Source organism: Esox lucius, chromosome 6, assembly GCF_011004845.1.
Source record: "Esox lucius isolate fEsoLuc1 chromosome 6, fEsoLuc1.pri, whole genome shotgun sequence".
Classification (NCBI taxonomy): domain Eukaryota; kingdom Metazoa; phylum Chordata; class Actinopteri; order Esociformes; family Esocidae; genus Esox; species Esox lucius.
This window is the reverse complement of record NC_047574.1, coordinates 1,895,512-1,960,000: the sequence shown is the minus strand read 5'-3', so window position 1 is coordinate 1,960,000 and position 64,489 is coordinate 1,895,512. Positions and strand designations below refer to the sequence as shown.

The following is a 64,489-nucleotide window of genomic DNA, read 5'->3' as shown; positions in this document are numbered from 1 at the left end:
TTTAAATATAGCCAGGATAAAGCTTCAGTGCCCGTTGCCCATAGAAACTGAAACTCTGAGTGGGACGTGTTCTGGGAGAATTGTGAGATGGCATGGACTATATTAAACTATATACCCAAGAAGTGGGTGATTTCATTCCTGAATCCTGACTGGCATAGCTATGACATCAAATCTCGTTTAACACAAACCACTTTTTCGAGAAAATTGGTGTGTCCGAACTTTTTAATGGTACTGTATATACTGTAAACTTTATTTTGATATAGACAGTTGGTGTTGGAGCATATATATGAGGTATGTTATGAAACTAAAGCTTTGACATTTCCCAGGAGCACAGTTGGCCTTCATCATTAATGGTAAAAGTTTGGACCCACCAAGATCCATCCTAGAACTGGTTGCCTTGGTTTGGTACATTACCAAAAAACCCAACGGCCAATCTAAAAGAGTTTCAGTATTTCCTTAATATGATTCTGCCATCAAGCATAGTGGGGTGACCATCATTATCATTATGCTAATGGGACCCTTCTCAGTGGGACTCTGGGAGACTGGTCAAGATCCAAGGGAGGAACAGAGCAAAATAAATGTCCTTTAGAAAATTAGAGCCTGAATGCAAAGGGCCTCAGACTGGTGCAACAGCCCAAAACACACGGACAAGACAACACTCAAATGTCCTTGAGTGAGCCAAGACAACACTCCAGGCAGGGATTGTCTTTGAGCGGTCCGGCCAAAGCTTGGACTTCAACCCCATGGAACATCTGTGGGGAGACCTGAAAATTGCAGTTCACAGATGCTCCCAATCCCAATTCACAGAACCTGAGGGTGGGATTTTCTGTAAAGAAGAATGGGAGAAACTGCCCAAAACCAGGCATGCAAAGCTGGTAGAGGCATACCGAAGGAGAGTCAAAGCTGTGATCGTAGCCAGAAGCACTGAATAAAGGTTCTACATTTTCTATAACTTATCTTTAATCAATTAGAAGTCTGATGTGTGTTCAGTCAAAATGAATCTAGCATGTTAGACATTAGGCATTATCTTTTAATAATTAACAATAACATTCGGAATAATATGGAGGTCCACGTGGTGAGACCCTAGTTCTGTGCCTGGGTAGGGATGTATGTTTACAGAGATTTGGGGATATTCTGTTTTCTGTCTGGCAGCCAGATCAAAGCCATGGCAAGACAGCTGTGGCCATGTCACTTTGATCAGAGAAGCATTGAAGACACACTCATCTTTGGGACTATTGTTTTCTTTCCATTTGGCCAAAATTAAGTGATTTTGATTATACTCTGGAGATTTCTTGCTCAGGAGAGGAAAACACACAGGTATCATACTTACATACTGTACACGAAAGCATTATATTTGTCATTTATGCCCTTTAGAATTAGGTTAATCCTGATATATCTCCATAAAAAATTGCTGGTATGTTCTCTTTGACTAATTTATATAGATATTTTTATTGTTACTGCTTAACTAATGAATGGCATTACATTTACATAGAGAAAACCACGTTTCTGGTACCTCTGATAATTCCTTGTACTTCCACTAGGAGAGGATCAGTCATCCCCTCTCCCTCTACCTGTAAAAATATATTTTTATATATATATATGTGTGTGTATACATAGTAAAGTTATTGTATACACCAATAATATATATTTTTTGCAATGTGTCAGAGTGTTAGCTAATTAACTAAAATGTAAAACAATGTAGATTCAACTGAATAAAACAACTTCGTCTCAGTGTGTCTCTGTATCTGTTTAATCCATTATTTTCCTCTGATTCTTTCTTTGACTGATTCTGTGTTTGTGGTTGTTGTGATTCAAACACACAGGAAACAATAAAGTAACCATTGTTAACACTGACAAGTGATTCAGGTTGTTCTGCTCTCAGGTTCACTGCTGGGAGATGAAGATAGTGGTAGATGCTGCCCCTTGTGTTAGAATCTGTTCTCACAACTGACATTGTGCTGCATTTGGAATTTTGTCAACAAATCGGTTGCTTTGGCCAAGTCTAACTCGCCTGACTGAAATGATTAATCTGGACATTCCTTAGTGAAGACATATAGACTATCTTCATAATTCAATCATTGTCTTTGACATTACTTCTCAAGATATGTTTCTCACTGAACCAGCGTTTTCAGTGTGTGGGGAACTAGTTCTGACACCACATCCATGCACTCAGTCCACTTTGCGTGGTAGTAAATCATCTTTAGCACTGAAGCTGGCCGTGGAAACGGGAGCATGATTGAGACAATTACAGGAAGGAGGCATTCCGGCCTGGCTTAACCTTTACATAATAAAAACAGCTCTTTACAAGTCAGACAAACCTTTATTTTTAGGGACTGTCTGATCTGGTGGAGTTTCGAGTTTCACAACAGCTGTCCAACAGTATATCCGTCTTTCCAGCATTAGTGCTTGTTCAAACACTCCCAGCTCATCTGGAAACTTTGAGAGTTCACCCTGGCTGAAAATGGGTGCCAGGAAGATTAAAAACAGACAGGGATTCCCAAGAATGATTGTCCCCTGTCCCTCTCACCGATTTTCCCCCTCACCCCTCTCTCTCTCACTCTCCCCCACACAGCCGTGTCAGTCAGGCCAGTTGACAGCTGTTTGCTGGTTAAACGTGCATGTGGCGGAGGTCGCGGTGGTGTTGACCACGGAGGATTGTGGGAAATCCCAAAGGAGGATATGATATTGGTGTGACGGGGAGGAGATGGGACATACTGTCAGCCCTTGAGAGAACAATGACAAATGATTAAGGGGATGCACAGAAGTACACACATGCAAATACACACGCACACAATTTTTACTCTTCTGTCAGGCATAGAGGAGCACGTCATGTGTTCTCCCATTGTGCCCATTACATCTTAGATATACCTATTTCTCTATATTGTATTGTAACACATACCACCCCAATGTAATTATCTATAGCAGGAAAATAATCTGTCAGCAGCTGTAATGAATACATAAATGATGCTGTGAATTATATTTAATGGATATTTCCGTAGGGGTGAACCCATTCCTCTGAAGGGGAAACTCAATTCAAAGCTCCCAAAATGCCTGCAGGAGAGTTGCCCTGCGACAGTGTGATCACACTAAGACACAGTACGGCCAATCCACAGCCACCCTGACACCCCCTTGTTGTCGTCCCTGACGACGTGTCCTCCCTGACGACGTGTCCTACTGACGGAGGTCCTTCTCCCCGGTCCACCAGGGGGCCTTGGATGTTTCCATGGAGGACAGCTGTGATCTAAATATACTGAGGAGCATTTCACTTCCTACCTTCTGGAACTATAGATGGAGGGAAGAGAGGGAGAGAGGGAGGGAGGGAGGGAGAGAGAGAGGGGGAGAGGGAGGGAGGGAGGGAGGGAGAGAGAGAGGGGGAGAGGAAGAGAGGGAGGGAGGGAGGGAGGAAGAGAGGGAGGGAGAGAGGGAGAGAGAGAGGGAGAGAGAGAGGGAGGGAGGGAGGGGAGGGAGGGAGGGAGGGAGGGAGGGAGGGAGGGAGGGAGGGAGGGAGGGAGGGAGGGAGGGAGGGAGGGAGGGAGGGAGGGAGGGAGGGGGAGAGATGGCCCGGATTTGGATCACTGCGGCCTGCATCCTGTAGTAACCCTGGGTAACCACAGAAAACCATTAATCACACACACACACACAAACACACACACACACACAGTGTGATAAAATAGTTTAAAGGTCAACGAGTCCCCAGTGGAATTTAGAGCTCTAATTTATTTCATATCTTCGAAGCACAGCCAGCTTCCCTGGTCGTCGTCCTATGGGGCTCTGTGACACAACCCCACAAAAGGACCTTCTAGTCCTCGAGTAGTCTAGTCCTTCTAGTCCTTCTAGTCCTCGAGTAGTCTAGTCCTTCTAGTCCTTCTAGTGGGCATTATATTGGGACTATAAGTGTGCTAAACAGGGAACAGTGTTGTACTATATAGTGAATATGCTGTCTTACGTTTATTCCTCTGACAAACGACAGACCCTCTGTTCCACTTGCAGTGAACATCCCGTCTGTGTTGACAGTTACATTATGTCCCTGCAGAGAAGCTTGGTTAGCCCCTAAAATGACACCTCATTCCCACTGGGCCCTAGTGCCGTCAATGGACATTGGATGCTATTGGAGATTCACACTCCAACAGCCCTGATGTGATCTCATAACCCAAACTACTGCTGTGGAAGAACCTGCTTTCACTGACACAGGCACTCAGAATCTTCTTGTTACTGTATGTTGCTGTTATGATGCTCTTATATTGCTATCCAGTGGCTGTTATATTTTTGTTATGTTGCTCTTATATTGCTGTTCGGTTGCTGTTATATTTTTGATATGTTGCTTTTACACTGAACAAAATTATAAACGCAACACTTTTGTTTTTGCCCCCATTTATCATGAGCTGAACTAAAACATCTAACACTTTCTCTATGTTCACAAAAGGCCTATTTCTTTCAAATATTGCCAAATATTTCTCTCAAGTACAGCCAAACACTCTGAAACGCCTTTCGCTACCATAATTTCGCTTATGGTAGCGAAATTAACATGCAATTCACGGGCAACAGCTCTGGTGGACATTCCTGCAGTCAGCATGCCAATTGCATGCTCCCTCAAAACCTACGATATCTGTGGCATTGTGCTGTGTGATGGAACTGCACATTTTAGAGTGGCCTTTTATTGTGGCCAGCCTAAGGCACACCTGTGCAATAATCATGCTGTCTAATCAGCATCTTGAAATGCCACACCTGTGAGGTGGATGGATAATCTCGGCAAAGAATAAGTGCTAATTAAGACAGATTCAGACAGATTTGTGAACAATATTTGAGAGAAATAGGCCTTTTGTGTACATAGAGAAAGTCTTAGATCTTTGAGTTCAGCTCATGATAAATTGGGGCACAAACAAAAGTGTTGCGTTTATAATTTTGTTCAGTTTATGCTGCTGTTCGGTTGCTTTTATACTTCTTTTACATTGCTGTTATGTGGTTCTCACAATATATTGCTGTTTCGTTGCTGTTATATTTCTGTTATGTTGCGATTATATCTTCATTCAACTGGTCCTGTGCTCTTTACCACCACGCTACCCAACATGAAAAATCTATAACATTAATTTGGAATCATACAAGTTGTTCTTATTTATGATGTTTGTCACCCCCAGGAGGGGTACAGATTCGATCATTCTCACCATCAGTGTGGTCAAACCCGATGGACTGCAGCTTAACCCAACCCTACAGTAAATCCTGCCTGTTACAAGGGGCTGTGTGACCAACACTGGAAGAGCTGGCTGCATCCGGACAGGCTTCACGGATTATAAACAGAACCTCCCTGTCACTGATGTAGTCACACACATACAGAACTCCCACCAACAGCTGGTTCCACCTTTTGTTTTGGACTGGTGGTGAGCACCACTCATCTGTCCACCATCCTGACACCTCCAGCAGGTCCCCAGGGACACACCACACTACACACGTGTGTGTGTTTCGTGTCTGTGTGTGCGTTTGTGTGTGTCTGCACAGCCTTGTGTGTGAGTCACCTCCCTCACACCATTCCTCTGAATTTATGCAAACCTTACCTACTGAACACACAGACCATCACTACTGAACGCTCAGAACTTCACTACTGAACACAATAGCCTTCACTACTGAACACTCAGACCATCACTACTGAACACTCAGACCTCCAATACTGAACAAACAGACCATCACTACTGAATGCTCAGAACTTCACTACTGAACACAATAGCCTTCACTACTGAACACTCAGAACTTCATTACTGAACGCTCAGACCTCCAATAATGAACAAATAGACCATCACTACTGAACACTCAGACCATCACTACTGAACACTCAGACCTCCACTACTGAACACTATGACCTCCAATACTGAACAAACAAACCATCACTACTGAACACTCAGACCTCCACTACTGAACACTATGACCTCCAATACTGAACAAACAAACCATCACTACTGAACACTCAGACCTCCAATACTGAACAAACAGACCTTCACTACTGAACACTCAGACCTCCAATACTGAACAAACAGACCTTCACTACTGAACACTCAGACCACAGTAATGTGTAGGTCGACATGAAGATGCCACGTGAGCTTGTTTAACCATTGTTATGCAGAACATCACGCCAGCCTGTTTCACTCCTAATTCAAATGATGAACATGTGAACAACCACTGAAGTGTTTTAAAACGGTTCAAGTGATAAGGTTGTTCTAATAGATGGTCAGTCCTGACATCCATAGATCTGTCTCTTTCCAAGTAGCTGCATAATTCCAGCCCCAACCCCTGGCCGTTTGTAGAAATAGAGGCGGGCAAAACACAACTGCAGACCCTTGCTTTGAAGCTCACCAAAGGGATTCATTGTTTTTCTTTTATTCTATTTCCCTGCAGTGTTTATTTCCAGGACACTGACCAAATGTCATGTAATGTGTTACTTTTGACCAAAGCCCTGCTGAAAAGTGGTTCACTATACTGTAAATGCATTAGGGTGTGATATGGAGCTCCAGCTCAGTGCTCGTCAATGAGTGGTGAATGAGATGTTCATCAGTAGAGAGACGTTTGCAGGATGTTGTTGGATGTCAGTGGGGATGGGTGCCACCCGTGATGTCCATCTTCAGAGCTGTCATTGGCAGACATCTAGAGAAGCTTCTCTCTGTGGTTGAGTTTGCTGTGTCAGTATGGCTCACAATCTAGACCTGTCATTGGGGCTGTGCTATCACATGACCTCGGGGTGAGGTTGAACTCACTATTCTGCAAATTTCACTTGAACGGCATTAATACTTAAGCAGTAAAAAATCGCAGAGATACAGATGTAAAATATGCGTAATTTCGCAAGTTGTGTAATCCAGATCTTTTAAAACGAAAAAGCCAGGCTTGCTGGGATATGTGTCCTTGCCTGGGTGTCTGAAGGGGGAAGGAGAATAAGTTGAGTGTCATTCACAATAATAGGAGATACCACGTCTACAGAGACGAGGGGGACCTAGAACATAGTCCTGGGGAGCCTAGAACCTAGCCCTGGGGGACCTAGAACATAGCCCTGGGGGACCTAGAACATAGTCCTGGGGAGCCTAGAACCTAGCCCTGGGGGACCTAGAACATAGTCCTGGGGGACCTAGAACCTAGCCCTGGGGGACCTAGAACATAGTCCTGGGGAGCCTAGAACCTAGCCCTGGGGGACCTAGAACATAGCCCTGGGGGACCTAGAACATAGTCCTGGGGAGCCTAGAACCTAGCCCTGGGGGACCTAGAACATAGTCCTGGGGGACCTAGAACCTAGCCCTGGGGGACCTAGAATATAGTCCTGGGGGACCTAGAACATAGTCCTGGGGGACCTAGAACCTAGCCCTGGGGGAGCTTTAGTGTGTCTAGAGATGTATATACAACAAGCGCTTTGAAAGAAAAGACAGAAATGGTACCGGTGTGTAGTTTTTGACATCAGAGGAGTCACAGTGTGTAGTTTTTGACATCAGAGGAGTCACAGTGTGTAGTTTTTGACATCAGAGGAGTCACAGTGTGTAGTTTTTGACATCAGAGGGGTCACAGTGTGTAGTTTTTGACATCAGAGGAGTCACAGTGTGTAGTTTTTGACATCAGAGGGGTCACAGTGTGTAGTTTTTGACATCAGAGGGATCACAGTGTGTAGTTTTGACACCAGAGGGGTCAAGCGTGGATTTCTCCCGGAGGGGAGCGACTCTGGCCATCGTGAATTCTGAGGCCACACAGCCTGCGAACAGGGATGAGTTGATGAGGGGAGGTGAGGAATGGAAGAAAGTCTTCAGAGATGATTTTGGGAAGGGATGAGTTGATGAGGGAAGTGTGGAATGGGAGAATATCATCAGAGTTGATTCTGGGAAGGGATGAGGGGGAACTTACATTGTTCTAACTTATGTTCATTGTTGAGAGGACTGGAATTGAGCTGTACTCTGTTTATTGGACTTTAAAACCCATTTTGTGATATTCTGCATTAGTTAGCTTCAACTGATTTACAGTAGAATTTTGCTGTTGTATAAATTACTTAGTCTGGGGTGATATTTCCACCAGATCCTGAGACACATCAGCTGCCTTCCACAAAGCTAGCAAAGGAAAGGCAAAAATGATGAACTCCTGGGGCAGCTTCAGCCTCGGCCTTCTGCCAATGAATCTGGCTATTGTTCTGCTCGTGCATGTTTTGAGATTTACTATTATATAACATTGTTTGCTATACTGGCTAAGTTTATTAAACAATGCAAATGATACTGAAGCAAAAACAGTTGACTGGTTGGAGAACCGACTATCTGCAACCAAAGTCTTCCCAACCGAGTCCCCCTAATGGTGATGGGTGGAGCTGGAGTCCCTCTCATGGTGATGGGTGGAGCTGGATTTCCTCTCATAGTGGTGGGTGTAGCTGGAGACCCTCTCAAGGTGATGGGTGTAGCTGGATTTCCTCTCATGGTGGTGGGTGGAGCTGGAGACCCTCTCATGGTGATGGGTGGAGCTGGATTTCCTCTCATGGTGGTGGGTGGAGCTGGATTTCCTCTCATAGTGGTGGGTGGAGCTGGAGTCCCTCTCATGGTGATGGGTGGAGCTGGATTTCCTCTCATGGTGATGGGTGGAGCTGGATTTCCTCTCATAGTGGTGGGTGGAGCTGGATTTCCTCTCATAGTGGTGGGTGGAGCTGGATTTCCTCTCATAGTGGTGGGTGGAGCTGGATTTCCTATCATGGTGGTGGGTGGAGCTGGAGTCCCTCTCATGGTGATGGGTGGAGCTGGATTTCCTCTCATGGTGGTGGGTGGAGCTGGATTTCCTCTCATGGTGGTGGGTGGAGCTGGATTTCCTCTCATAGTGGTGGGTGGAGCTGGATTTCCTCTCATGGTGGTGGGTGGAGCTGGATTTCCTCTCATAGTGGTGGGTGGAGCTGGATTTCCTATCATGGTGGTGGGTGGAGCTGGAGTCAAAGGGGCCACGTACCAACAAGAACGTGATACACTGCATATTATGACCTGGGTGTTTCAAACCCAATTGGCTGAAAACTGTGGCATTAATGTAAGGCACAAGGGGGTGTGGTATATAGCCAAAATACTACGGCCAATAACTGTTTTTAGGGCATGACCCATCTTAAAGGCCTGAAGACAGCTCTTAGTTGTGGTATATTGGCAATATTATCCCAAACCCCTGAAATGGTCTTATAACCAGTTATCAACACAGTAAAGCAGTAAAAGGAGATGCAATGCGATGCCTGCATTATACGTTTTCCAGTACCATGTTAAACACAGTGACTTTAGTCAAGGTCACCCACCCCAAACCAGACATTGGTTGCACCTGTTGTTGTACAAAGCCCAAAGCATCCTGACCTTTAGTCAAACAATGGATAACACTTGATTCATTTAACCAACCAGCAGAGAGACAGAAACCTAGAACGGAGTGTCAGCATCAACAGCTGGAGTCACTTCAGTCAGGGTTTGATTTGTCAGTGTAAAATCAACCCAGGCAGTCCAACCACCATGCAGGAATCATTCACCATGCAGGAATCATTCACCATGCAGGAATCATTCACCATGCAGGAATCATTCACCACGTAGGAATCATTCACCATGTAGGAATCATTCACCATGTAGGAATCATTCACCATGCAGGAATCATTCACCACGTAGGAATCATTCACCATGTAGGAATCATTCACCATGCAGGAATCATTCACCATGCAGGAATCATTCACCATGCAGGAATCATTCACCACGTAGGAATCATTCACCATGTAGGAATCATTCACCATGCAGGAATCATTCACCATGCAGGAATCATTCACCACGTAGGAATCATTCACCATGTAGGAATCATTCACCATGCAGGAATCATTCACCATGCAGGAATCATTCACCACGTAGGAATCATTCACCATGTAGGAATCATTCACCATGTAGGAATCATTCACCATGAAGTAATCATTCACCATGCAGGAATCATTCACCATGCAGGAATCATTCACCACGTAGGAATCATTCACCATGTAGGAATCATTCACCATGTAGGAATCATTCACCATGCAGGAATCATTCACCATGAAGTAATCATTCACCATGCAGGAATCATTCACCATGCAGGAATCATTCACCATGCAGGAATCATTCACCACGTAGGAATCATTCACCATGTAGGAATCATTCACCATGCAGGAATCATTCACCATGCAGGAATCATTCACCATGTAGGAATCATTCACCATGCAGGAATCATTCACCATGTAGGAATCATTCACCATGCAGGAATCATTCACCATGCAGGAATCATTCACCATGTAGGAATCATTCACCATGCAGGAATCATTCACCATGAAGTAATCATTCACCATGCAGGAATCATTCACCATGTAGAAATCATTCACCATGTAGGAATCATTCACCATGCAGGAATCATTCACCATGAAGTAATCATTCACCATGCAGGAATCATTCACCTTGCAGGAATCATTCACCATGCAGGAATCATTCACCTTGCAGGAATCAATCACCATGCAGGAATCATTCACCATGCAGGAATCATTCACCATGCAGGAATCATTCACCATGCAAGAATCATTCACCGTGCAGGAATCATTCACCATGTAGGAATCATTCACCATGTAGGAATCATTCACCATGCAGGAATCATTCACCATGCAGGAATCATTCACCATGCAGGAATCATTCACCATGCAGGAGACCTCCCCTCTGAAACGTCTGGACACCAGAGACGCAATTCCAACAGGCATTCATGAGAACTCACAGAAGCAACGAAGTTCAGGTCAAATGCTCGGGTCAAATGCTCAGGTGAAATGATTGGGATCAAATGCTCGGATCAAAGGCTCTGGTCAAAGGCTCTGGTCAAAGGCTCTGGTCAAAGGCTCTGGTCAAGTGCTCTTGTCAAGCGCTCTGGTCAAATGCTCTTGTCAAACGCTCTGGTCAAACGCTCTGGTCAAACCTCGGGTCAAATGTTGAACACTTTAAAGGGAATCGGGTGCCATTACAGGTGCAGACAATGTAATGGCAGAACAACAACAGCTGATGATGGTTCTATAGAGATCTGCAGCAGGATAACAGCAGGCTGGGAGAATACAGGACACTACATCTCCTGACAAGGTCAAGTGCTCAACGGTCTCTAGGTGTGAGCAACCAATGGATTCTATTGTTCTGCAGCCAAGGCCTGAGAAATGTATTTTGTTCTATTAAAGAGCATGTGTTCTCTTTTGGTTTAGTTTTATTCATTCCCTTAAGGGCTGTCCCCACCCACCTAGAACTAATTAGTGTTATTGATGCATGGAACCAAATACTAATATCATCCTCCGATCTGTGGAGTGGCCCGGTTATGCTAAATATCCCGCTCATAAAGGCCTGTGGACTCCCTCTCTCAGGCCTCACAACAACACATGAACAATTCAAACCATTTATTCCTTGCTCGCCATCTTAGTGCTTGCAGATGTTCTATAGGTTCTATGTTCCTTATAGGCCTTGTGTGTTCTGTCTTCATATTGGTGCATCAGTAGAACCAGACAATCAACAGACACTGTAGTCAACAGTCAGTCAATCTTTATCTGCAGCCCAGTTTTATTTCCAGACGTGTAATGGGAGAGATTGACAGACAGATTGGGTCCAGACTTGGTCCAGGTTTACAGCCTTCCAAAACGATACTTCATTAAGCTAAATGGAACCTCTAGCGGTTCCGTTTTCACTTTTAACAAGGGAAAACCAAACTGCGATCGAGGAATATGATCAGTCTGGCCTTTCAAATGGAAAAAAAGCAAAAACCTTTCAACCAAATGGAAAAAAATAACACACTGCCTGTCCCTATTGGCTCACTATACCTTAGATAGTTGGTAAAGTAGTGCATTAGTGAATAGGGTGCTGTTTGGGACGGAGGACAGACCACTCACAAAGAACCGCATCATTAGAGAGTTTCTTCTGATGGAAGGTTGTTTCTCCTTTCATCCACTCTAACGTTTTGTCTTTAGGCTGGGGTCTAGTGAGGGCAGGCCTCAGCAGGGTGTTGTGGGAGAGAGGAAGAGATGGTGGAAAGAATAGGAGATATACGACATGATGAAACCTCAGGGGGAGACACTCAGCAGCCAAGCCAAGCTCTCGTGTCCTCTACTGACTTTAGGATGTTCCTGCCCACACATGCAAGAACACACATATACACACACATACAGATACACACGCACACCACACACACACACACCACACACACATCACACACCACACACATAGACACACACACACACACACCACACACACACACACAAACACACACATCACACACACACACCACACACATACACACACACACACATACACACACACACATACACACCACACACACCACACACACACACATCACGCACACGCACCCACTCACACCACACACACCCACACACATACACACACATCACACACCACACACACCACACACACACACACACCACACACTCACACCACATCACACACCACACACATACACACACATACAAACCACACACACACCACACACACATGCACACCACACACACCACACACTCACACCACACACACGCCACACACACACACACATTACACACACACACCACACACACACACACACAAACACCACACACATACACCCACACACACACACATACACACACACACATACCACACGCACACACTTATCCTGATAGGGTTTTCTTTGACATTTTAAACTGCAGGGAAAATTTCACAATGAATCCTGGATTATATACTCCTCCAGCTCCCACCACCTTTCCTTTTTCCTTTTCTTTCCTACTCTGCTTTTGGAGGGGGGGGGGGCTCAGGGATTTCAAGGTCTATTTCCTAAAAGTCAGTTTGACTGCATGGGAAATTCCTACTCTATAAGCTGTGCGTGAGGTCTTGAACTTGTCTATTAAATAAACTGATGTAAGACTCCCTTGTCTTCAACCTCTCCTGGCCTAAATACAGTAGACTGGATTAGATATATAATCTTGTTTTCAGATCCCAACACATATCAACAAGGGAAAACAACAAATAAACAGAATGTTTGTTCAGTGTCGTCTTTCACCATACAACCATACAACCCAAATACCAACCGACAATGAACATAACCCTTGTCAACAGGTCTTCTGCTATGGAACAGCTTTGTAAAACCCTGTAAGAATCATCTTCTTTAGAGAATGTCCAGCATGTAGTCTTGTTTATGTCTGAATTCTTTCTACAATATTGTGGAATCATGTAATTTCACAGAATTACCCAATCCTGCGAATAATTCTGGATTTATCAATGTTATTAACTCAGGCTGTTCCAACTAACAAGTTCTATGCGGATTTTGGAGACATAATCTTCACGTTAAATTAGGGGTTCTTGAATGGCAGAGGTATATTGATCTAAAGTAGAATTATTTTATTGTGTCAAAATGGAACTACAAAGGTTAAATCACTAGGGGCTAATCACCCCAAGACAGGGAATCTCCGAACCTCTTGTTTTTTCCCACAAGGAGGAGGGGAGGCCAAACACTTCCACACCGAAGTCAGGATGCTCGACCTACTGTTTGACCAAACCAGGGTTTTAGCTGCACCCAAAAATAGAAGTCGCCCGGATGTTAGTGCATCAAGACGTGAGTCCAGCTGCCCACATACAGTAGATACTGTAATCACGGGGTCATTCCATATGACCACAGGGACATTCCATATGACCACGGGGTCATTCCATATGACCACAGGGACATTCCATATGACCACGGGGACATTCCATATGACCACGGGGTCATTCCATATGACCACAGGGACATTCCATATGACCACGGGGACATTCCATATGACCGCGGGGTCATTCCATATGACCACGGGGACATTCCATCTGACCACGGGGTCATTCCATATGACCACGGGGACATTCCATATGACCACAGGGACATTCCATATGACCACGGGGTCATTCCATATGACCACGGGGTCATTCCATATGACCACGGGGACATTCCATATGACCACAGGGACATTCCATATGACCGCGGGGTCATTCCATATGACCGCGGGGTCATTCCATATGACCGCGGGGACATTCCATATGGCCGCGGGGTCATTCCATATGACCGCGGGGACATTCCATATGACCGCGGGGTCATTCCATATGACCGCGGGGACATTCCATATGACCACGGGGACATTCCATATGACCACGGGGACATTCCATATGACCACGGCGACATTCCATATGACCACGGGGACATTCCATATGACCACGGGGTCATTCCATATGATCACGGGGTCATTCCATATGACACACATACACACCCACACACATCACACACATGCACACCACACACACCACACACTCACACCACACACACGCCACACACACACATACACACACCACACACACACACACACACTTCACACACATGCACACCACACACACATGCACACCACGCACACCACACACTCACACCACACACACGCCACACACACACACACATTACACACACACCACACACACACATAGACACACACACTCACACACACGCCACACACACACACACACATCACACACATACACCCACACACATACATACACACATTCCATATGACCACGGGGACAATCCATATGACCACGGGGTCATTCCATATGACCACGGGGACAATCCATATGACCACGGCGACATTCCATATGACCACGGGGTCATTCCATATGACCACGGGGACAATCCATATGACCACAGGGTCATTCCATATGACCACGGGCCTACTCATTGACACTGGTACAGGGGACATGGTTTGGTTGAAGGATATGCTTCCAGAAAACTTTACATAGTGCTACCATTGTCACATAAATGTGTGTGTGATCGGCAATCTGTGAGCGTGTGTGTGTCTGTAGTGATCTGTGAGTGTGTGTGTGTCTGTAGTGATCTGTGAGCGTATCAACTTAGTGAATCACCTTCAACACACACCACTAGGCAACACACAGGTAGGCTACGCTACGGCCTGTTCTTAATGGGCTGATCTATGATGTGTTCATTGTTGGCTATGAATGCAACCCCCTTCAATTGAATTTTGTAAAGCACAAAATGGGTCAACAACAGGTGGATTAAGTAACAGGCGGTGTAAAGGACAGATGGGGTAAGTAACAGGTGGGGTAAGTAACAGGTGGGGTAAGAAACAGGTGGGGTAAGAAACAGGTGGGGTAAGAAACAGGTGGGGTATTTGTCCATGATGTTGTGACAGGTCAAAATGCTGAATTCTGGCACTTGACCAAGTTTTACTTTCAAATAGAAATAAGTATTTTGTTTTGTGGAAAGACCCTATAGGTTATAAAACACATGGTATTTTTCCCCTCTTTGCCATTATTTGATTGAACTGACCTCAGTCTTACTTAAATACAGTCTCAGATGAGATTAAGGGTTATAATAGTGCTTAGTTAAAAGCTGTTATCATCATTGTTATGGTGTGGTCAATAATGAAGAGGTCCTAAGAGAGAAGCTGGGCGAGCCTTTACAAACCACAGTTCTTCCATCCATCCAACAATCCAGGTCTGGGGTGTCATGCTGAGATGGGTGACAACAGCTGAACAAGCCAGGGGGGAGGGAAGGAGGAGAGCTGGCTGTGCCAGGGATGATTTAGAAGGTGTGTGGCAGGATGGCATCTGGTTTGGAGGGAGATGGATGCAGGGCACATTTTGAGCACATAGTCTAATCCCCATGCCCACTCCCTGTCTGTCCACAGAGGACCGACCATCATGCCCAGGCACACCTGCTACGTTGGTAAAACTGACAGAGTTACTGCCAGGGTCGGGCTCTTTAGCACTGAAATAGAATTAATAGAGTAGGCTTGGAAACCTTTAACCTTTCTACGACATAATTGACCTGAAAGGGTGTGCTCCTTTCACACCCATTCTATAGTATCAACTGTGTGCAGCCTGGTTACTCGACTGTCCGGGTAACAGGACAGACTACATGGACTGGGGCAATAAGGAGGATAAGACAGGTGCAGAAAGCGAGCGATGATGGAGGACGGGTGGGGTGGGTGGAGTGGGTGGGTGTAGGGGTGAATAACGGGACAGAGGAATAATATGGTGACGCACTGCCCCTTATTATTTCAATTACTCTTCATCTACATCAGCTGAGTGTCATGTAGAGGACTGATGGAATGAATAGGACTGATGGAATGAATAGGGCGGGAGGAGCAGAAGCCAGGAGGGCAGATACAAAGGAGGAGAGGGAGAGAGGAGGTGGAGGGATTGAGAGAAGCAGGAGAGAGAAGACAAGGAGGAGGTGAGGGACAAAGGAGGAGGCGAGAGGAGAAGATCGGAAGAGGAGAGGGAAAGAAGAGGAGAAGGAGAGAGGAGGTGGAGAGGGACAGAGAGGAGGGGAGAGACAGAGGAGGAGGGAGAGAGGAGGTGGAAGAAGGGAAGGTGGGAATAAAGTAAGGAATGAGGGGGGGTCGGGACAAAGTGGAGAGTCTCCAAGAACAGGCTTTGTCAATCACTTTAATACTCTCCCTCCCTCTCTATCTTTCTGGTCCCCCTCACCCTCTCTCTACCCCCTCACCCACTCTCTCCCCCCTTACCCACACTCTCTCCCCCCTTACCCTCTCTCTCCTCCCTTACCCTCTCTCTCCCCACTTACCCTCTCTCTCCCCCCTTACCCTCTCTCTCCTCCCTTACCCTCTCTCTCCCCACTTACCCTCTCTCTCCCCCCTTACCCACACTCTCCCCCCTTACCCTCTCTCTCCCCCCTTACCCTCTCTCCCCCCCCTTACCCTCTCTCCCCCCCCCTTACCCTCTCTCCCCCCCTTACCCTCTCTCTCCCCCCTTACCCTCTCTCCCCCCCCTTACTCTCTCTCTCCCCCCTCACCCACACTCTCTCCCCCTCCCTTCAATCAACTGGTTTATTCCATTTAATAATTTCATAAAGCAGAATAATCAGATGTTCTTTTCATTGTAATTGCACGGGTCAACCTTGTACACAGTGTGTGTGTGTGTGTGTGTGTGTGTGTATGTGTGTGTGTATACGTGTGTGTCTGTCCCTTCATGTCTAAAATTGAAAACATGAACTTTCCTTCCATGGGATGATTGCAGACAGGAAACTGTGTATAGGATGTGGACCCACTATTCCTATATTACAGTTTCCCTGAGTTCATGCAACTTCATCTGGTAGGAGGCTGTTCAGTAACCTGACGTAGCAGGTGTTCATGGGAATTTGGAACCCTGCCCAAGCTGGCTGGACTTTAAAACAAATCTGGTCAAATGCCTCAGCCTTTTACTGCGCCTCTTCCCTCATTTCCCTTTCAATCTACTGCATGGTTGTTTTGTGAAGTGGAAGTGGAGTCAGGAAGCATTAGTTGTGCACAGGAAGTAACCTAAACACCCTGCTCCCTCTCGGCTAATAACTTTAACACTTCTTCTACCTCTCGACTACACACAACCCGGACACGGTCACTTCCTGTTTAGCAGGGCTCCACTTCCTCTGCTCTCTGTGGACGCAATGCTGTGTGTGTATTTGTGTCTGTGTGTATTTGTGTATATTTGTGTATTTGTGTGTGTTTGTGTATTTGTGTCTGTGTGTATTTGTGTCTGTGTGTATTTGTGTCTGTGTGTATTGGTGTATATTTGTGTATTTGTGTATGTTTGTGTATTTGTGTCTGTGTGTATTTGTGTATATTTGTGTATTTGTGTATATTTGTGTATTTGTTTCTGTGTGTGTATTTGTGTCTTTGTGTGTATTTGTGTCTGTGTATTTGTGTCTGTATGTGTATTTGTGTCTGTGTGTATTTGTGTATATTTGTGTATTCGTGTCTGTGTGTGTATTTGTGTCTGTGTGTATTTGTGTGTGTTTGTGTATTTGTGTCTGTGTGTATTTGTGTCTGTGTGTATTGGTGTATATTTGTGTATTTGTGTATGTTTGTGTATTTGTGTCTGTGTGTATTTGTGTATATTTGTGTATTTGTGTGTGTTTGTGTATTTGTGTCTGTGTGTGTATTTGTGTCTGTGTGTATTTGTGTATATTTGTGTATTTGTTTCTGTGTGTGTATTTGTTTCTTTGTGTGTATTTGTGTCTGTGTATTTGTGTCTGTGTATTTGTGTCTGTGTGTATTTGTGTATATTTGTGTATTCGTGTCTGTGTGTGTATTTGTGTCTGTGTGTATTTGTGTGTGTTTGTGTATTTGTGTCTGTGTGTATTGGTGTATATTTGTGTATTTGTGTATGTTTGTGTATTTGTGTCTGTGTGTATTTGCGTCTGTGTGTATTTGCGTCTGTGGGTGTATTTGTGTCTGTGTGTGTATTTGTGTCCGTGTATTTGTGTCTGTGTGTGTATTTGTTTCTGTGTGTATTTGTGTATATTTGTGTATTCGTGTCTGTGTGTGTATTTGTGTGTGTTTGTGTATTTGTGTCTGTTTGTATTTGTGTCTGTGTGTATTGGTGTATATTTGTGTATGTGTATTTGTGTATGTTTGTGTATTTCTGTCTGTATGTGTGTATTTCTGTCTGTGTATATTTGTGTATGTTTGTCTATTTGTGTATGTTTGTGTATTTGTGTCTGTGTGTGTATTTGTGTCTGAGTGTCCATACTTGTTTTAAATCTTCAGAAGTATATATTGTAAACTGGGCGGTTTGAATCCTGAATGCTGTTTGGCTGATAATCATGGTATATACAATATACATATTTCACATATTACTGCTCTAAATGAGTTTGTAACAATATAGCAATAGCAATGTGTGTGTGTGAGTGAATAAACCATCAACTCACATGCACATGCATTAAATTGCAACACATAATTAAATTGCAATGTAATCAAGTTAAATTGAATGTCCCCGTGGTCAGTTTCAAGTTTTCATCAAACCTGAAACTTCTCCTCAAGCTTGACTGTTATCAAACTCATAGTTATAACGTGTTTCATTACCAGAGATAGATATTGCGTGTTTCATTTTAGACATAGTTATTTTTTTGTTTCATTTTAGACATAGTTATTACGTGTTTCATTACCAGACATAGTTATCATGTGTTTCATTACCAGACACAGGTATTACATGCGTTTTATTTTCAGACATAGTTACTACATGTTTCATTACCAGACATAGTTATTACATGCATTTTATTTCCAGACATAGTTACTACTTGTTTCATTTTAGACATAGTTATTATATGTTTCATTTTAGACATAGTTATTACATGTGTTTCATTACCAGACATAGTTATTATATGTTTCATTTTAGACATAGTTATCATGTGTTTCATTACCAGACATAGTTATCATGTGTTTCATTACCAGACATAGTTATCATGTGTTTCATTACCAGACATAGTTATTACATGTGTTTCATTACCAGACATAGTTATTATATGTTTCATTTTAGACATAGTTATCATGTGTTTCATTACCAGACATAGTTATTACGTGTTTCATATTAGACATAGTTATTACATGCGTTTTATTTCCAGACATAGTTATTACATGCGTTTTATTTCCAGACATAGTTATTACATGCGTTTTATTTCCAGAAATACTTACTACGTGTTTCATTACCAGACACAGAGAGAGACGTGTTTGACTTCAATGGGTAGAGGTTGGACAGGATGAATGTTCAGGATTCAAACCACCAAAACATTGTTTTGTTACAAGGTTCAAAATTTCCCAGAAGGAAGACGATGCTGTAGTTTGACAGGGGCGGTGTCAGAGCTCTTCATCAGGTATATTTACAGGACATTCTCTCTGTCTCACACACTAAACCCACTTGGCAAAAACAATCACGTCCTCCACAGGATCACATCGCCCACACCGGTCGGCCTAGCTTGTCGACACATCCAAATAAATAAACCATTTAAACGGAGGATGAATGAGGAAGAGTTGGTCAGTCAAGTGAGATACAGTGAGGATGAGCACAGGCCAACAGGCAGGAAGGCCCCCCCCCCCCAGACCATCACCACCACCCCTGATTCATCTCTTTCCCATTTTCTACACAGGAGGCAAGAATAGCTGCAACACAAACAGCCCAGGGTTGGGGGGTTGTGAAGCGGGGGAAGCAACAGGATGTTGTTTGAGTTTCGCGTCCTGTTTTCTTCCTATTCCCAAGAAGGTACTCTAACGCAGGTGCACGCGTTTCTCTCCCTTTCTCTCTTTTCGTCTCTCTCTTTCTCTCCATCTCTCTTTGTCTCTCTCTCTTCCTTTGGTGTTTCAGAACATGCACTCCAACTCTCGATTGCTTGCTCACCCTCTCCTCTGGCCGCCCGCGCACAGGCAGACACAAACCCATCCACTGTTATTCAGCAAAGACACTTGGGAAATCTCGTAAATACGGACCCGTGTGAATCTGGGACGACATGCATGAAACTGGTCAAGAAGGGCTCTGTGAAGAGATCCTGCCTTTGATTTAGACACCCTTTCATCTTTATGCATGACCTGGTGCTTTGGCTGAGACTAACTGGAATAAGGAATGTCCACTGGTCCCAACCACACCATTTGTCACATCGCCCTAAACACAGGCTAAATGTCTCCCCGTCATATTAAATATGCCTGGAGTGTAGTGGGCAATGGGGCTCTGCGTCGCCGAATGAAAGGCTCAGGAAATCCTTTGTTCTGTGATATATTTTCTGTCAGGGGATTTAAAAGCTGTGTCTGGTCAGGATGTGAATTGCGTATCATGGACCCGTGCTTTTCTTTTTCTTACTCTTTAAGATATAGGATGTGTGCCTGGAAAGGAATTCTTGACATAAATGTGCAAGTTCAAACCAGGTAGAATCTGTTTAATGGACAGGAACCGAACAGCAACCTTCCATCTCAACCACCCCCCCCCCACCCCCCCACGCAAATAGAAAGAGGCTGTGTTTCATTACAAATTATTTCTCAAATATTTAAGTGCACTCAGAAAGAGTAGTTTCCATGACATCACCAGATGACAGTATGGAAGGCCAGTTTCTTGCTCGGGGGAAATTCAAACCAGGGCCTGAGGAAGAAAACATGGTCCGGGGACACAATGCCATCCCATAGCTTTATGGAGGCCCATTGAGTTATGGTGACATAGTTTGGACCTATAATATATTGATGATGGGCTGTGTTAGTTCTGTGTCAGAGGATACTATTTAATGTGAAAATGTTTTACTTAAAATCTCCTTATTGTACATGATCTCTTCTGTTCCCACTTTGATATATAAAAAAGCATGATAATTTGTATTAATTTTTTTTTGAAAACACAAGTAAGGTTGAATTTAAACAAAATTGTTTTGAATCGGTGGGATTCATAACAATACTGTACATGTTTATCATAAATTATCAAAACAGTAACCTGGAAGGACACAATTTATTTTACATGTTACGCACATTTGAAAAACAATACAATCACAAAAAATAAAATGTCTATCATCAGTCTTGACAGGGCAAGACGTCCATTTTCCAGTCAGAACCACTAAAATAGGTTCAAAAATACATTAATCACTCAATGTGGATCCATGTTTGATGAACATCACAGGGGTCAGAAGGATCTGGACGCAATTTCTGGAGGCTGAAGACATCCCAGTCTGGCCTGCAGACAGACAGGTCACCCATGGAGCCTCGGTGAGATGCTCTGGGTGGATGTCAGTGGTTTCCAGTCTCACTGATACCCGGCTCCTCCATGGAGCCTCGGTGAGATGCTCTGGATGGATGTCAGTGGTTTCCAGTCTCACTGATACCCGGCTCCTTCATGGAGCCTCGGTGAGATGCTCTGGGTGGATGTCAGTGGTGTCCAGTCTCACTGATACCCGGCTCCTTCATGGAGCCATCGGAGAGTGACAACAGGCCGACGCCAACCGTCAGATACTGGCTCTTTTTGTTTTTTAGCTCTACACTGCTTTGTTTCTGACCATCTATTACCAGGGTCAGCTGGTGTTGTATCACTTTATTTCTTTAAAAAATAAAATGACAATTTAAACACTGAATTTTTGTATGAAGATCTGAAACCATTCAGTGTGACGAGTATGCAATAATAGAGGAAATCAGGAAGGGGGAGGAACTTTTCCACGGTACCCAGTCATGTGAAATCCATACTGTAGATTACAACTTAATTCATTACAGATGACTGATTTCCTTATGTAACCTACAACTAAGCCAAATGTTTAAAATGCATTTTGGGTTTATAGTTAAAAGACAATTCTACCACTTCTTTGTGCTAACAAAAAAAAAAAGCTAAGCTACTTTGTGTTTATCCACAAGAGATGGATAATCTGTTTTCACAAACATTTACCTCCCACTACAGCCCTGCCCACCTCCAATGCCAAGTGAGCAGTGCCATGCCAAAATTAGTCTGTGAGTACTCTGCCAGGCCCAGACCAAACTCCAAGATGAGAAAGGAAGTGATATGACGTCTGAAACTCCAAAAGAGCAAAAACAGCCTTGTTGGCACACAACTAATGTTTCAAATAAATGTTTGTGAGGTAAACTCAACATTCCACTGCAAGAGGAAATCCAGAAGACTGGCGCTTGACAAGGCTGATGACTTGGAATGACTCTGACCTACACCCTCCACGGTGGCCAGGTCACGACCCAGGTTACATGAAACAGAGTCGTCTCGGTTTGTTAGGCCGTCTAGTTTTCAGAATTAAAGAGTGACAGCGGGTCAGGTCTAAGGAACACATATACAGGAGAGAGACTCATATCCTTCTCTCCTGACAGGCTGCATGGAGAGGCTGCTTGAGGAGGGATGTGCGTGAAAATTTTAGATATTTTTCAGAGCGCAATATCCTCCAGCAGGCAGTTCAGTGCTTATCGGAAGTTCAACTGGTTCAATTCCCGACACACACTGTGTTCATGCCATATGGCATCCTATTCCCTACATATTAGATCACAACCCCCGTGGATGCCTCCACACTATGTAGGGATTAGGGAGCCATTTAGGAGACAGCCTGTTTTTTGAAGGCACAACTAGTTGCAAACTCCATGTCATTCATCCCCCTTTAAACAGCTTGCTGGCGCTAACTGTCAGCGGGCAACTCTGATTGGACGTTGGGCCAGAACAATAAATGTAATGAAGCCCCTCCACCTTCTGGCCAGGCCGCTAAGAAAAACCCACAGAATGAGAAATAAAGAGGCTTCCCAAACAAACTCAAACACACACGTGATTATTGTGTAAAAATACCTCTTTTATTGAATTTCCATCATCATGATTGCACACAATCAGTTTGAGCAATCTTTTCAAAATGTTTAATAGAAATTCATTTAGCTGTAAGCAAACAGTCATCAGTCTTTTATTTATATCAGAGGCTTTAAAGAGATCAATGTGTAAATATACTGAGAACTTCACTTCCTCACAGCAACCGTCACCGTCTGTCACCACAGTAACCCGCCCCGCCCACCCAACAATATAATGGACGCCCCCCGCCATACTCTCCACATAATTTCTTGTAGTTGCATCTGCAAACACCTCAACAAACCGATCACGTGAGACCGTCCATCCTGACAACGCAACACGAACAGGCATGCCCAGCTACGTAGGAACGGTTCAGCTTTCATACTCTGACGTGACATAAACAGCCTTGATGGCTACACAGCTCAGCTGATGCAAAACATTCAAGCAGAAGGCTTTGTGCTGTAATATGTGTGAAAACAGAAGCGTAGCACTGGAGAAACCCTTTAGATTATATCTTGTTACCCAGACACACAGAGGCGCACACAGACAGCAGATACCCATTTTATATTGTTTGGCAAGAACAATAAAGAATATAACCGTGATGTGGTGTTGATTTACTGCCTCTGCGAAGTAGACAGCCGCTCTTCCTCCATCATCAACAGTGGAAACAGAGTATGGACCAAAGAAAATGTTATTTCCAGTTTGGGAATTCATCATGTCACTTAAATAAGAACAAAAGGATGAGAATGACTGAGACAGGAACAACTTCCTATAATCGTTAGCTTTCCGACTATGTGACTCATCATTACCTGTCTGACCTATCATGACTGGCCATTACAATTCCCCCAAATAGGTCTGATCAACACAGCATCCCTACATACATTGCTAACAAAAAGAAATTCCCAATTACAAAGTAGCGGGATGAAGGAAGTGGGGTGAATGAAGTCGGGTGAAGACAGGGAAATGATGCGATAAGGCAGAACGAATAGTTTCTTTAGTGGACTGAACGTTTTACACTGTTACGTCCTCCAGACCCACAGGGACAGAACTTCATCAGCAGGTGGCTCATACAACCAACCCACAAATAGAATCACTGACGAGAACAGAGATGCATGTGGATGTGAACACACACACACACACACACACACACACACAGAGATACACACTCACACACACAGATACACACGCACACGCACACACACACACACACAGATACACACACACACACACACAGATACACAAACACACACACAGATACACAGACACACACACGCACATACACATACACACGCACGCACACAGATACACACACACAGATACACACACACACAGATACACATGAGGCAGGAAATCCCTCTACCAGGTCAAGCTTGCTGGGACAGCATGGTGTGTGAGTGTGTGTGCGTGTTTCATTTAACTTGCGGGGACCAAAAAGTCCTGCAAAGATAGTAAAACAGGGCTTATTATTATTATTATTTGACTTAATGGGGACAATTTGACACCTGGGAGTCAGATCAGGATTTGAATTACGGTTAGAGAGTTAGATATAGTGATAGAGTTAGATATAGTCAGGGTTAGATATAGAGTTTGGGATAGGGTGTGTGTGTTTTAGAGACAACTGGTTTTATTATCTTCTGGGAGTTTGCAGTGCAGGAACAGATAGCACTGCCCCACAGCCAATCCACGAACGGTACTCAACATCTCCCACACCACCCACGCACAAACAAAACACACATTCACTCTCTCTAATTGCGGAGGGCTGCATTCAATCAGATTTATACCCCTACCCACACACACACACACACACACACACACACACACACACACACACACACACACACACACACACACACACACACACAACGTTATATCATACTTACATTACAAAGCCACTTTCCAATAAAAGCCACAATGTAGAATATATATATATATATATATATATATATATATGTATATATAAAATCTATACAAAAAAAAAACTCTCTGGTTATCCATTGATCCCTAACTAAAGATGTAATATTCACAACTGTGTGACAGAAACACAAAAACAATCGTCTGCACCTTTTCGTATCTCATTTGAATCAACCTCAACAACGTGTGTTATCTGGTGTTGAATCAACTCTTGAGAGTAACTCTTACAGAGTGTTTGTTTAGAGCTGTAGACGTTCCCACCCTTTCTCAGTGTTAGGGAATTTCAAGGTGTAGTGTTACAGTATCTTGTTTTGGGTGTTGCTTGAACATTTTAGGGTGTGAAGCATTCTTTTCCTATTTATGAGATGCTTTTTGATTGTACTGTCCAATAACCACGGCCCTCCTATTACTTTATGTAAACCTTTAGTAAATGAAAACAGTCACCACACAATCTGCCCCAAGAAAATGACTAAACTGACACTTCCTTTAACCAAATGCAAAAAGCACTGATGCTAACGATGCTGAAGGTTTTGACACACAACTCACAGACTACAGCCTTCACAGTTCAATATAATCACAGACTACAGCCTTCACAGTTCAATACAGTCACAGCAGCATGCAGTTTCAGTGTCTGAAGAGGAATTGAAAGATTCAAAAACTACTAATATAAAATGAGAATCTGTGTAAACCCAGACCCAAACTGTATTTGACCACATAACCCATCATTAGTTACCGACAGTACTAAAGCAAAGCAAAGGATACATCTTTGTACTCCCAATCAAGTCAAGTGTGACCTGTTTTCTATAGAAACTTAGAACAATCCAGACTTGCTTAGTAAAAATGATCTATAATGGACACGCAACATGAGCCCCATTTGTTTACAGGTGGTTGTTGACTAATATCTGAAACCAAAACCAAATCACCCTCGGGCCTGGCCATCTGAAAGACATCAGCAGACAGGGACAACGTCACTAAGAGTCTGTGTTCTTCTACGAGCCACTTATTACCTGAAAGGGGATGCGCTCTTGGCATGCAGAACCAAGTCTAATTCACCAGCTACTTCATTTGATGATAAAAGTCTGCCACAGAAACATGTTGTTGGTCATCAGTGGTTTCAGACACAATGTCCCCGACTTAAGACTCTGTCCACAGTCTGAACAAGTGTTCTCCAGCTCTAGAAACTGGCGATTTGACACACTGGTTAAAGGAATTGGAGAGATAATGAGAGAATATTCAAGGAATGAAGCGACAGGGCTTAGTTGGAAACTGGCTAAGACATCAGTCGGTGGGTTTTTTCACCCGACTAATTGGTCTTTTGAGCAATCTGATCATCTCTGATAAAGATCAGATGTGAAAGGTCTGATGGGATTGGTCACACTAGAGCTCGAGGATATTACCGTGACACACCGGACTGGACAGAGACCAGCGTTAGCAAGAAGGGGAATATGTGCATGCATCCGTACATCGTCCGTCAGACGTTACGCCTGAAAAACATCCACCACAGGAAGGAGAAAAAAAAATTATGAAAGACAAAATTCTTAGTTGAGGGAGATGGGTGGAGATGAGGACACAAAGGCATTAGTTTTGCTTGTGCCACTGAAAAGCCATGAAAAAAGTCAGACTTGTGACTTAAATCCTGTGGTCCTGTAATCCATCTAATCAAATCTAATATTACCGAATAGGACCAGCAGAAGGTCATGGTTACGAAAGACAGCTATGATGTAACAGGCTTACCTTTGCCAAAAAAGTTCAAAAACAGACACTGTTCTTTAAAACCTCAGTGGCTTCCATAAGGTGCTGGAGAAAAATCTGTGCCAAACTTTCTGTAAACAGACCCCAGCAGGTGTATTGCCTGTACGTCAAGGGTACCACTGGCAAGGTGATGCCAAGGACTGAGGACGTCCATCACTGTGGAAACCAGGGGTCTGATAATGGAAGATGTAGAAACAACACACGTCAGAGAGACATTTCTCAGGGTCAAAATTTGTCAGATTTGACTTCCACATTTCACCAAGTCCATACTAATAGAAGCGGAGACCGCCACAACTACCGCCAGATGGAAAATGAGGTTAACCGCCTTGCTCAAGGACAGAACAACTCTTGTTTCCCCACCTTGCTGGCTGGCGTTACAACAAGGCCTCCTGACTCAGAAAGGAAGGGCAGGAAAGGTTTCATGGGGCCAAGGCTGAACGTTGCGACAAACGCACAGTGTTTGTAGAGTTCACAGAACAACCTGGTTCAACATCAAGGTGCTCCAAAGTTGAAAATAAAAGTTGACGCAGATCATTGTTTTCTCATTGAGCAAGACATATTCAGCTAAAAGGACTGTTGAAAGTTTCAATATCAGAACACACAAAAGCAGACTGTAACCAACTGTGTTTACAGAGAACGGGGTATTTCATTTATGCAGAAGGATAGATCAGCACCCGAACATGTCAAGTGTTTCCACTGATGACATCGTGAGAGAGGAACTTGCATAATCAAATCTAGAAAGAGTCCACAGGCACCGCCGAGCCTCTTGCCCATCACCCTGAAAGCAATAGAAACCAACATCGACCCCATGCACAGCCTCAAGCACTGCCAGAACAAAGCAACTACCAAGGCTTCTGTCTAACTAGAGTGCTAGGAGAACAAAACAATGTCTTGTGTTTTCAAATTCCACATAAATTACTTGTATTTTTTTTCCATGGTACAGGATGTGTTCTTTCCACTTAAAAGCAGCACAAACCACAATCTATAGAAGCTGGGTTTGGCCTAACGGGATCGCTGACAGGGGTTGAGAGGCAGCATGTGTACTAACAGGTTTGCAACCTGAGGCAATATAATGTGATTTTCAGCCCAGGAAGGAGTATGCTATTATTTAGAAAATGAGTTGGCATCGACATTGTTAATTACTAAAATAATCCTGTCCAAGGCCCCTATGAAGCCAATGTTTCAGTTTTCAATTGACTAATGGGGATTGTTTCGGTTTTCAAATTAGCTAATGGAAAATAGAGGAAATTCTTATCTCCTCCTCTGAATTTGCTTCTTATCTTCCCCTCAGTTATTATTTTCCTCTTCTTCTCATGTTAGTTCCAGACAATTCTTCACTATCCTGCCACATCAGGTTAGCTGCTAAGTAATGTGAGTTCAGTAACGAAAGCAACCTGTGTAAGCTAACAGTTCTTCTGCATGGTCTTGCAGAGTCAAACCAATGCTTCACACATCTCCAGGGTGCTCTAGAGCCAAAAAGAGTTCCCCTTAAAATTGAGAAAAATGACCTGGACTGTACAGAAAGCCCGGCTGAGAGAACAGAAATGTGGGGTGACTGTGTTGTCTTGTTTACTGTCAAAAGCAATTTTGTTTTCTGACATTCAAGAGAGGTACATTTAAGGTTTGGTTGAGGGTGACTATTTCAGAAAAGCACTGACTTTAAAGTGTGACGCACAAATACTGCAAATTCACAACTATCCACACACATGCTGCACACACACACACACACACACACACGTTTCCTATTGTTAATGTCAAGTTTTCAAAGAGAAAACAGTAGTTGTAAGAAACACTGACACTGCAGTCTACAGTAAAGGGTATATATTTGTTTTAAAGACAATAATATTATTAATATTAATAACAGTTAACTAGCATTTCCAGTTCTAATTGAACATGGAGTGGAGAGTGTCTTGTGATTGGCTCAAAACATAAGAACATTAAGGAAGAGACCAGGTAAGGATTCACAACACACTGTCAACACTCACACACGCATAACACACACAGAAGGCCCCCAGGCACACTCACACACACACTCCTAAGTCACTCTCTCTCTCACACACACACACACACACACACACACACAGAGCCCACTACGGAACGTTAGTGTGTAGTACCGTTCTATGACGAACACACTGCAGTTGGGACCGAGGTGTCCGGCTGGACAGACCAGTGTACTGCTCAGCCAGTGGTCAGTCAGCTAACATGACTCCCTCTGAAACCGCCAATCCAAGGGGACTAAAACCCATTCCATGCTGTCAACTAGTAAACCAATGCAATGTTGTCCGTGAGTATATATTACAAACATTTAGATTATACAGATATATTCACTATCCGATTGTGGATTAAAATTAGCTTTTCTGTTTTCCCATGTGGTTTCAAAACATGTTTTAGGGATCAGCCAATAGGTCGGGGTAAAATCCACACATGCCTTAATCCACTGATTGACTAACAAGGTGTACAGTAAAACAGGTGGGCGGGGCACTAATGTAACTATATGTAAATTGATCCGGGTTACTCATGAAGCGGATCTCCATTCAATGTTACAGGAATTGACCCATCCTGCCGCCCTGCCTATATTGAATATGTGAGGACCTGGAGGCCTTGAGAACTCCTCCTCCCCCCTCCCTGACCCCCTCCGCGGTCTTCCACCATCCGCCTATGCCATGCCAGAGGGAGGGGTCGGGACCGGGGAGGGGGTGGAGTCCTGCAGGTAACAAGGTTTGCGATTGGTGCTTTTTAAAGTAGGTGTCGTCGTCGTCGTCGTCCCCCCCCCCCCCCGTGGCGGTTGGTCAGAGCGACGGGTTGAATCGGGGTACAGGGCTTGTCAGTCCCCCAGGATGACCGTGACAAAACTGGCCACGTCAGTCTCTTTGGAGTCGTGGGAGATGAAGAAAGGATGTTGCTAGGATGGACAGAAGGAAAGAAAAGAAACAAGAAGACAATTGCAATTTTACATAATTAATGGCACTGATTGGAATTATTGAAGTGGATGAATTATTATAAAGGTCGGGATAGACTAAGCCTGACATCTTGTGGTAAACTGACAGTAACGCAAGAAGGCATGAGCATGATAGAAAAAAAAAATTGTATTAAGAGTTTCAAATCAAGTGTGTGAGTGAATAATGGTAGTTCCAAAGTCAAAACACACCAACCATGAGTTCAGGGTAGTTTGGACGCTCTTTGGAATTCTTCTTCAAGCTGAGAATTAAAAAGGCCAATGACATAAGAGATTACAAACACAACACTCAATGACTCAGAGACCCTAACAACAACATAGATGACTAATATGTGGTGAACGTGATCGCCCTCCACATGAGTACCAGCAAGTGAAATGACCAACTCCCACGTGAAACTGTCGCCAGGGTTAAAAAATGAGTCAAGTTGAGAGAGAGCGTAGGAGAAAGAAGAAAGAGTAGTAGTGTCACATATGAGTAGAGTAGCTAAACCAGAGGATGTAATCAGTGTTTGCATCCTGCCTCTATTTTCCTTCACCCCCCCCCCCCCCACAAGGTATAAAACAATGTAGTGGGTCCAGTGCTGAGAACTCCATTATGAACCACATCTCTACTGGAAAATGATGAGAGTGCAGTGCTGAACATGGCATAAACATCCTGGTTTAATGAATGACTAATCCCATTCATGAGCAATACCAACCCCTAAATCTAGAATAAAGCTAACATTTAAATCTCACATTCTACAGTATATCATAAAACGATGTTCTCACTTTCTGTAACTTGCGACTAAATCTACACAAAAACTCCAGAACACACCTTTTAGACAGTGTTTGAATTCCAAATGTGCGATGAGTGACAAGTTATGAGTGAGACACTGGATCCTTCAAAATATGGTGCACTGGACAGAGAACGGGTTTCCATTTTAAACAGCAACCACCTAACCCCCCCCCCCAAAAAACATTTAGTCCCCCAATGTACCAAATGTGGCTGATAAACAAGGTTACATAATGGGGAACACTGAAATGAATCGTTATGTTCTGTCAGCCCACCTGTACATCAATTTAAAACATGACCAGTTTGAAATATTTGGTGTCAGGGCCGAACAGTTATCGGTACACAAAACAGGCTGGTGTCCAACGTGTGGAATCTATGACTTTGCATTAAATTCTGTTCCGGTCAAGGACACAAGGTTGGGTGGGCGGGGTATCCTACAAAATTGCAGGTCAAATTGTGATTGGTTTACTCTACTGTCATTCCAAAACTGAATCAGAAAAAGATAACAATAATTGAAAAGGTTAAATCAATGAAAAAGATTTGATTAGATTCAACTTTATTTTTGAGTATTAAATAATACAAAATAATAATATAAATAAATGTGTTTGTATCAATCCTTATAAAAGAAAGACCTTTATAGAGTGTGTGGACCTCTCCTAAATAAATGATTCACTCTTTTTCTAGATAGATTAATTGACCTGAACCAAAATCTTACAGCACCTGGCATTCCCAGGCGGTCTCCCATCCAAGTACTAACCAGGCCCAGGGAAGTTTGGCCATAAGCCGATTGGCCGGTTGAAATCTGATTGGCGGTTAAGACCAGTGTTTCTCAATCCTGGGCCCAATCCCTGACCCAAAAGGGATGTTTTTGTTTTTGCCCTAGCACTCACACACCTGATTCAAATTAAAGACTTGATGATAGGTTGATTATGTCAATCAGGTGTGTAAGTGGCAGGGCAACATTTCAATCAGGTGTGTTTGTATGCTAGGGGGGAGAAAAGTGTACTCTTTTGGGTCCCTAGGACCAAGATTGGGAAACACTGGTTTAGACATTTCACAGGTAAAACAGGAAGAATTATCCTTCCTTATTGACCATGATTATGGCCTTTTCTTAATGCCTAACTTGATGTTTAAAAAATAATAATAAGAAAATATTCTTGAGAGATGAGTGGGAGTAGGCAGACGGTGAAATAAGAAAAAGAATATTCATTAGGAAAAATATGTCGGATAAAAAATTTATTTTGAAAAAAAAGAAAACATTTATATAAGATGTGATGTCATTGGTAATAAAGAAGTAAGCTCCAAACCAATTTAAAAAAATACCATTCCACCTCTGGCCTTGGCCAAGAAGCACGTGAGTGGCGACAACAACATCTATAGCCAGCAAGAGCTCAACTCAGCCTCATAGAACAGCCTGGAAACCTTGAGTGAAATCTGATGTGGCAAAAAGCATAAAGAAAATACTCCACTTGACCCCAAACAGCCACCTGGTTCCCGGGACAGACAGCCCAGACCCACCTGGTACAGGGACAGTTATCAGGAGAGGACAGGGAAACATACCACAAGGACGTGAAGTCAACAAATTCAGGGGAGAACTGGTCGGCCGGGAGCTGAGGTGACGGCTCCTCCACCACCTGCTTCAGCTGCTGGAAGGGAGTTCCCCAGGAATCGTAGGGGAAGCGCAGAATGGCCAGCTCAATCTGAAGAGGACCAGGGGATGACAGAACCAACCATCAGACAGGGCACTAGACTCGCCAAGAGCCCCTGGGTTGAGGTCAGGCTATGTTTGACTGTACATAAAATGCAAGACCTACGCTAAATACAATTTAAAATACTGTCCTAGACAGAGTATTACTACCAGAGGCATTTGGAGGCATTTGGAGGAACAATTGTTCTTTGAAACCAAATGGGAGAGACAGAGTCCAGAATGTGCACATGTGAGGCCTAGAAATATTTAGCAGCTCTCTTTATAAAACATTGTTATTATTAATCAGAAAGACACTGTGCATATATTCCTTGAGTAAATATCCATCTTTAATTTTTGGACAGAACTTAAACATGTTTAGCATTCGGTCAAAAATCCTTAGCACGCAAAAAAATACCTGCAACCCCTTGACCCCAAAAGCTGGGTAATTACTTGCAAATGGCTCTCTACAGCAGCATTCTTTAGTTATGTTTTGAGGTATTTTCTTCAGTAAATCAAAGGCATGTTCATTTGGATTTACCCTTTGAGAACGACTTGGCCTGTTAAGATGTTTATATTTCAGATAAATACTCATTGTCTTGCGGTATGATGCTCATTTAAGAGACGTGTGAATGCTAACATCTTTTTTTTAGGGAATCGCCACCTATAAGTTTTGAACCCACAAACTTGACGCTGCTAGCACCATGCCCTTACCAGACGAGCTCCATTCAGCCATTCCTTGAGTTGAGTGCAGACATTTCCTTGTATTTTATCAGATAAGATTCTTCTGCTGCTGCTGTTAGCAGTTACATCATCAAGACATGAGCCAGTTCCAGTGGCAGCTCTGCACGAGCCGTAACACCCGGGTTTCTCTGCCTTCTCTCTGACTGTTCTTTGTCTCAACTGTCCACAAGACCAGATCGTTTTGATATTTTTTAGGGCCATCCTGTTTTTCTGGCTAACAACAAGTTTGCACCATGATTCTAAACGTGTTTTGGGGAAGCCTAAGATTTTGTTTCTCTGATTTACTTTTCTGATTCTTTCTCCTCGCAACAGCTTCCTCAGCTTTCATTGGCACCACTTTGGTCCTCGTAATCAGACGCCAGCAACTGAATCCAAATGCAGATGCAAACCCTAGAATCACAACTACACTGACAGCTCCCTGGCATGAATTAACGAAGCAAACAAACCCACCTGTCTAGTAAGAAAGGGCAGCGAAACCAACTTTTAGCACTCTAAAACGGGAATATGTACAATGAATATCCAGTGATGTGGATGACAAAATACCTCAAATTAAAGCTGTCAGGACATTAACTACAGTCATCGTTTGAATTCAAATCCAAAGTGCTGAAATACAGTAAATAAGTGTTGTCATTTCTAAATGGTAAAACCAATATTTACAGATTCCCTAAAATAAAAGCAAATAATCTAACTCAATACCCCAGAGTAACTGCTTGATTTAAATCCAAACCTTTGAAGTACGAAGTCAAACGATAAAAAAAAAGCTTAAATGTCCCAAAGACCTCAGAGGTCATTAGTGCCTTCACAGCCAAAGTGATAACCCAGTGAGACAAGCCAGTCTTTTCTGCTAAAGGAAATAACTTTGTGTTAAAGTGTTTGCTAAATAAATATTTGTCATGCATAATTACAGTAATGTCAAACCAAGACTCACCATAGTGATTCCCAAACTCCAGATATCTGACTTGACGTTGTAGCCTTTCTGATTTGTCTCCGGGTTGATTCTTTCCGGCTGGACCACACACACACACACACACACACACACACCAGTGACATCACTGATGACATTAGCTGCTCTAGACAACACAAACTCCCGCCTTCATCTACCCCTCTAGAACACACACATCCCTGTCAGCCCTCTTAGCGCTACCACTGCCCCTATAAAAAGGCATCAGCCAGTCAGAAGCTCTGTGGACACTGCCTGGCCACAGAGCAGTTAAAAGCTAGGCAGGGTTATTTAGGGTGTGCCTAATGACGTAGCGGCAACGCGGAGCACTTCGGCATACTGTACACTGTAGTTGGGTCAGACACGCCAGGCAGCCAACTCAACTCAACTCAAACTCCAAGTTGACTTGATGGCGGGAATACATTTAAAGTTGTACTATTTTGGGGATTCATGCTTTACTGGATGGAGGATAGGGGTTGGGAAGGTGGGATGAGATACGGTGCCAGATTAGCAGAACTTCAGTTAAATAATCATCAAGTACTGAATCACTGTAAAAAGCCTAGTTTTTGACATTAGCAGCAATTCTCTCACACACTCACCGCCATGTAGGGCTTGCAGCCGGCATCCATGGTCTTGGCCACAGAGTCCACCAGGTAACCACTGATCCCAAAGTCACACATCTTCACCTGACCCTGAGTGTTAATCAACACGTTGGACGGCTTCACATCTGAGGAGAAAAAGGGAATAGGTGAACAGGGAGAGAAATGAAAAGATGAAAGCGGCGAGAGTTGTGAGACCAACGTGAAAGAGGAACCAAGGAACCTGACAATCAACCAAGTCAGTTACTCCAAAATAGAGCCACAATAGGGCTTCTGTTAGCCAGATACACCCAGCTTTTGGCCGACAAAGAAAATGAAGCTGGGTCAGATAAAAGCTATGGTACATCATCTAATCCAGTATGGACCCACGCTGTATCATCTAGTCCTAAAAAAACATCAAATAAAATCACGTTTTGACTTGGATGTTACACCATATGTATATGTACTAGCTTATATAGCACATGTCTACACTGGACTAAATGAGATGTTTATAGTCTAGACCAATGCGGGCCTGAGGTAAATAATTGACAACAAAAATAAACTAAGATTTATAACCTTTTTTTGAAAACATTTTGGGTTTTTTTCAACCACAGCAAAACAACCGTGAAGTGTATAACTGTCTTTCCACAGTCATCAAAACCCTTCTGCAGCAGTGGGACTGTGGCCATTGGCAAGGCAGGGCTGTCACTTTGTTTTAGTGACCTATTATTATCTTAAATCACTACATGACATGTTAATACAGAAAAAGCCACACAGTGGTCACACTTGGACACAAGAAATCAACTCTCTGACCTTTGGGGAGGCATAGTTTTAAAGTATGGATAGTTGGACATGGGTTCAAAGTTTAACGGTTGAAGGTGTAACCCTCACAGCGTCAGTCATGCAGAACCAGATTAGTGTCCTCATGAGTGTTCACCCAGAGGCTGGACGGTCGGGAGTTTAATCCCAGACCGAATCACACAAAGGCTGTAAAAAAAAAACACAATTTAAAAAGGGACCCAGTGCATCTCTGCTTGGCCCTCGCCCCCATTGAAGAGGTAAATTAGTTGGTAAGACACTGTGATAGACCAGAATCCTGTCCAGCAGGGACACTCAAAAACATGAGGTTCATACCGCTCTTCTTAAAGAACGCAGAGACGTTTAGCACATAATGTCTAATATAAAAAGCTTCTACACAATTGCTGTTGTTCTTACCTCGGTGTATCACGGACAGATTGCTGTGCAGATGTTCCAGAGCCTTCACTATCTAAAACCAGGGAGGTTAGAACAGAACAGACACATCAGCCTTCACTATCTAAAACCAGGGAGGTTAGAACAGAACAGACACATCAGCCTTCACTATCTAAAACCAGGGAGGTTAGAACAGAACAAACACATCAGCCTTCACTATCTTAAACCAGGGAGGTTAGAACAGAACAGACACATCAGCCTTCACTATCTAAAACCAGGGAGGTTAGAACAGAACAGACACATCACAACAGGACACATTTTTTTGTTTGTCCCTAAGCTGTTGGACATCTTTAGTAAGTAAGAAAGCACAGCCAATTTTGAGTCATCCCCCAAGCCTTGCGCATTGTGGAGATGAAGGAACATTTGATTGGTCCAAGCAATAAGGCGGGGTCACTTTCATCTAGCTTCAAAGGGCAAAGTGGAGCGACAACAGTTTGATTACACTGGTCAATTTCTCATATATATCCATAAGGTGTAGGTCTATTTATTACTATCTCTATTATTTATTAGAAATATTGTGTATTGGGCCCTAGTCCTACTCACAGAGACAGCCATCTTCCCCAGGATGTCCTCAGGGATGGTCATGCCTTTATCAATCACCTGCTTGTAGAACTTATCCAGAGAGGTGTCCATCAGCTCCATGCAGATCCAGACATCGCCCTGGGAAAAAGGCCAGGGGTCAGAAGGTCAGACTGGGGCACATGTACGTTTAAAGGGGGTGTGGTTGGACCTGGAAAAGGTATGGGAGTGGAGAGTGGTGGAGGGATGTAGAAACGTGATTCCACAGACCAGGGGATAACGGGAGATGGAAGGAAGAAGAAAGGGATCGAGAGAGAGGGGTGGAGGGATGGAGGGTGGAGGGATGGAGGGGTGGAGGGATGGAGGGGTGGAGGGATGGAGGGGTGGAGGGGTGGAGGGATGGACGGGTGGAGGGGTGGAGGGATGGAGGGGTGGAGGGATGGACGGGTGGAGGGGTGGAGGGATGGACGGGTGGAGGGATGGAGGGATGGAGGGGTGGAGGGATGGACGGGTGGAGGGATGGAGGGATGGAGGGATGGAGGGGTGGAGGGATGGAGGGGTGGAGGGATGGAGGGATGGAGGGATGGACGGGTGGAGGGATGGAGGGATGGAGGGATGGAGGGGTGGAGGGATGGAGGGGTGGACGGGTGGAGGGGTGGAGGGATGAAGGGGTGGAGGGATGGAGGGGTGGAGGGGTGGAGGGATGGAGGGATGGAGGGATGGAGGGATGGAGGGATGGTGAACCGCGTGACGTTAAGGAATGGAACAAGGTAGAGGGGAAGGATTGCAAAAAAATCAAACAGAACCACATTCCACACAGATGGGCTAACAGGAAAGAGCTCTTCCAGCCCACTCTGCAGTTCAAGGATATCCTGTCCAGCGCTGTCTTCCCCTCAGGAGGGAGGGAACTACATCGGGCAACATTGGGATTTGTGCATCTCATAGTCTTAGATGAAATACACGAGGCCCTGTCCTCCCATTTCTATAGAAATATAGCAGAATGTCCCCATATAAACTGAGACAGTAATTACCCTGCAGGGAGACAGTGGTTTCGAAAAGGAATAATGAACTATGTTGCCTGAGTAACCGCTTCTATGAAAATACAGACGACGTCAAATACACACGATTTACTGCGCCGTCTAAAATAAGTTGAGCAAAAAATGGCAGTGTTTGTTTGATTTATAATTGTTGAGAATGCTCAATAAGATGTTTCACTTCAAAATACTAAATAAAAAAGCTCTCCATTACATTATTCGAAAATCTTATTGAACTTGATGGACACCAGCAATCTTGTGCAAGTCTAATCAAGTTGCCTAAAGGGTGAAAATTCAAACAAATTCTGCTCTCCCAGGCAAGGCACTGGTGTCTCTGAAAGGACATTGTAAGGCTCCTCTGTTTCACGTAAGAATTAACAGTAAGAGAACCAAAAGAAGAGTAGATGTTGTGACACATCTTACAGGAACCCAAATACACTTTTAACATCTAATTGGTGTTTGTTGGAAGGCATCTTTGTGATCATACATAAGATCTACATAAATGTAAATACCTCTCTAAAGAGTGCACCATAGAAGGTGACTGTGTATAGACAATCGACTGTCCTCATTGAGATGTCCAGGTCCATCAGCAACCTCTTCTGTTCCTGGGTGTTCACTGTCGCACGGATCCTCTGGGTGGAGGGAGCAGACAGCAAATCAAACATCAACCAATCAGAGAACATCAGTAACATCACAACATCTCCACAGACCCTCCTAAAGAGAACATTATAACATCTCCTCAGACCATCCTAAAGAGAACATTATAACATCTCCTCAGACCATCCTAAAGAGAACATTATAACATCACCTTAGACCCTCCTAAAGAGAACATTATAACATCACCTTAGACCCTCCTAAAGAGAACATTATAACATCACCACAGACCCTCCTAAAGAGAACATTATAACATCACCTTAGACCATCCTAAAGAGAACATTATAACATCTCCTCAGACCATCCTAAAGAGAACATTATAACATCTCCTCAGACCATCCTAAAGAGAACATTATAACATCACCACAGACCATCCTAAAGAGAACATTATAACATCACCTTAGACCATCCTAAAGAGAACATTATAACATCACCACAGACCATCCTAAAGAGAACATTATAACATCTCCACAGACCATCCTAAAGAGAACATTATAACATCACCTTAGACCCTCCTAAAGAGAACATTATAACATCTCCTCAGACCATCCTAAAGAGAACATTATAACATCACCTTAGACCCTCCTAAAGAGAACATTATAACATCTCCTCAGACCATCCTAAAGAGAACATTATAACATCTCCTCAGACCATCCTAAAGAGAACATTATAACATCTCCTCAGACCATCCTGAAGAGAACATTATAACATCTCCTCAGACCATCCTAAAGAGAACATTATAACATCTCCACAGACCATCCTAAAGAGAACATTATAACATCACCTTAGACCCTCCTAAAGAGAACATTATAACATCACCTTAGACCTTCCTAAAGAGGACATTATAACATCTCCTCAGACCCTCCTAAAGAGAACATTATAACATCTCCTCAGACCCTCCAAAAGAGAACATTATAACATCTCCTCAGACCCTCCTAAAGAGAACATTATAACATCTCCTCAGACCCTCCTAAAGAGAACATTATAACATCTCCTCAGACCCTCCTAAACAGAACCTCATAGGTTCTACCTCAACACATTAAAGAGAGCATCAGTGACACCATAACATCTCTTCAGACCTTCCCAAAGAGAACATCATAACATCTACCTAAACCCAATAAAGAGACCATCAGTGACATCATAACATCTCCTCAGACCCTCTCAAAGAGAACGCCAGTAACATCGTAACATCCCTCACCTTGACAGCCATAATCAGGCCACTGGGCATGTGCCTCATCTTGTCCACCACACCATACGCTCCTCTTCCCAGCTCCCCAATCTGTTCCAGGTCATCGGCTTTCACCACAATGTTCTGGCCAGGACAGGGAACTGAGTCAGACTAAACAGAGACTTCTCAAACATGAATGGGACGGTACAGTGACGTAATAAAGGCCCTGGTGAACATTTTCAGGCCTCCCCCCTTTTCCACCCCCTCCACCCCCACTAAATGTCTCCATTCTCACTCTCTTCCATCTTTCCTATCTTCTTTAATCACAGAACACAAATTAAGATTCAGTCACCAGAGGTCATTGGAGGTATTGCTGCCCCACCCTCATGTCGTGCAAACAAACTGAAAGAGCAAAAAATAATAATAAAGAAAAATTCAATCCTAATCTCCTGGGCAACAATGTAATTCTGGATAAGGCTCTCTCTCTTATCCTCTTTGAGAGTTATGTTTCAGCTTAGAGCTATTTCTTTGTTTAAATAACTACTCCAAACAAGTGGTTATCAACAGGGATGGCTTTGAACATTGTGAAAGACCAAAATATAGAATCTTCCAGCTATAACATCAACCACTCATTTTCATCTAAAATAATGAATGGTTCAAGTAAAGAATGGGAAATTGTGTCCTTTTCTCACTTAAAACAAGAACAAAAAAATAAATTCCATGGCTGCCCTGATTTTGACTCCAAGCTAAATTATAAAATAAAAGGCAAAAAATGGCATCTTTGCCAATGGAAAATTCCACTTATTTGTAGAGTTTAAAATAAATATTTATTACTGCCCGTCGTGCAGTAAAGCACATTCCAGTCAGCCTACAATCAGAAGTGTTCAATCCGTTCCGTAATTTTCTCTAAGGCTCCTTCATGGCTCACGGTGCATCAGTTGAGCCAAGTTTTAGCTTTTCTACAGAGCACAGAGCAGACCTTGGACAACCACACCACACAGATGAAAACATATGTTTGTGCATTCATTTTAAATAATGATTTATTCTACGGAACACAACATGAAAAAGAACAGTGGTAGATAAAAGGTAAGTACATGAGAGAACGTAAAAAGATAAAAAGGTCATAAAGTCACTCATACCTTCTCACCAATGGTCACACGAGCTTTCGAATCCAAATCTCTTGGGGGTCTGAAAGGTAATGAAACAGTTAATCTTTTTAAAAAAGATTCACGTGCAACAACATTTTATACATAATGCATTTGTTCATTTAGCCCTTTAAAACATTTAAAAAATAAAAACATGTAAATGCTAGACACTGAGTCTACAATTATCTTGTTTTCACCATGAAAATATACTCCAGCAAATGGTTCCAAAGATAACAGTTTCTGAGGGAATTATCGGTGAGCACATCCCCAAGTCCATCCTGACCTAGCCACCTCTTTCCTCATTTGTCATGAGGTTGAAACAGATCGTTATTGGCTCATACAGCTGCAGGACCATTGCATTGAATTAGCAGAATCATATTAGTATTATGAAGCTTGATTAGAAAACTTTACACCTTCCCATCCTAGAACACCTTCACATCCTAGAACACCTTCCCATCCTAGAACACCTTCACATCCTAGAACACCTTCACATCCTAAAACACCTTCACATCCTAGAACACCTTCCCATCCTAGAACACCTTCACATCCTAGAACACCTTCCCATCCTAGAACACCTTCCCATCCTAGAACACCTTCCCATCCTAGAACACCTTCACATCCTAAAACACCTTCACATCCTAGAACACCTTCCCATCCTAGAACACCTTCCCATCCTAGAACACCTTCACATCCTAGAACACCTTCCCATCCTAGAACACCTTCCTATCCTAGAACACCTTCACATCCTAGAACACCTTCCCATCCTAGAACACCTTCACATCCTAAAACACCTTCCCATCCTAGAACACCTTCCCATCCTAGAACACATTCCCATCCTAGAACACCTTCACATCCTAGAAAACCTTCACATCCTAGAACACCTTCCCATCCTAGAACACCTTCACATCCTAGAACACCTTCACATCCTAGAACACCTTCCCATCCTAGAACACCTTCACATCCTAGAACACCTTCACATCCTATTACCTCGGGTAACATTGCAATTACAGCTCCAGTATTTCCTAATTACACAACAATCATACACACCGATCAGCATTATGACCACTGACAGGGCAAGTGAATAACACTGATAATGTCGTCATCATGGCACCTGTCAGTGGCTGGGATATATTAGGCAGCAAGTGAACATTCTGTCCTCATAGTTGATGTGTTAGAAGCAGGAACAATGAGCAGGTGTGAGGATCTGAGGGACTTTGACAAGGGCCAAATTGTGATGGCTAGACGACTGGGTCAGTGCATCTCCAAAACTGCAGTCCTTGTGGGGTGTTCCCAAGCTTGCAGTGGTCAGTACCTATCAAAAGTGGTACAAGGAAGGAAAAGCGGTGAACCAGTGACAGGGTCATGGGCAGCCAAGCCTCATTGATGCACGTGGGGAACGAAGGCTGGCCTGTGTGGTCCGATCCAACAGACGAGCTACTGTAGCTCAAATTGCTGAAAAAGTTAATGGTGGTACTGATAGAAAGGTGTCAGAACACACAGTGCATCGCAGTTTGTTGTGTATGGGGCTGCGTAGCCACAGACCAGTCAGGGTGCCCATGCTGACCCCTGTCCACTACCGAAAGCGCCTATAATGGGCACATGAGCATCAGAGCTGGATCGCAGAGCAATGGAAGAACGTGGCCTGGTCTGTTGAATCACGTTTCCTTTTACATCACATGGATGGCTGGGTGCGTGTGCCTCACTTACCTGGAGAACACATGGCACCAGGATGTACTATGGGTAGGAGGCAAGCCGGCAGAGGCTGTGTTTGCTTTGGGCAATGTTCTGCTGGCAAACCTTGGGTCCTGCCATTCATGTGGATGTTATTTTGACACATAACACCTACCTAAGCATTGTTGCAGGTCATGTGCAACCTTTCATGGCAACGGTATTCCCTGAAGGCATTGGCCTCTTTCAGCAGGATAATGCACCCTGCCACAAAGCAAAAATTATTCAGGAATGGTTTGAGGAATACAACAACGAGTTCAAGGTGATGCCCTGGCCTCCAAATTCCCCAGATCTCAATCCAATCGAGCATCTGTGGGATGTGCTGGACAAACAAGTCTGATCCATGGAGGCCCCACCTCGCAACGTACAGGACTTAAAGGATCTGCTGCTAACGTCTTGATGTCAGATACCACAGCACACCTTCAGAGGTCTAGTGGAGTCCATGCTTCAACAGGTCAGGGCTGTTTTTGCAGCAGAAGGGGGACCTACACAATATTGGGCAGGTGGTCATAATGTTATGGCTGATGGGTGTATCAGTGTTATTCACTTCACCTGTCAGTGGTCATAATGTTATGGCTGATGGGTGTGAGTATTGTTTTAAAGCAGAGAACAGCGATAATGAGAAGACAGAGGAGGCGTTGCCTTACGTGGCAGTGGGCGGAGTCTGCTCAAACACCTTGGGAGAGAGCTTGAGCCCAGGCTTCCTCTTACCTTTGGATTGAAACACAAAGAACAGCAGAATTAACAAGTATTACAGACACACACACCTAAAAAAAAAGCATCTCACCTGTACAACCAAGTTAGAAAAGCAATGCAGAGGACCTGAATCAACTGTTTATTCCGTTGTTTCTCTCTCCAATAGTCCCCTTACTGTGGTCCCAACATGCAACGCATTTGGACCCCCGATCACTTCCAAAGCCCGAGCCAGCGGGACGGACACTTACGGTGAGATCCAGTGAGTGACTCCAGATCCTAATTGAATGGGACTGGCCCAGTGGCTGTTTGCTGCAGGAGAACAGATATGTTTGCGGTGCTGAACCCAGGCGCGATGGAGCTCTCCTGTCTGGAGACACTCAGCAATCGGAGGGTACAAACAGCTCCATGTCCCGGTAAAAGAGCATTACGGACGCTCCTGAATGTGAGTCTCAGCCAGATTATCTGGTTCAAACATCCCCTGACTGGATCAGGGCAGCTACTCGTGCTAGTTGTTAACAGGCTAGTATCTAAATCTAGATCCTTGATTGGCTAGTATATAAATCTAGGTCCTTGATTGGCTAGTATCTGAATCCAGGTCCTTGATAGGCTAGTATCGGAGACCAATTTCATAACAGAGAAGTACTTGAATCCCGGTTGTAAATTAGCTAGTATTTGAATCCAGGACATGACTAGACTATTTTAATCCACCTCTGCTCTCTACAGGGCTACAAATGTTCAGTGATTAAAGGATAACATGACCTAGCTTTGGTGTGCGTTTTAAAGTGACTAACAACCAATATTTGGAAGAGTTTGAGACATAAGTTTTGAGACTTTACATGGTTGTTGCTTTTACATTTATATCATTCAGAAAAATCAGATCTAACATTTTGGGTTCTACTGGGGTACGACTCATCAGGCATCCTCAGGATTCATTGTTCTTAAAGAATCAATGGCCTAGGCGTACAACAACCCTTTACAGGAAGTACGATGTAATGAATGATGTTGCACCTAAGACCCTAAGACCCACAACGCACTGCAACAACTGTACCATTGTTGTATTTGTAGCCTGTGGCTGACAGTGAACGAAACCACTGTCCATGGACCTCCAGCCGCTAGGGAAAAAACAAGTCAATGAACTCACTCCACTACCACTGTCCCGTTAAAAAACACACACATGTTGCATGAGTATTGTTAGATGAAAGATCCTAGAATCCTTGATGAAATCCAATCTGTAAAACAGCTGGAGAGAGACCAACTGAGCCCTCCCAGTCGGCTGAGCCCTCCCAGGGCGTTGACAGTGTGTCCCTCGGCCCTGCCACCAGGCCACTCCGGGCATCACCGGTCCCATTTTCTAAAGCAGCTTTGTTGCACCCAAATGTCACCCTGGGCCCCTCCCACACGCATGAACATAGACAACAATGGTAGCGGAAAACCAACACTCCACTCTTCCAAAAAGTCAGTGGAACAATCGAAACCATGGACTTTCACTCCACCCACAGTCGGTTTCAAGCTGTGATAATAGCCCCTGTCCTATTCAATGGCCGAGGAGAAATGTTTCTGGACATTTCAGAAATGGAAGGGAGGTGGTGCCTTCCAGGTGGCCAAGAAGCCTAAGCCGTTCTTTCGTGGCACCAAGCTGACAACCATTCTACTCTAGGTTCAACGGTCGTGTTTCTGGGTAGCCCAGTGGGACAGGGAAGAGGAGGTTCTATTCTCTATGACTGACACCCACAGCGCATGGCTCGCCCTGGCAGTTCATCCCAGGCTCGACCTGTGACTACGCATGCCCTTCTGAGCTGGCAGGGAATTCAGCCAGACCTCCCTGGTCCTCAGCCTCTCGTCAGCTCAGTGGGACTGAACAAGATCTAGCAAGAGGCTGCTTTTGACGTGTTCACCGCTACAATTATCACAACGCAGCCTCATAAAGTTGGGCCTCCTTTCATTGTCAGCCTCATGCAGGTGGGCCTCCTATCTCAGGCAGCTTCATGCAGGTGGGCCTCCTATCTCAGGCAGCTTCATGCAGGTGGGCCTCCTATCTCAGGCAGCTTCATGCAGGTGGGCCTCCTATCTCAGGCAGCTTCATGCAGGTGGGCCTCCTATCTCAGGCAGCTTCATGCAGGTGGGCCTCCTATCTCAGGCAGCTTCATGCAGGTGGGCCTCCTATCTCAGGCAGCTTCATGCAGGTGGGCCTCCTATCTCAGGCAGCTTCATGCAGGTGGGCCTCCTTATCTCAGGCAGCTTCATGCAGGTGGGCCTCCTATCTCAGGCAGCTTCATGCAGGTGGGCCTCCTATCTCAGGCAGCTTCATGCAGGTGGGCCTCCTATCTCAGGCAGCTTCATGCAGGTGGGCCTCCTATCTCAGGCAGCTTCATGCAGGTGGGCCTCCTATCTCAGGCAGCTTCATGCAGGTGGGCCTCCTATCTCAGGCAGCTTCATGCAGGTGGGCCTCCTATCTCAGGCAGCTTCATGCAGGTGGGCCTCCTTATCTCAGGCAGCTTCATGCAGGTGGGCCTCCTATCTCAGGCAGCTTCATGCAGGTGGGCCTCCTATCTCAGGCAGCTTCATGCAGGTGGGCCTCCTTATCTCAGGCAGCTTCATGCAGGTGGGCCTCCTATCTCAGGCAGCTTCATGCAGGTGGGCCTCCTATCTCAGGCAGCTTCATGCAGGTGGGCCTCCTATCTCAGGCAGCTTCATGCAGGTGGGCCTCCTATCTCAGGCAGCTTCATGCAGGTGGGCCTCCTATCTCAGGCAGCTTCATGCAGGTGGGCCTCCTATCTCAGGCAGCTTCATGCAGGTGGGCCTCCTATCTCAGGCAGCTTCATGCAGGTGGGCCTCCTATCTCAGGCAGCTTCATGCAGGTGGGCCTCCTATCTCAGGCAGCTTCATGCAGGTGGGCCTCCTATCTCAGGCAGCTTCATGCAGGTGGGCCTCCTATCTCAGGCAGCTTCATGCAGGTGGGCCTCCTATCTCAGGCAGCTTCATGCAGGTGGGCCTCCTATCTCAGGCAGCTTCATGCAGGTGGGCCTCCTTATCTCAGGCAGCTTCATGCAGGTGGGCCTCCTATCTCAGGCAGCTTCATGCAGGTGGGCCTCCTATCTCAGGCAGCTTCATGCAGGTGGGCCTCCTATCTCAGGCAGCTTCATGCAGGTGGGCCTCCTATCTCAGGCAGCTTCATGCAGGTGGGCCTCCTATCTCAGGCAGCTTCATGCAGGTGGGCCTCCTATCTCAGGCAGCTTCATGCAGGTGGGCCTCCTATCTCAGGCAGCTTCATGCAGGTGGGCCTCCTTATCTCAGGCAGCTTCATGCAGGTGGGCCTCCTATCTCAGGCAGCTTCATGCAGGTGGGCCTCCTATCTCAGGCAGCTTCATGCAGGTGGGCCTCCTTATCTCAGGCAGCTTCATGCAGGTGGGCCTCCTATCTCAGGCAGCTTCATGCAGGTGGGCCTCCTATCTCAGGCAGCTTCATGCAGGTGGGCCTCCTATCTCAGGCAGCTTCATGCAGGTGGGCCTCCTATCTCAGGCAGCTTCATGCAGGTGGGCCTCCTATCTCAGGCAGCTTCATGCAGGTGGGCCTCCTATCTCAGGCAGCTTCATGCAGGTGGGCCTCCTTATCTCAGGCAGCTTCATGCAGGTGGGCCTCCTATCTCAGGCAGCTTCATGCAGGTGGGTGGCGACGGATTCATGTACACGGATGTCCACACATGGAGGATAGGAAACGTGCAGCTGGTTTAAAGGGCCGTACCTCAGAACAAGACAAAACCCGGGCCAATGCGCTGCTACGGACACACTGTCAAACTGGCATCCAGTCAAGACGGTGAGACCCGGGGCGTTGCCCAAAATCCGTGATCCCTCTATAATGCACTGCAAAGCACCACTGTAGATGCTTTAGGAATGAGTCACATAGGCTCTATGAAAAGAATGGGTTGGCATCTACGTTACCTCACCCTATAATGAATCTGCAGAAACAGGACTGCAGCATGTTTTAATGACTCTGTAACATTACAGTGGTTAGATGTTATCAGCACACTGTGTCTACAAATCTAAGTTGTCAATTAAAGTCTTTAAAATTAATTCCATCCCCATCCATAACACTGATCCTAAAATTTTACATATATTTTTATAATCCATATATTTTTACATATATCTAATCTGGTACCAGTAGAACCAACACATCCTGAAGGATTCTGGAAGACACTGGGCTGCGTTGAGGACACACTTGAAAAAGGCCTATGGCAACAGACATTTCTAAAACTAATTTGGGGCGACAAATATTTTCACAGCTGTGAGAGGGAATTACGGAAAGCGATATAAAAAGTTATATGTTTTCCTGTAGAATTTGCAATCAAATAAAGGCCTATTTAGTCCCCTCACAGCTTCCCCACTGATCTCAGCACTCAACACACAATATTGTTGCATTGAGTTATTTTGCATAGCAGCCTAATTAAAAGCAGCAGTACATATCATCCCCATGATTTGTAGCGCTTGGGTAAAAGCTTGTAGAGAGATGCCAGCGAGAGGCCACAGGGGACTGCTACTCTAGATTGGGACACTCTCTCTCTGTTTGCCTCAGTCTGTTTCTGTTTGTCTCAATGTGTCTCTGCCCCCTCTCCCCATCTTTGGCTTGATAAAGCCTGGGGATTCAACGAAACATAAACAGTTATCACATTCTCTCTCTCTAGAGATTTTGCGCACAGGGATGAAGATGGCCAACTAGAGTATTGGGGAGAAATACCAAAGCCAAAGGAATAGGAAAGAATTTGGGGAGGCTTTGCCCCACAGACAGTACCGAGGCTAAACTTATGTCTTGTCATTTGTGTTCTTGGGTCTATATTGGACCAAATGGATATGGTTCAGACAGACTTGTAACAGCTGGGGAATATGCCAGATCGACTGACATGCTGAAACAAGACTGAGCGAGAGAGCTTTAAACATCGTGAATCTGGAGAACAAGCTTTAGTGTGAGAGTTGAGCTAGACTGGGCGTGCCAAACCTCAGCCCAATCCTAACCCCAACCCCATCTTCAACACCAGTCCTAACCCCAGCCCAGCCCAGCCCAGTCCTAACCCCAACCCCAGCCCGATCCTAACCCCAGCCCCAGTCCTAACCCCAATCCTAGCGCAGTCCTGCTGAAACCCAGGACGAAATTCACAGCAGGCGGAACCAACTATTCTACTCTTTCTTTCTGTTCCAGACCCACATACACACACACACACACACACACACACATTCCACCCGGAATTCCAACAATCCCCAGAGTCCCTCAATGGAGTTCCTGAAACCCAGAGGAAGATGAATCAGACATCCGCCAGAGCGAGGTGGGAGAGACAAAAAGGGAAGTGAGTGGAAAAGAGAGAGAAACTGCCAGGCAGAGAGAGGAGCAAGACAGATAGACAGACAGACAGAGACAGAAAGACAGACACAGAGACAGAGAGAAAGAAGAAAGACAGACAGAAAGGAGACAGACAAAGAGACTTACAGAGAGATAAATTGCTAAGCAGAGAGAGAACGATGAGAGAGAGACAGAAAGACATTGCCAGTGAGAAAGGGAGAGATGGACAGACCAAAAGACAGACAGATAGAAATAAACAGTCAGTGCCAGCGAGAGACGAGAGACAGACAGACAGACAGTGCCAGCGAGAGACGAGAGACAGACAGACAGACAGACAGACAGAGAGTGCCAGTGAGAGACGAGACAGACAGAGTGAGACAAACAGACAGTGCCAGCGATAGACGAGACAGACGAGACAGACAGAGTGAGACAAATAGACAATGCCAGTGAGAGAAAGAGACGAGACAGACAGAGTGAGACAAACAGACAGTGCCAGTGATAGACGAGACAGACGAGACAGACAGAGTGAGACAAACAGACAGTGCCAGTGATAGAAAGAGACGAGACCGACAGAGTGAGACAAACAGACAGTGCCAGTGAGAGAAAGAGACGAGACAGATAGAGTGAGACAAACAAACAATGCCAGTGAGAGAAAGAGACGAGACCGACAGACAGACAGAGACAAACAGGCAGTGCCAGTGAGAGAAAGAGACGAGACAGACAGAGTGAGACAAACAGACAGTGCCAGTGAGAGAAAGAGACGAGACAGACAGAGTGAGACAAACAGACAGTGCCAGTGAGAGAGGGCGATGAAAATAGCTCCTCTTGAGCCTGCGGCTGTTGGGTACATTCTGCACAGCCAGGCAGTGTGTGAGATACCCAACACTCCCCAAGATGGGAGATGCAGCAAGACCCTTCAGTGCTACAGCTGTCTGGTCGGGGGGCTCCTTTGGAAAACATGTTGTCACCAGCACAGTGAGCTACATGCTACCTAGACAGTTGGGGTTCCAGATTCAGGTCACAGTCGTGCCAAAATAGTGGTTAACTGGGGGCGTGCTGACCTCATCCCACAACTACATACATGACAGCTATGCTTGACTGCAGGGGGGTAGATTAAAGAGATCTTCTGATCCTATTTGGAATAACTGCTTTAGCCAATATTTGCAGGGGTGTGGAGAAAAGGCTAAGCCAATGCAGTTCAAGCCAACGGATCAAGTCAATGACTTGGAAAGCTGATCACTTAGAAACACTGGTCTTGAGTTGCCCAGTAACAGACAGATGTCAGCTGGTTTTATTTAGGGTCGTGAGTGTGACGGCCTGCTAACACTCCCAGCAGGATGAGTTGTTTGATTTGCCGTCACAACATGAGGGCCCGGCTTGGAGGTGAGAGGCAAGGGTGTTACAGAACCGAACGGAGGAAACAGGATACTGGACCTGGAGACTGGACGACAAATCCCTGACACACCATCTGCCTATCGCTGCCGTGCTGGTGAGTGGACAGGCTGACATGATGATCTTTACGAAACAACGGGGGCTCACTGCTCACATCCGGAACAAAACCTGAATCTGGAATTAATTCAAGTCCATCCACCTGCAGAAACCACAACCAGCGCCTGACTAAATGTCATACCGATGTCCTCTGTCACTGGTAACCGGAGAGCAGTAATGCACAGGAGCGTATGCGAGTACTCTCCTCCACTCAGGAGCGTATGCGAGTACTCTCCTCCACTCAGGAGCGTATGCGAGTACTCTCCTCCACTCAGGAGCGTACACGAGTACTCTCCTCCACTCAGGAGCGTACGCGAGTACTCTCCTCCACTCAGGAGCGTACGCGAGTACTCTCCTCCACTCAGGAGCGTACGCGAGTACTCTCCTCCACTCAGGAGCGTACGCGAGTACTCTCCTCCACTCAGGAGCGTACGCGAGTACTCTCCTCCACTCAGGAGCGTATGCGAGTACTCTCCTCCACTCAGGAGCGTACGCGAGTACTCTCCTCCACTCAGGAGCGTACGCGAGTACTCTCCTCCACTCAGGAGCGTATGCGAGAACTCTCCTCCACTCAGGAGCGTATGCGAGTACTCTCCTCCACTCAGGAGTTTATGACTGGAAGACAAGCTCCCTGCTTTGAGACACACTTGATCCAGACATTATGACGACTGCATTTGTTTGACTCCAGCGGATCTGGACTTCATATCGGCAGGCTGATTAGGATCTCGTTCTGCAAAATGGGGCCAAAGATTAGAATTAGGTGGCCTGCGGAAACCAAAAAAGTGCACTCGCCAGTTGGTGTTTTGACCGATCATAACCGTACAAAAAGAAGAGATCCTGTGAAAACATCTGATGTTATCGGTCAACAGACCAATAACATCTAAAGACATGAGACGGATATTCTCTTCGTCCAGGATGTGTAGCGTGAAGAGCAACAGCTTCTAGGTGAAGCAGACCTAAAGTTAATATGACTTACAGAGCACAGTCACTGGGCCCTGGTTAAAACGTGTCACCATGTTACGAGAAACAGGGTGCCAATCCAAATGCCTTCTCAGGCCCCTTTGAGATCAGGGATGTGGAGAACGCTGGGGGAGAACTCCTGTAATTGCCTGGGGGAGTGTCTGTGTGGTGGGGGGAAAGATGATACTAGTTTTAGCCTCCTTTCATTTTTAACATGGCTACCCTCTGCACATTTCACACTCCACTCCGCACAGAAACACAGACACACACAGAGTTCCAGCAAAGAGACACTGAGAGCTCGAGGCTTACAGAGATTTCATGTGAACCTGTAGTGCTGTCTACCCTCTTCAAAGCCTGGCCAAGCATCCAGCCAGCCCTGTCGGAAAGCTCTGCGCTTTGGGCTGCGGTCGGCCCTTCTTCTAGTCTAACAACCACATTTTACATTTCAGTGATTCACTGGACGCTCTTATTCCCATTTTACATTTCAGTGATTTCGCAGACGCTCTTATTCACATTTTGCATTTCAGTGATTTTTAAAAAACGCTCTTATTCACATTTTACATTTCAGTGATTCACTGGACGCTCTTATTCACATTTTACATTTAAGCGATTTTGCGGACGCTCTTATTCACATTTTACATTTCAGTGATTCACCGGGAGCTCTAATTCACATTTTACATTTCAGTGATTCAGTGGACGCACTTATTCACATTTTACATTCGAGCCATTTTGGATACACTCTCATCCGAGGCAACTTACGTACTACCCAGAGCCACTTAATTATTGACAATCAGTTACAATCGCCTTGCACGTTTTTGTGAGGACATTTCTCTGCCCATCTGGATGTATATCAACCTCATCCTAAACATCTTGCAGACAATCTGAGTATTGTGCTTCAATTGGTGTAGACACTTCTGTTCCTACATGCAGCTGGATCTGGATCTGGTCTCTGTGATCTGGTCAGCATGTCGCAAGCTGGAAAGTTAATAAATGTGCACAACTGCTGGGCTCACTCGACCATCCGCCCCCCCGCCCCCTTGCCCTCCCCACACACACACACACACACACACACACAAACACACACACACACAAACACACACACACAATAGAGAAGTGCAGTAGAGTTAGCAGATCGTGGGGACAAAGCGGTCAACAATCCTACTGTTACAGCAGCAGAAAGCCACTAAAGGCTAGGGAGGAGGCTCAGCAATGGGCCCCGTCGAAACAGCACATTCACCATCGACGCCAATCAGCATGACAAACGAGGCGCTGGCGCAGGCGGGGCCGGGACGAGTGGGGTGGTTGAGGCGACAGTGAGAGGCTTCTGAGGGCCGCTGGTTGACCCACTGCCGTCGCCATGACGCAGCCCAGAACACGATGGTGAAGGCACAACTGGTCTGTGTCTAAACATCACTGAGAGAAAAAAACTCCCAGGATCCTTTAACAGTTCCTTGTCTCCAGTGACTCAACAGCATAATTACAGGAACCAGGATGTTGTAATATAGTGGGTGCTCTTGTGCCAACAGATAGGCCAACACCCGCAGACCATGTGACCAGAGGCCAGTATAATCTCCAGTGTCCCAATAAACTATTAATCAATTCACTGCCTGTCTTTCTTTTACGTAATGTTTTCTCCTTTCTAGGAAATATATATGGGTGTGCAGTTCTTCTAACAATGCAAATACTCAATGTAAATGCAGTGTTAATTGTATCACAGGTTTTAAAAGTCTGAAAAGAAAAATGGTAGTCTGTTTTGATCTCACAAAACTTCAAACCATACCCTGTTCAAAAATGAAATATTAGCTTAATATTATCAACATAGCAAGTGTAACCATAACAAGAAACTGAAAAACCAGTGCATGTGTGCGTGCGCAGGCGCGTGCGCAGGTGTTTGATGGGGGGGATCGTTTTCCGGCTAAACATTCTGTTCCACTTTATAGGTGTGTCTGTCACCTCACCTGTTCGCTACACAACAATGAGCCAGACCTGAAACTAACCTCTGTGAAAACAAGCCATCTGAAAACCAACACGAGGCCAAAACACGAAACCAAGACAAAGAGGATGTGCCCTAAACAGAACACTATTCCCTACAAAGAGTCCTACATCCAACAGCACCCAAACAGGCATTTGGGACGGATAAGATAACATACTATGCAAACGTATTCAAATCGTAAGCATTAAACTTCCGTGAGGTCAGAAGACATGTTGGTTACTGTAAGTGCCGAGGTGTGCAGTTATTGCATGCAGGTATGGTTCCCGGGTGCGTGGCTGAGCGTACTGAACTTGGTCTCGTTTGACGTTGTCCTGAGTGGTGGCTAGATTTGACAACAAAAACACTGCGACAACAAAAGCGGACAGTTTAAATAACACACGTGAAAAGGGTTACCTGGATTTACATTTGTATGGAATACAAAGTCAAATTTAAGTACATCAAGTCTGCTCAATTCCCAAATATCCATTGTCCAATCAAATCCCTGGGCTCTGTAAGTCAAATCCCTGATACAACAAGGTTGTGATGACGAATTAAATAAGCATCATTTGTGATGGAAGGAGGGGGTACAGCTAACAGATTTAGAATTAAATGTGTGAATCGGGGATGCATGATGAATTACTGCAGTAGTACAAGTAGGCCTACAGGTCAGTGTTTTCAGAAAATAATTTCCAAAGCTTTCGTTTAATTGATCTCTCTAGCAAAAACCCGTTTATGTCCAAGTCAAGATAACAGGAAGGCAAATTAAATGTGTTCATCAGGAGTCGAACGTGTTGAAGGTCTGATTAGCTCTGTGATTTCTCTTTTCCATTGATTATTATTAATTAAGGTCATTAATTAAATATCCATCACAATCACCTGTCTAGGTATCAATTAAACATTGAAATGCATTGATCCAATAACGAGTTTGACACCCCTTCGTCGGGTAGCACAATGAGTTGTGAACAGTCATGCAAGTTAAAACTGATTGAAAGATTTAAGTAAATACAATTATTCCAGACATAGACACTTATGCATACACTATATATTATTACAACCATTTATATATAGAACGGGCCTAATCTTCATGTGAACTGGTCTGTCTTAAGAGGAACTGTTACATTTACATTTTATTGATTTGGCAGACGCTTTTCCCCTGAGCGACTCACAGTCAGTGCTTTCATACTAAGATGAGACAACCACACAACACAGCAATAGCTCACCTTACTCAATTATGTAGCTACCAGCCAATCAGGGCTGGAAACAGATACCTTTTTGATAGGAGACTATTTTGAAAACCTACTGTCCTGTTCCTTTTTTTGCACCCGGTAGAAATTCCCACCGAAAATCCATACTGAGCTTTTTTTTAAGATACCTGTGTGGGAACAAGGTTCAGTGTCTACACTGCGAGGCATATTTCTTTCTTCAACTAGCTAAAGTCGTTAGAACAACGAGATTTTCCAAGCCGTCTGAAACGAACTTGACAAATTGACAGTTGCACGTCGTCATGTTGCTCGTGTCTATGAGTGACCACACGACCCTCTCTTTCTGGAGGCCTGTGTAATCGTCTGCCTGGTGCTGTCCCCGGAAATTTCCCCGGCTAACCCTCACCCAGAAAAAAATGTGTTACTATGAAGTTAATTCGCACGCATTGTTATCGCAATCAGATACTATTTATTCCAATCCGGCATGCATGTAAAACAAGTCTCTATCGCTACTGCACCGAACTCTAAGCAAGTTGAAACGGTGATTCAGCGTAAACACCGCAGAAAGTCTGGCATGCAACATCGGCGAACTTGTGTGATTGTGAAATCGACATATTTAAACTAAGCATAATGTTTGGTGGAAATGTACGTAGTCTATGTTAAGAACTAATAACACTATTTGAAAGGACAGTAGTGGAAAATTAATGTAGTTTCCCAGCCCATTTTCTGTCAGCTTTACTTGTCGGGTTATAACGCATGCACTATACTGTAATAAGCTACGTTTGCAGTTAGATATGCAGGTAATCGATGTGTAGTTATGTATGCAAATTAAGTACAATACATGTGTTTGTTTAATTATTCTGCAAAGGTCACGTCTCGACGGATGTGCTCGCGCATGCTTAATATAAAGGCGTTGCACAGGGAGTTGCTGGCTGTATGACAGTTATAACTACGCTATGAAAGCACTGGTAAAGAGGACGGCAAATGCCATTAATATGACTGAGTACAAACAGGCAGCATCGTCTTACCAGGAACTCTGCAAAGGGGAAGATCTAAACAGGAAATGCAACTAACCCTTTTAACGCATCAAACTTTAACATGCATTGGTCATATTCAACCTGCAGCAATGCACTTTGCAGACCATGCATAGCTAATTGCATATCAGTAGTTTTGCACAGATCGCATGTAATATTCTTACCTCCCTTTGGCTGAGACATTTCCCCTTTGCTTTGATGGGGGGGAGGGGAAGCAGAAAATACTTTGCCTTCTTTCTCACTCCCTCCCTCCATCGCACTCGAGCTTGCTTCAGCGGCTTGCTTTGCAACAAAGATGCAAAAATCAAGCCGCGATCTTCATGCACTTGGAGCCTTTTTGCGTCTTAACCGTGTGTGTCCGTGCAAAGAACAATGTTACAATTGCACACCTTGCAAAACGGCCTGGAAACGGGTAATTCTGCAATTGCACTGCAAATAATTCTCAGCGGCACTTACATAATGGGCCACGGTTGGTAGCTGAAAGCTCCTAACTTGGATCAGACAGTGTGAGCCATTGACCTATTACGAACGTTTTTCCTGCTTGGACCGCTAAGGATGGTGGGCACTGTAGTTCATACTGCGGTGTCATAATAGCTGTGTGCCATGAAAGATACCCATGTTTCGTTTCATGATGAACATAAAACGAAAGTCTTAAGTTCTGCTTTGTATGCAAACAAATATGATAACATAATAACACAGTCAATTAAACATTGGACTAAATACGTTTGATACATTACTCCTGGGTAAAGGAAACACACAAAACGTCTATATTTATCTGGAAAAACATTGCTTTATTGGATGGTAACACAGTAAATAAGAAAAACTTTCTGAAACATAATTGATTTAAACATTTTTATGATTCAACATTTGTTTTCTAAGATAACTAATTTCGGTTTTTTTTTATGAATTCAGATAAGTCACAATCCTAATCTACTTGTTTTTGATAACATTATTTTATTCCCTATGCAAACTGACTAAATGAGTCCAACCTCATTTCACTATCTGGTACTTTGGTTTGTCGGCCTAGGGCTTCTACAAAAGGGACAGACTGGTGATGAGCACCTACGAGGGACTACCATTTTGGATGGCGAAGATCCCCATGAGGGGACTCTGTTACAATAGCACCAAGAGAAACAACATTCTAGACACAGCTAAAACAAAGCTTGAAAGACGTGCTGATCTTGAATAAATACAAAATATCTCTAAAAGCTATCAAACTATCATTCATTTAACCCACCCGTTGTGGATGGGGGCAGCTGGGTTCTTCCTTGACGATGCGTATTCTTGCGATATGAGTGTAATGCTTTGAGAGGGCAGAGCTTAGCTTACATGGTGTCCACCTGCTTGTATGGAGATTGAGGAGGGACACATCTCCAAAAGAGGCACTCGTGCTCCCCTTCACATCCCACCGAGGAACAACAAGTGCATTCTCAGGTCAAAGGGTAAAGAAATGGGAGGGGGGGTCATTTCTTTGTAGCAATGAGGGTTTGGTAGAGCGGCTTGACCACAATGTGTAGGTGCAGGGAGCTGTCGGTGAGGTAGTCGGAGGTCTTGCGGACCAGGTCGGCATCAACCAGGAAGTTCCCGGTCTCCTCTGTGCTTTGGTGGAAGTTGTAGACGTGCCTCACCACCATTTGGCCCTGCTGCCTCGCCATCACCAACACCGTCTTCTGGAAACTCACGCCGGCAAAGTCTGCGCTGGACGTGGCAGGGGTGATTATGATGCGTGGGCGCCCTCCGTCGACCCGGCTGGGCTGCATGGAGCCCTGCTCAGAGAACATGGGCCTCATGCTGAGGGGAAGCCAGCGAGGCGAGAACAGGGCGTTCCAGGTCACCCTCTTGTTAGCGTCATGACCGCTGGGACCCAGCTGTGTCTGGAAGCTGATGCTGCGGTCGTCCCGGGTCGGATTGTTGATGACCCACGGACTCCCCCAGGCCACGGAGAGGTAGTTCCTGGGCGTGAAGAGGCTGCAGTTCACGTCAAAGTATTTGGCCATGTGGAGGGGGGAGGCGGAGTGGAACTGGTAGGAGAGGTAGAGGAGGTCACGCACGGACTCCTGGTAGCGAGCCAGAAGTGGGGACTGGGTCTGGAGACGGAACAGCTCCCGCGGGGGCATCATGGCGTAGCGCACGGCCCTGAGGGCGTTCTCCGCCATCAGACCATCTGGCTCGTTCTGGTTGATCCAGGCCTCCAGCGCTGCGAACAGCTCCATCTCACTCTGCAGGTTCAAGGAGAACAACCACTGTATGAACATCTGAAGTACCACCCCATCTGAGAAGTCCCATCTTGCAAACAATGTTTAGTTAGCGTGATGACCAATTCTATCCAAGTAAAGTCTAATTGTATCTTTGTGGTGTACCAAATAACTGTATCTGATCAGGATCTGATCATGAATACTGGCCCACAGGAGGGTAACCAGGAGTACCTGCAGAATTCAGCCTGTGTGTGTGTGTGTCTCAGTGTGTATGAATGTGTCTACTTGGATATACCTGCAGGATAAGGTCTGAGCGTTTCAGTAGGGTCATGAGCAGCTGGTTGCTGACGGAGGTCCACTCATTAGTCCTCAGGATGGAGGACAGGTTCCAGGACAGGTACTGTAGACAGCTGTCCCTCAGGGCTTCGTCTCCGGTCTGCAGGGCATACTCATACCTGGGATGGGGTCAGACCAGTAGAAGTCAGTGTCATTGCACAGAAGAAAACATTTGGTGTTTTCAAGGTTTAGAAATTATTGTGACGTTTTACATTTTCCCGTTAACATTTTAGATTTCAGTTGCCCTAGAAAAATTTACAATAATCGTAACCCACCTATTAATTAACCCCTCTGAGTTAACTAACCTCAGGGATTTGCCATCAGCCTTTTTTACCACTAGACCTTAATCCAGTCCATGTTGACTGGTTAAGCTGCAGGGCTGGTCGTTTCTTATTACCACTATTTGACCAGGTCATAAAATGAAGAACACATCATTATTTACAGCAACGACCTGGGAGCATTTAGGGTTAACTGTCTTGCTCAGGGACACAACGCCTACTGTATTTTCCATACCTCCACCTCCAACAACAACAGATTATATCAGTACTGCACAATGTAAAGTAATCACTACTGTTTCTCAGACAACAATGTGCAACCGATTTTTTGGGGATACATTTTAGGATTTTTATGCTATATAGACAGAGGAAAGATGGTGGGAAAGCAAATAGAGAGTATGTGCTGAAATAGCTGCATGCCGGCTTCAGACTCATGCAGGCCGGCTTCAGACTCATGCAGGCCGGCTTCAGACTCATGCCGCCTGGATTCAGACTCATGCCAGTTGGATTCAGATTAATGCAGGCTGGATCCAGATTAATGCAAGTTGGATTCAGATTCATGCCGGCTGGACTCAGACTCATGCCGCCTGGATTCAGACTTGTGCAGGCCCGATTCAGACTTGTGCAGGCCAGATTCAGATTCATGCTGGCTGGATTCAGATTCATGCAGGCCAGATTCAGACTCATGCAGGCTGGATTCAGATTCATGCTGGCTGGATTCAGATTCATGCAGGCTGGATTCAAACTCATGCAGGCTGGATTCAGATTCATGCTACTGCAGATCACACCCTCAGCAGCCTGAGAGATTCGGAAATCCACTTTTAGTTTGTCTTCCACAGATGGGTGCACATCATCTTTTTCTCAGTTGGAAAAATGTGTGTCAGTCCATCCAATGTTTTCAAGTCGTCCGTCCATTTTCATTCCCCCCCTCCACCCTTGGACATTATAAACACCCCCCGATCGAAGCATGTTTTCCTGTTGCCAATGCTTACGCCACACATGCTTCCCTTCTTACAGCCTGTTGTACAGCATAAAACCTGAGGTTACATTCTGTCACGGGAGAGGTCAGAATTCAGGTCTCCCTTGGGAAAGAAGCCGTTTGACCTGCATGGGATTTCCCTGTTTAAATAAAAGGTTAAATAAGGATAGACAAACAGCACCATCCCACGACGTGTCCAGACGGAGAGTGGACAGCCAGGTTCTGGGTCATGTATTGACTGACTCCGTGCTGGAGGCCCTGGACACGATACTTGGTTGCCAGTTTGTGTAGAGGGGTGGCCTGCTCCAGACGTAGGGATATCTGTCCACAGTACAGGTACCTAAGGGAAGAGGGAGAGAGGGAGAGAGGAGATGACTGGACGTCCTGGCACTACCAGAGACAGGCAGAAGTACAGAGAGGGAATCATTGTGTTAGAAATACAAGGGCTTAATTTTGGTGACAGGTCACCCCTGTTTAACATGCGTCTATCATTTCATTGAGGCTGATGATGAGACCCTGAGAGGTCATAGTTCATTAAACGTTGTCTGTTGCATCTTGACTTTATCCTCTGTGGCCCAGAATGAAAGTTCAAACACAACAGAAAGTTGATCCACATACCCTATAGAAATTTATCCATCTACCCTATAGAAATTGATCCATCTACCTTATTGAAACTGATCCATCTACCCTATAGATAACCGATCCATCTACCCTGAGGAAGCCTGAGGAAGCCTGAGGGAGTCTGAGGGAGGCTGAAGGAGTCTGAGGCAGTCTGAAGGAGTCACTCCAGGATCAATGTGTGGACTCCAAGAGCAGACAGACCGGACCATCAAATAGGCTGTAGTTCCTCACGACATCCACCAGAGGTCACACAAGCTGGGTGAAAATATGTTTTAGAGCTGTCTGCACATTGTCCAAAGTCCAGAGCTCACTTGAAATTGTGCTGGAAGTCTTAATGTGACCTTTGTTTAGAGGAGGTCACGGACAGAAGATAAAAAAAAAAAGGATACAGTATACTATCTAAAGTGAATGTCTATGTTCGAAAAGATGAAAACCACAGCAGGCGAATACCATCTGAATGATCTACAAGTCACCAGACAAAACAAACAACAACTTACTATTATTTCTAGATCTATCAGCCATTCAAAATGAATCCATGACAGATTGCATTTTGGATCCCCTCAAACACAGGAATTGGGGCCACTGCCTGTCGTTACCATGACAACACCCCTGTCCGTAAGGGAAGTCCTCTGGATTGTTTTCAGTCAGACTCACTGCCTACACCCTTTAATAGGATACGTGGTTGCCATGGTTAACCTGACCATTTCCTCTAGGTTCCATCTCGTTTGATGCACTGTGTGTGTGTGTGTGTGTGGGTGTGAGTGTGAGTGTGTGTGTGTGTCTACTCACCTGAAGAACTGTGTTTGTGTGAGTGTGTCCCTACTCACCTGAAGAACTGTGTTTGTGTGAGTGTGTCCCTACTCACCTGATGAACTTGTCAAAAACGTCAGCACACTCGGTGGTCTCCAACAGAACCAGAGTTGTGCCGTTGCGACTGACCAGCAGCTCCTCAAACACAGGGCTCTGAAGGGACAGAACCAAGGAATGGGCCTGGACCACCTTCACCTGCTCTGTTTCCACTGTCTGGGGTGGACAGGGAAGAATACTTCATTGTAAATGAGACACTTTTCATTTAATTTTCTATTTGTTTTAAATATATTTTCTTTCTGTCCTACTGAGCATGACATATACATGTACAAAAACACACACATTCACACACACACACAAACACACACACATACACAGAACCCACACACAAACACACAAACATTCACACACACACACAAACACACACACATACACAGAACCCACACACAAACACACAAACATTCACACACACACACAAACACACACACATACACAGAACCCACACACAGTGTAGGACAAGGATTAGGGTGGGTGACTAGCTGGTTGTTTAATCCTCTAGCCTGGATGCCCACCTGAACCCGCTAGTTGTTTAATCCTCTAGCCTGGATGCCCACCTGAACCCGCTAGTTGTTTAATCCTCTAGCCTGGATGCCCACCTGAACCCGCTAGTTGTTTAATCCTCTAGCCTGGATGCCCACCTGAACCCGCTAGTTGTTTAATCCTCTAGCCTGGATGCCCACCTGAACCCGCTAGTTGTTTAATCCTCTAGCCTGGATGCCCACCTGAACCCGCTAGTTGATTAATCCTCTAGCCTGGATGCCCACCTGAACCCGCTAGTTGATTAATCCTCTAGCCTGGATGCCCATCCTAACCCGCTGGTTGTTTAATCCTCTAGCCTGGATGCCCACCTGAACCCGCTAGTTGATTAATCCTCTAGCCTGGATGCCCATCCTAACCCGCTGGTTGTTTAATCCTATAGCCTGGATGCCCACCTGAACCCGTAGGGTCACGTCGCTGCCGTTCCCCTGGGCCAGCAGGGCTTCCAGCCGTTGAACCAGGGCCAGGGAGTGGCTGATCGTCTCCCCACCTCCCATCTGGACCTCCTCCACCTTCACCATGCCTGGAGGAGGAGCAGTAAGTTAACCTGGTCTCATTCCCGAGGAATGGAGGAAAAGTGGGAGGACTGGAAGAGGGAGGGGGATTGGGAATTGGTCAGATGGGGCAAATCCCCGATCTATGCTTCCGTAACTTCAAGAAGCCTTTAGGAGTAGGAGGTTGAGTCCCAAATCCCGACGATCAATCACCACAGCTGTGCGTGCCTCCTGTCCCAGCGATTGTAGGTCAGTTTTAATTAAACTTTGATTCCTCTCTTACAAGCAGGCTGAGTGATTCAGAACCAGACCGGATTCATATGGGACTCTGATGCTTGAATTAGATTTAAAAGGGAGTTATAGCAGCTTTAATACTGGGGGTTTCTCTTTTCTCTTAATTGTCTGTTGGTCAAACTTCCTTTTCCATAAATAAAAGGGAACAAGAATCATAAGCCACTGATGTGTCAAGACTTTAAATCAGCATTTCAAAGAATCTAATCGGGTTCTGATTGTTAGTTTATGTTACTATAAGACTTCTGCCAACAACCTTTCTGGTTCACAGTTAAATGTAACAGCCAGAAATTTTGTAAGACAAAAACTGTGTGTTGAGTGTTGTAACCCTACTGGAAGATTGAAGCCCATTTAGGCTTGGTACAACCTGTGGCTATATATTAATATACAAATATTTGTATTTTTCAAACGTGCAACTTTTGGGAAAAGTAATCATTATTCAGAAACTGTGTCGATACCCACTACATACATAGTGGGTATATATACATATATATGCATAAGTACCTCAATGCATATTTGGACATCCTCATAAAATATCCTTACATTCTTCAAATATTATTAACACATCATAAAAATGTGGTGTTTTTTGTAGAATTCATCCCAGAATGTATTGATGTATTTATTTTTTCCATTGTTGCTGTGTGGTTGCTGAAAAAATATTTAATTAAATTAAGTGTATCATCTGCATCAGATGTCCGAGGTTCAACACCTTCATAAACACTTCAATATTCAAATTGATTAACTACTAGATTAGAAAAAAAACTTGAGTTAATCCAAAACATTTAAAACACCACACAGTCACCGGATTTCAGCTTAGGTGCACCCTTTTCGTTTTGCCAAATACCAAATACTCTACCTCACTTCCATTTTCCCCAAATGTTTGCACGAACCCTAAATGACATTAGACAGGCATGACCTTACCAGCCCCTGGATGGGTCTGGATCCAGAAGGACAGCAGCAGCATCCCCATCAGGTGGCTGTGAACCAGAGACCTTCTGGGACTAGAAAGGGCCTCAGTCATCTCTCCTCTTCTGTTTGGTCCTTTTCTCTCAAAGAAAGTAATTTATTTTGCTTCCCTGAATCTCTCCTCTTTTCCTCTCTTTCCTATCAGTCGACCCCCTCTCTCTCTTCCCCCTAAGCCTCTCACTCTCTCACTCCCTCTCTCTCTCTCTGTCTCGATCTTCTGCCCTTCTCCTCAGCTCGGCATATGATATCCTGTGGAGTCCCACTCTGTTCAAGCTAAGCCTGATTCTGAAACAGTAAACAGGGGCTCTGAATGTGGGACAGTCAATGCTCTAGATAATGTGAGGTCTAAATAACCCCCCCCCCCCCATCGATTGGTGGGATGAAACTAGCTCAGGACCGCCTGTGTAGGCCGTTGTCATGGCGACCACGCTGACTTCTGCTGGGGTGTGCGTCCTCCTGCTCATACCAACGGTCTATGGAGCACACTGTGGGGTGATCACCCGCTACTGTATCAGTCAACCAAAACACACTGCTCAGCTGGCAAACAAACACACCCCAGGGTGTGTGTGTGTGTGTGTGCGCGTGTCTGGGTGTGTGTCTGTGTGCGTCTCTGTGTGTGTATGTGCTGTGTGTATGTGCTGTGTGAATGTGTGTGTGTGCTGTGTGAGTGAATGTGTGTGTGTGTGATGTGTGAATGTGTGTGTTCATCTAATATGATACAGGCCTGATGACAACATCCTCATTTACATGATAATATATAATATATAAGTTGACTGCTCAAATGGATTGTTTAGGTCATGTGTTTAGGGTTGGTTTTGAGAGCCTTGTGTGGTTGTAGGACACAGTGAACACAAAAGCTTCAGGCAAGATCACGGTCAATTCATTACTGAACCTATACACTGGACGATCAATGATCCCCCAACCCCTGTGTGGGACCACGGTCTAGACACAGCAGAGTCTCCAATGGCACCCTATTCCCTATTGGACCATGTTTGGTTAGGGTCCCAAAGAACAAAGCTTACTGGATGAATATTTTCCAGAATAATGTACATTTTGACCCCCGCGGTCCACAGAACAAACGTGTAGTCAGTCACAGTACAGACGTATAGTCAGTCATAGTACAGACATATAGTCAGTTACAGTACAGACGTATAGTCAGTCACTATACAGACGTATAGTCAGTCACAGTACAGACATATAGTCAGTTACAGTACAGATGTATAGTCAGTCACAGTACAGATGTATAGTCAGTTACAGTACAGATGTATAGTCAGTCACAGTACAGATGTATAGTCAGTTACAGTACAGATGTATGGTCAGTCACAGTACAGACGTATAGTCAGTCACTATACAGACGTATAGTCAGTCACAGTACAGATGTATAATCAGTTACAGTACAGATGTATAGTCAGTTACAGTACAGACGTATAGTCAGTTACAGTACAGATGTATAGTCAGTTACAGTACAGACATATAGTCAGTCACAGTACAGATGTATAGTCAGTCACAGGACAGACGTATAGTCAGTCACAGTACAGATGTATAGTCAGTTACAGTACAGACGTATAGTCAGTCACAGTACAGGTGTATAGTCAGTTACAGTACAGATGTATAGTCAGTTACAGTACAGACGTATAGTCAGTCACAGTACAGGTGTATAGTCAGTTACAGTACAGACGTATAGTCAGTCACAGTACAGATGTATAGAAAGTTACAGTACAGATGTATAGTTAGTCACAGTACAGATGTATAGTCAGTCACAGTACAGATGTATAGTCAGTTATAGGGTGACAACGGCCGGCCCTCGTTTCTCCCCTTTCAGTGACTAAACTTTTATTTGGAATGATATAACTGGAGATTTGTCTTTGACTTTGCTACATCGCTGGGCAATACGGACTTTCAGCTCCCTCCAAAGATTTTCTATTGGGTTCAGGTCTGGAGACTGGCTAGGCCAGTTGCCCTGGCTGTGTGTCGGGGCGTTGTCATGCTGGAAGACCCAGCCACAACCCATCTTCAATGCTCTTACTGAGGGAAGGAGGTTGTTGGCCATCTCGGGATACATGGCCCCATCCATCCTCCCCTCAATACGGTGCAGTCGTCCTGTCCCCTTTGCAGAAAAGCATCATCAAAGAAAGTTTCCACCTCCATGCTTCACGGTTGGGATGGTGTTCTTGGGGTTGTAATCATCCTTCCTCCAAACACAGTAAGTGGAGTTTAGACCAAAAAGCTCTATTTTTGTCTCATCAGACCACATGACCTTCTCCCATTCCTCTTCTGGATCATCCAGATGGTCATTGGCAAACTTCAGACGGGCCTGGACATGCGCTGGCTTGAGCAGGGGGACCT

General features: G+C 44.8%; 2 protein-coding genes across 3 annotated transcripts; both read right to left on the bottom strand.

Annotated features, from left to right (window-relative positions):
- Window positions 1-24,321: 24,321 nt before the first annotated feature.
- map2k6 (mitogen-activated protein kinase kinase 6) lies at window positions 24,322-55,083 on the bottom strand. The gene is made up of 12 exons (XM_010899508.5): window positions 54,747-55,083; window positions 42,550-42,613; window positions 40,169-40,217; window positions 39,060-39,173; window positions 37,720-37,839; window positions 36,198-36,314; window positions 35,619-35,670; window positions 34,425-34,552; window positions 33,814-33,891; window positions 32,018-32,157; window positions 29,882-29,927; window positions 24,322-29,631 (listed from the first exon to the last, which is right to left on the bottom strand). The coding sequence occupies exons 1-12, from the start codon at window positions 54,835-54,837 to the stop codon at window positions 29,554-29,556; spliced, it is 1,077 nt and encodes a 358-aa protein (XP_010897810.5). The 5' UTR covers window positions 54,838-55,083; the 3' UTR covers window positions 24,322-29,553.
- A 401-nt stretch (window positions 55,084-55,484) lies between these two features.
- On the bottom strand, window positions 55,485-62,470 carry LOC105027408 (BTB/POZ domain-containing protein 17). Of its 2 annotated transcripts, none has more exons than XM_029120605.2 (6): window positions 62,099-62,470; window positions 60,788-60,915; window positions 59,854-60,011; window positions 58,549-58,707; window positions 57,073-57,232; window positions 55,485-56,801 (listed from the first exon to the last, which is right to left on the bottom strand). In XM_029120605.2, the coding sequence occupies exons 1-6, from the start codon at window positions 62,196-62,198 to the stop codon at window positions 56,046-56,048; spliced, it is 1,461 nt and encodes a 486-aa protein (XP_028976438.2). In that variant the 5' UTR covers window positions 62,199-62,470; the 3' UTR covers window positions 55,485-56,045. The 2 variants fall into 2 exon arrangements, with proteins under 2 accessions (XP_028976438.2, XP_034148809.1); XM_034292918.1 differs by having other exon boundaries at window positions 59,854-59,951.
- Window positions 62,471-64,489: the final 2,019 nt, after the last annotated feature.

Coding starts and splice junctions, on each gene's coding strand:
- map2k6 (XM_010899508.5), bottom strand. CDS start 54,837: ATGGAGGGAGGGAGTGAGAAAGAAGGCAAAGTATTTTCTGCTTCCCCT. Junction 34,553..35,618: donor TCTGTCCGTGATACACCGAG/GTAAGAACAACA, acceptor TTTTCTCCTCAG/ATGTGAAGCCGTCCAACGTG. Junction 29,928..32,017: donor GTTGACTTCACGTCCTTGTG/GTATGTTTCCCT, acceptor TTTAATTCTCAG/CTTGAAGAAGAATTCCAAAG.
- LOC105027408 (XM_029120605.2), bottom strand. CDS start 62,198: ATGACTGAGGCCCTTTCTAGTCCCAGAAGGTCTCTGGTTCACAGCCAC. Junction 57,233..58,548: donor TCTGGACACGTCGTGGGATG/GTGCTGTTTGTC, acceptor ACCCCATCCCAG/GTATGAGTATGCCCTGCAGA. Junction 56,802..57,072: donor GCTCAGACCTTATCCTGCAG/GTATATCCAAGT, acceptor TTGAACCTGCAG/AGTGAGATGGAGCTGTTCGC.